This window comes from Leptonychotes weddellii, chromosome 1 (assembly GCF_054177405.1).
Source record: "Leptonychotes weddellii isolate Sample4059 chromosome 1, ASM5417740v2, whole genome shotgun sequence".
In the NCBI taxonomy this organism is placed as follows: Eukaryota; Metazoa; Chordata; class Mammalia; order Carnivora; family Phocidae; genus Leptonychotes; species Leptonychotes weddellii.
The window spans coordinates 58,997,962-59,057,084 of record NC_138369.1 but is presented as its reverse complement, the minus strand read 5'-3'; the positions used below and the strand labels follow the sequence as shown (position 1 = coordinate 59,057,084).

Here is a 59,123-nt window from a genome sequence, read left to right as displayed (position 1 = left end):
GGGCACATTCTGCATGGAGCACTGGGTGTTATGCACAAACAATGAATCATGGAACACTTTATCTAAAACTAATGATGTAATGTATGGGGATTAACATAAGAATAAAAAAAAAAAAGACATTGTGCTAAAACCTGAAAAAAAAAAAAAAAAGACCTTTCTAGAACACAAATCTCACATGCCAGGCCTCTGCTAAGAGCCTTCAATAATGATTTTTGCCAATTCCCTTGAAATCTATAAGTGGAGCTCTTGCTTTGAATAAGAGATTGATTGAACATCTAATCAAACAAGATATCCTTGAACTAGTAACACAGGCATTATCCCAGCACTCAGACCTCTGGGTGAGGTAGGATTCTATGGAGACTAAAAATACAATCTAACTTAGACACTTAAGCATCACTTTTGCAGAAAGTCAGTGAATCTCCTGTTGATCTTGCTGGGGAATTAAAACCCCTGTAAAATGTGACTTTGCTAGGCTTATCACCAGCTGGTTATTAATGATAACACAGCAAAACACAATTGAACTCAAGAAACTGCATTTGGAGTTCTTCTTTTGGAAATTTGACAAACTCGGGATTTTCCAGCACTTTAGGGACAGGTTGCCATCTAGGATTCAGAGGTAGTACCATCTTTTGAAAATGGTATTAATTGATCCCACTTAATCATGAGGTATACCAATAATTAGCCATGGAAAGACTAGAGGAAGCTCTTGCCATAAAACATGTGACTGGTAGTGTGGCTCCCATTATTCACTCCTTAGGAACACAATGTAAACATGTGCTTTCATCTCGTAGTTTTATATACGTGTGTGTGTGTGTGTAGTTTCTGATCCTCTGGATAACCCTGCCTAATACACAGGCCAAGGAGTTTCCTTGGGCTTTCTCTCAGACCTACAGCTGGGGAGGAGGGAAAGATAAACCCAAGAGACAGACCCACAGAGGGGAAGCTTGTGTCTCACTAGGGCCCACACCTGATCTGCCTACATTCACACACTGAGGCTGTGCCAGGACAGAGGGACCCTCCCAAGTAGGCATTAGACAGTGAAGTGTTTGCACCCCAGAGTTCTATGGCCTATTTGATACTAGATCCACCTTACTGAGATGCCCAGAGTCACCAAGATGTCCTGGGCTGGATATTTTCCATTTGACCCCTTAGATCCAATCCTCTCCTGTCTACACCAGCCCCAAGAAGCTGATCGTTTTAAGCCACATTTGAGAGGTTCTCTCTCCTCCAGGACACCAGTTGGGTTCAGCCTCTCACACAAAGGTCATTGCTCAGCAGGCAGCCCTCCCCATGGAACTTCTCTGTCTCTAGGTTCTGAAACCACTCCCTCTCCTTGCTCCTTTTATGGATTGTAACTGTACCCTGCTATTTCTAACTCCAGAGTACTTCCCATCATCCTTTGTGGTCTCCTGGGACTGTCCGCACCTTTGTAAATAATATCTTCTTGAAACTTTTTTCAAATTCCTCAATTTAAGCGAGTCATCTCTTCTCTGACAAGACCCTGGCTGATGTACCACCTTCATTAGGGTTGCCAGATTTAACAAAACAAAAATACAGGACACTCAGCTGAAACTGAATTTCAGATATGTAACAAATTTAAGTATAAGCAGGGACCAATATTCATTGTTTATCTGAAATTCAATTTTAACTGGGCATCCTGTATTTTAACAGGCAATTCTAGCCTTCACCATCAACTATGAAAATAGCTTGGGGATCCTGGTGAACTTCCGCTGATCCCTGAAAGAAACAAGGTTAATGACAGCCTCAGAATATTAATACTCATGTTGCAGATACGGTCCTAATTTGAAGGACTGGTCTCTGAATTGTGTGTGTGTGTGTGTGTGTGTGTGTGTGTGTGTGTGTGTGTAAAGAGAGAACAAGGGAAAATAATGGGAAAAAAGCCTGGAAAGGAAGGATGGGGCTGGTTCACCAAGAACTTAAATCCAATGAAGACAACCTGGAGCCTCACCATTCTATCACTTTCTCAAACCCTCGTATACTCAATAAGAGTTCAGATCCTCCTACATATTATCCAGATTTTCTTACATAGCTTTTATGGTTGAATGTGATGAAGCTGGCTCTCCAAGTTTGTTTTGTCTTTTTGAAAAATCTCCTGAGATTTATATCAAAGGATACAACTGGACTCTGGGAATCTTACTAGTCCTACTAACTTTAAGCCACATTTGGATATTATTTCATGTTCAATTTATAGAACAGATTCTTGACAATAAGATGAGATAAAAAGACTCAATCTAATTCCCCTTTTTCTTATAGTTTTCTTGCAAGGACAAAAAGAAAGAAAAAAAGAGCAAGACGGCAAGTACAAGGAGTTTTGAAAGCTCAAATTAAGTGAGCTGGAAAAAATTGAAAAGTTGTGGCTCTCGTAATCTATGGCGGAAAAAATAGAAACATTATGTAATCACCAAATAAATTATTATTTTTCACAGCCTCTAGCTATTATAATTTCACTGGATACCTTATAAGCAATTATTATTCTGGGAGATACTCCAAGGCTTGTTCCGGGATTTCACAAAGCAAAAGTTGCCACAAGTCTGAAAAGTGTTTGATGAAGTATTATTGTAACTGCTTTTTCAGTCTTTGACGAGGGGAGGCAACTGTGTGGGTGTGTGGGAAAAGGGAAAGTGGCTGTCACGTGGGCAACAAGCATAAACAGCTCTTTGTGTTTTTTGAGTTGGAATTAAAAAGAAAACAACTTAGTTTTCCTGCCTTCCATGGCTCTGAAACAGAGACTTTATGAATCGTTTTCAGCAGTGACTTCTGGTTTCATTGTGGCTGGTGGCAGACCCCATAGTCAGTCCCTCTTAAGCCAAAGCCTAGAAATGATAGAAAATGTAAGAAGAATAGGTTACATATCTATACAAACACTCTCGAAAATAAGAAGAGGAGCTCTCGATGGACAAAAAGCTATGAGAAACTCGTAACGACGGAAAGCGGAGAGGAGCCTATTGAACAGGAAGAGGCAGTGAGGAGCACGTGAGACAGTATGGCCGTGGAAAGGCAGCCCAGTGATGAGGATCTGTGTGCTGGAGTTCAGGAGCTGGAAGGGGCCCTGGGCAACCCATAGCACCACTAGTTGGGGTCCCGCAGTGGAGCAAGCACGTGGTGTACCCTGGGCACCCCTCCCCACCAGGCAGTTCAGTCCTGCCTGAAGTGTGAGTGTAGCCGCTCAGAGCAGACAGTCAGACCACCAGGCCATTGTCACCAGATGTGGCCACAACATGATGTCAGGTCTTGTGAGGTGTGTGATTATCTGGCCCCTACCGCAAAGCACCCAGAGATTCCCCCCGGGGGGGCGGCCTCAACCTGTGCGTGGACACGGGTTTGTCTGTGAAGTCCGACTCCTCATAATAATCTTGAATCTCTATCTATCAAAATTCCTTCTGTGTGCCTCCTGGCTTTATGCAGTCTAGGTCAGGGGCATTCAAAACAATGTTAACCAAACCCAGGCTGAAGGCAGAGCCTGCTGGTAATCCACTAGCAACCAACATTTCTCCAGGTTAATATGGAGGCATGAATCAGGGCTTTTTGAGCAAAGGTCAGATCAGCTGCTAGTGCACTTCACTTGTAAAAGTTTTTGCTTAACCCACTAACTAGCTGTGTGAACTTGAAGGAGTCACTCAGTCACTCCGAGCCTCAATGTCCTCTTCCACCCTTACAGGATTAATATGGGGACCAAATAGGAGAACACGCCTTGCACAATGATTAGAACACAGAAAGCATTCAATAATTGTTTCGTTTGTTTGTTTGTTTGTTTTTCAGCATTTGGGGTAGCCAAGGGTTTTCCTGACATTGAGTCTTACTGAGGTCCTCCTGCCCTTTATCTTACTTTTCTCATAGTCCTTGACTGTGTCCCCTTTTCTTTAGAATACAATTAATCTGAGAGCCTCATTACTGGCACATTCCTCTCTGGAAATGCCTCTTTCTTGGATTGTTATAATTCTGTTTTTAAAGTCCCCATTTTGTTTTATATCATATCACCATTCAGATATTCTAGCCACAGGATGCTGCCTATTTTTTGTGGCATTTTAGAAATCTGCCTTCTGATGTCTAGAATCCATTTTCTTACCATCCCCAATACTTCACTGATGAATCCCAGGGTAAAATGGTCACTTTATACAAAGCTTTTCTCTCTTCCATTTTGCCAGCTAGTTTGGTGGTGGTGGTCAGACCCATTCCAGAGTAATTTTTCTCCCCTTGCAGCCTTCCCTGGCTTGCTGGGAGTTGAAGGTGTCAGCAGGGCACATTAGGAATGTGCTGTGCTTTCAGCAAAATGGGGCTTGCTGCAGGAATCTGGAGAGCTGACACTCCAGCTCAGCCCCATCACTAAAACCCCTGACACGAGACAGATTGTCCTTCCCAGCTTCTAGCCTCACTGGAATAGTCTCCACTGAGCTTCTCCACTTGGATCTGTGAGTTTCTGGGTCACCCTATTCTGAAGAGTGATTCTGTTGCCATTCTTTTGAACATGGCACCCTTCTGCTTATATTTCAGATGCGTTATTTACCAGGCCTGAGTGTGCTTTGAGACTATTTTTCCCTTTTCATGTTAAAATTCTTGGTGACTTTGATTTTATTCTTCCCTCCCACTGTCAAGACTCATCAAGTTCCCTCTTTATCAAGGAAGCGAGTCATATGAAACCTTCCTTCTTTTCTTCATGAAGCGCCTTCCATCCCTAGCCAGGAACCCTCCACTTTGCCATCAAAGGCCACAGTCCAGGAAAAATCACCTTCTCCTTGCTGATGTGGAGCCAGCTGTTCACACCCCACACCCTCCACTTGTTCCTTAGGTTCAACAGTGAGAGCAGAAATGAAAATGCTGAGTCTTCAACCTTGCCGTTACTCAGACTCCAAGGCACAGCCCACATTAACACTGAGAGGATCCACATGAATCTGCAGAATGGGGGCAGCCTTTTTTGGCAGACCTCCCATTAAATCATACCTAGCAGACCCTGTGGGGCCACCATATTGCCTCAACCTCACCATTGCCCCACACACCGATGGTTTTTTACTGGGAGCACCTGCAACTCTTTCCCTGAGAACTTTGATCAGTCCATGTGGCAACAGGCTAGAAGAGCTTGGAACCTCCAAAGGCAGCCATTGGCCAACAACAGACTCCAGCTTCCCTGTTCATCAGACAGAACATCTCTGAGTCCTGCTCCACACTCTGTCCCAAAGATCCCGAGACAGACTCACCCCCAACTGCCCACAGCAGTAACTTGCTCAGAAAGAATAACTTTTATTTGCCTCCCTGTCTTACTTCTCCACTTTTCTACATTTCCAAGTCAACGACTTGCATTCAAATCAGTTTCAGGGTCTGCTTCTGGGAAACCCAGCCAAAGACAGGAGCCCACTTGTGACATGTCCTCACATCTGCCTTGGTGCACACCAAGCAAGTTTGAACAGGTGTATACCTTGTTAGTTTCCTATTGCTGGTGTAACAAATCACATAAACTTTCCGGCTTAGAACAGCACAAATTTATTATCTTATAGTTTCGTAGGTCTGAGGTCTCCCTGGGCTAAACACAAGGTGTTGGCAAGGCTATGTTCCTTTCGGAGGCTCTAGGGAAAAAATCTATTTACTTGCCTTTTCCAGCTTCCAGAAGTTGCCTGCATTCCTTGGCTCATGGCCTCTTCTTCCATCAGCAAAGCTAGCATCATAACATATTCAAATCTCTTTCTCTCTCTCTGTCCCTCTGTCTCTGTATCTCTCCCTCCCTCCTTCTCTCTGAAAATCTTGCCTCTTTTAATAAGGCCCCTTGTCATTACATTGGGCCATCCAGATATTCCAGGATAATCGATCATTTCATCTCAAGGTCCTTAACTCAATCACATCTGCAAAGTCTCTTTGCCATTTAAGGTATCATATTTGCAGACTTGGGGAATTAAAACATAGATATCTTTGGGGGCCATTCTTTCACTTATCACAGATATTCAAAGGCCCAAATCACAATTCTGAATCAGGAACTGTTGCCATCATGGTCCATGTGAAATGTAGGACACATGAATGAGTTTGACACAGAAAGGGAGTTTCAATTAGGCCTTCCTGCATGGACAAATGTCCTTCCACCCGAAAAAAAAAATTTTATTTAAATCTTGTCTTTCTAGACTTTCAAAGATGAAAGAAAGAAAGAAAGAAAGAAAGAAAGAAAGAAAGAAAGAAAGAAAGAAAAAGAAAGAAAGAAAAGGAAGAAAGAAAGAAAGGAAGGAAGGAAGGAAGGAAGAAAGGGAGAGGGAGGGAGGGAGAGAGAGAGAAGAAAGAAAGAAAGAGAGAAAGAAAGAAAGAGAGAGAGAAAGGAAGGAAGAAAGGAAAAAAGGCAGACCTTGGAGATGGTGGAATCCAAGCACAGGTGGGCACAGGTCTTCAGGGCTCACAGGTGGGCACAGGCGGATGCATCCATGCATTAAGCCTCTGGGGAAGAGAACCAAAGCTTTCTCTTTGTGCCTTTCACAGAAAGAGAGTTAGGCAGAAGGGATTGTTCCTCCCCAGCTCCCTGCCTGGCAGTGGCATGAACAAGAACCAGCACCAATTTACAGCTTGGAAAGAGAGGAAGAGGCGAGAGCTGGGGGAGGGGAGGCATGCAGTCTCAGCAGCGGGAGGGAGCAGTGCTGAAAACCTGCTCAGTCTTCAATAATTCAAATTCGCCTGCAATCTGTCTTCTCAGGAGCCAGCAGTGTTTGATCCTGTGCTGCTGTTTTGAGCCCCCTGTCACTCCAGGCCTCCTTGCCTCTCTCCCCGGTCAGCTACACAGTGGCCTCTGCCTATGTATGGGGCTTTGCAGCAAGTGTTGAGAGCAGAATGTTCCACTGCCTCTTCAGTAGCACAGGATCACAAAGAACCCTCCTCCCTGGCCCCTGGGGCACTCTTGCCTAGCTCATGCCAAGCAGAAACATGCATGTCCAAGTGCATTAGTGCCCCGACCCATGTCTTCACCTAAATCCCCATCCACAAGTGGCAGATGGGGACTATATTCCAACTTGCCCAGAATAAGGCTGGCCTGGCTTGGTAAAGGTAGCTTTCTGAGGCTCAATTTCCTCACCTAAAAATGGAATGATCCAGCCTGGATGCAGGGTTGTTGAAAGGTTTAAATAGAATGCTGTAGTCAAAAATTCCCTTGATAAGTTCTTTCCACCTCTTGAAACTATATGTTTATTTTGACTAGTTCTCCATTTATAAAGTGGTAAAGAAACAAAAATACATTAAGTACATAATTTAGGCTCAGGAAATTGACCTTTGGCTCAATTAGCTCTTCTAGGCTTTAGGGATGCTGGGATAATCTGTCTAATTACCACACTCTCTCTATTGCAGGTGATCCTCAGAGGATTTAAAAACAATTCTGTCTTCCTGGTTGGTGAATCTCTGCCTCTCCTCTCAGAGGAGAATTAACTTCATTAACTGAGTCAGGAACTTAGAACAATGGGGACTTGTGTGCAGCTGGTCATGTGGCAAGGCAGAGGAGAGATCCAATCAGGATCTTCAAGCACGTGAAGGAATGTAACCCAGAAGATGAAAAAGATTGCTCACCTTAGCACCTCATAGTCTTCTGCTCTGACTGTGTCAAGGACACAGATTTGCTACTCTCTCTGGCCCAATGAACAGAATTGGGACCTACGGGTAGAAATGGCAGGAAAGGCAGATTTCAGTTTGACCCAAGGAAAGATTTTCTAGCATCTAAAGATGTCTTATAATGGAGGGCTTCCTTTGGAAAGTAGTAGTTGGCCTTCCACATTGCTAGGACTGTTCACTCAACAGTGGTTTAGACATCCAAGCCTTGCCTGCCCCCTCCCCACAATCTTTTCTAGGAGGTGCTATTATACCCAACTCTACTATACTTTGATGGTTGTCTTAAACTGCTAAGTTTTGAGGTCATTTGATACACAGCAAAGCTAACTGATAGGGTTTCCAAACAATTTACCCACATCCAAGTTAACAACATAATCCCTGTCCATCTCAGGACTTGAGGAATTTTAAATTTGATTATACTCATTTCTGAGCTCAACATCTATCACCCAAGGTTTTGAACTCACGTGGAATTACACTTGTTCTTTTTTGGTATTGAAACCTTCACATCCTCCCATCATTTGTTTCTCACCCCAGGCATGACTTGGCTTCCTTCTCTATGCAGCCTAGACCCTGAGGTTTGATTGTCCTCCCTTCCTGGGGGTCATGGTCAACAGAGTCCTGGCCCCTGATTTTTCTGCACTTCTGTTGAATCCAAGCTCTCTCCACCAACCTCCATCCTGGTGTAGGGCCTCTTGGCTACCAGCCTGCCCCAAGGCAAGCACTCTATCCTGGTGAGTCCTCATCCCTGCTGGACTCTGATCTGAGACACTAGAGGGGTCTTTAGGCTTAGGAAAGACATAAAACATTAGAGCTTGAGGGACCTTCAGAGACTCATGCAGACCGTAGGGTCCACAGTGGGGAAGAGTTTTGGCACGTGAATGGTCCAGTCTCTTACCATAGAGCCCAAGAGGCTTACAAGCACTGACCAGCTCACATGTTCACTTCTAGTCCAAGTACCGTGCTCAGAGTTTTCAGGTACATGGAACAGCCTCTTCCAGGCAGGGACTCTGGGTAAAGCAGGCAATGGACACATCCTCATCTGACCCAAAGGCAGTATATCCATAGGCTAGCCAAATCAGATTTTCTTCTCAAAGATGTGAACTGAGATACATAGAGATTATGGTTAGCAAGGATGGGTACCTCTGCCCCCTAAAAAAAGATCATGGTGTAGAGAGAGACCAGTGGAAGTCAAGTGGGATTTCAGTAATATTTACAAGTCAGGTACATTCATGGGTTAAGAAGTATTCATTCAACGAGATTTATCATTATGAAGGCAAACATGAAGATTTATGCAAGTTTGTTTGCTTTTACTAGTCTGGACAGCAGAAAGCCCTGTCCTTGGGCCACCCCACCCCCACCAGAGACTAGCATTTTGGTAAGATGGTTTTTTTTGTTTGTTTTTTTTAAAGATTTTATTTATTCACTTGAGACACAGAGATACAGAGAGAGAGAGCATGAGCAGGGAGAGAGGCAGAGGGAGAAGAAGCAGGCTCCCTGCTGAGCCAGGAGCCCGATGTGGGGCTCAATCCCAGGACCCTGGAATCATGACCTGAGCCAAAGGCAGATGCTTAACCATCTGAGCCACCCAGGTGCCCCATTCGTAAGATGTTTTAAATTCTGCTACTTTGAAATGGCAATAAACCAGTTTCTAATTTCAAAAACTCTAGCCTGCCTGTGAATTGAGTGAGGAATGGTGGAATCTGTCTAAGGAGCTCGACAGTTTAATGCATTTTGCCATGGAGATTATAGCTATTGCGGCATGGGGAAAGGGGCTGGCTTGAAAAGGGACGAGTGCTCATTGAGCATTCTGTTCAGGCAACTGCCCATTATCCAGGGGGTGGATGATCCAGTTTGGGGATTTTTCATGCCTCTGGCTTCTCCTCCCTTCTACTGTCTGCCCTTTGGCCACATTACAGATCAAATTAGCATGTCTTTGAGAGGATAGAAGGGGAAGGGACAGGTAGAATTCAAATTGGTCAATTTTGCAGCTTGTCTGCTCTTCTAATACATGAGATCAAAACCAAAGGCTAATGTGGGGTTTTGGATTATCAGTGGGTTATACTGCATCTATACCAGACCTCCTCTCCATCACTAAAGAAATTGGAGTCTGATGAGAACTCACTGTATTTCATATGGACGTCAAGGCTCAGCATACAGCGGCTTGTCCAGAATCCCAAACACATTCATGTTAGAAATTGAGAGCTGGAAGGGGCCTCCAAGATGATCCAGCCTTGGAAAATCGAGGCTCAGGGATTTGAAGTGCAGTGCCCAAGGTCACACTACGTGATGACCACCAGTGGCTAGTGGACAACTTGCAAGGGGAGCAGAAACCAGTTAACTTCAAAATTACGTAACTGTGGCTGGTCGATACGTGAAATACTGATGAAATGGGTTTTCTTTCGACCCCCCCCCCCATAACTCTTTGTTGGGACTCTCCAGCCACTAGAAACTAAAATCAAGACCATCCATTGTTTCGGAGATACCCCCAGCATGGGGAGCAAAACCCCTAACCCCAGAGTTGCTAAAGAACACAGCTCTCGGTTTGAGACTGGATATACTGATGCAAAAAGGTGCCAGGAGACAAAACCAGGTTCTCCTTCTGCCTGAATAGAAGACAGCAGAGTTTAAAGATCCAGAATGAGAAGCCATGTATCCCACTGTATATATATATACACACTCATCACCATTATCATCATCACCATCGGAGTAAGGAGCAAGATATAGAAGAGGGTTTCTCCATGAGGTTTGGGGAATCCTGAGAGAGGAGAGAAAGGCCTTTTGTTTCTCTTCTGGAGGTTTCCAAAGGTGGTGGTCTCACTCAGCTAGCTAGCTGGAGCCAGCAGAATGGAAGGGAGCCGATGTGGGGGAGAGGAAGGAGACCGGCAGCACTTTCCCCAGCCCCGGTGTGGTGTGGAAAAGATTTCGATGGGACCATATCCCCCAGTGGCAAGAGCCAGCATGCTGCCTTGGAAGTTGCCCGTGAAGGAGGTATTCAAGGAGACATACACCAAAAGGGGATGCAGCTTGTATGGTGAGGGCCAAAGGGAAGCATGGCTGATTTGGTTCTAAGGGAGCTTTTTGGAGACCAGACCACCCTCTGGCCACACCCAGAGTATGAATCACCTGAGTAACAGGCCTCGATAGGGCTGCCCGTACCCGGTCCACCTGTATGGAGTTGCTGGCCACCACCCTCCAGGCAGGCACCCAAGGCAGGAGAGAACAAGGCAGCTGCTCCCTCCCAACACATAGCTGTCACCACAGACCCCCACCCACCGCCCACTCCCAGGGGCTTAGTCGGAACCGGAAGGGGCAAGAAATCCCACAGTATCATTTGGACTGTGTTGTGACCAAACTGCAAACTACAGATCCTGAGTGGACCCTGGAAATGACTGGAATCACGGCAATGAACTAGAAGTTTCCTGCTGCCCAGTGGTCCTGGGGCTTAATGAATAGAGGGAAAGACAAGGAGCTCCGTTGCTGTACTTGGTTCCCCGGGGAGCTGTTGTAACTGTGACCTTCTATACCCATAATGCTCTCGATGGAGGGGCAGCTGTCTTCTGGTCTCCTGAAGGCGAAGGAAGAGGCTATGGCCTCAAATTATACCCAAGAGGGCTCCAACGACAAACAGGTAAGGGGGAGCCCGCGCTGAGTGAGCACCTAAGATGTCCCCACCCGGTGGTTAGCACCTCCACCATCCTTTGCCCCCCGTCCTTAGAAAGTCTCCAAAAGGAGGAAACACAATTCCTCGTTTCAGAGAAACAGCTAGGATGTAGCAACCTGGAGTCTGACATGGCCCACCTCCAAGATACCAGCCTCCCTTCTTCTTAAGCCAAGGCGCCTCCTGGCAGAGTATCTCAGAGAAGCTGAGGAGGATCCTCAGTCCCAGGCCTCATCCCCCCGACTCACATCCCCTCCCCACAGGTGCCTCAAGAGTAGGGGAGTCAGCAGCTAAGCACACAGATGCAGCCCTGTCTGGGAACAGGGAGCCCAGGGGGGATGCAGCGGTGGCCTTTGGAAGGGTCAGTGACAACTGTGTAATCGGGGAAGCGCCTTGTCCAATTGGAAGTCCACCCTCCCTTTGAACTGTGCACAACCCCCCTCCCCAGTCTGGGTTGTGTTTTTTCCCTTGGCCAATCACACCATCGCACCGGGAGGGCAGCTTGCTGAGTGTGACAGTGTTGACACAGCAGTCGCGGGACACGTTCCGGGAAAGCAGGCCCCAGCATGTGAGATGAATTTTCTCTGAACCGTGTGGTTTCCAATGTGTCAGAAAAACAAACTCGGGAGAAGTCTGTTTGGCTTGTGTGCCTGCGTAGACCCCATTCCGGAGTTGAAGATGCACTTGGCCTTAGCCCCTGTTGCTTTAAAACAAAACAAAACAGAAAGTCCTTCCTGTGTCTGGCTCCCTGAAACCTGAAGCTGGCACAAGCAGCTCTTTCAAGTGGCAGCCCCACTGGCCATGTGACCGCGTCTTTGTGCCCGAGCGAGCGAACGAGGCCAGGGGAAGCTGCCTCTGTTCGGTGTCGCCCAGCCCTTGGCCCTCTCCCCCGGCCCGTCTGCCTCCAGGCGCTTGGCTACCCCTCTTCCACCCAAACAGCCCAGTTCCTGTTCCCAAAATAGCTACGCGGAGGAAACCGCTGAGACCTGGGGGCCCCGCAGGGGTGAATGCTGCGCGCGGACCCAGCTGCAGGGGGCGTGGCTGCCGCCGGCCGCGCAATTCACCAGCCGCCTGGCAGGGCTGCAGCTCCGCCGCCCGCGGGGCCGCCGGGAGGGTCCGCAGCGCGCCTCCTCGGGTTCCGCCCACCGAAACTTCTGTTTTTCCTATAAGAGCGAGGCAGGCAGCAGCCTGAGTATTACAGCTTTCATTGCTTTTCCGTCCCTCAGGAAAGGCGCTTACGCTTCCCGGCGTTTGACCTCCAGATGAACTGACCAGTAAGTCCTCCCCTCTTAGCAGGGACTGTGGCTCCCGAACAATGGACGCACCCCAGCTGGAACTTCCGGGTCCCCACGTCCCACCTTCCCATCATAGGCAGCTAAAGAAGCCCCCTCGGTTTGTTGCCAGAGAGCGTGGTCGCTGCTGCTTCCTGCTGGGGGGAGGTGGGGGAGGGGAGCCAGGAGGAGGGGCCGGTCCTGGGAGGGTTCAGCCTGAGTTCTGGGTGATGAAGCCCCTGCAAGTAGGGCACTCCTCTTGATTTCCATTCAGGTCCTGTAAAGTGGAATGAGCCAGTGCTCTAGGCAGTGGTTGCCAGCCCCAGCTGCACACTGGGGTCACCTGGGCAGCTCCTAATAACCCTTTACCCCTGCCCCCACCCCCCACCCCACGACCTAGGAAATCAGCGTCTCTGGGAGGTGGGACCAGGCATTGGTGGTGGTTTTTTTTTTTTTTTTTAACTCCGCGTGTGGTTCCAGTGTGCAGCCAAGTTTGAGAACCACTTGTTTAGCGTTCCTTCTCAAACTCTTAACATATAAGAACCACCTGGGATCTTGTTAAAAATAAATAAATACGTATGTCCGATTCAGCGGGTTCTGTAGCTCTAACAAGGGATGCTGCCGCCGCTGGTCCGTAAAACACACTTCTAGTAACCTAGCTTTAGGAGACCTAAAGAGTGTCTAATAACAGCCTGGACTTCTCCCTGGTTGATTTGACAGGAGCAATGAGGAGATGAGATGGGGAGTCAATAGACTTTCAGGCTGCTAGATTTGGAAGGGATTGCTGGGCTGGAAGGCGCGTCTGTCATCTGGAAAATCTCTTCGGGGGAAGAGACAGTTGACAGGCAGTAGGAGGGTGACTGAATTTGGGGTGGAGTAAAATATAACGGTAAGCCTCAGCCGTCCAAGACGGGATGAGAGAAATGGCAGGGTTAGGGGTCACCTGAGCCCAATGGTGGTGACTCTCGTCTCAATGCTGAGGCAGCTGAGTGACATAAGCCCTGGTGGGGACCATCAAAACCCATCTGGCTGAGCGGGGTGATGGAGTCCCAGCTTGCTTAAGCAACGGGAGGGATGAGGCAGAGGTGTCTGCTTGGCTCGGGGTCTCAGCGTCTCAGATAGCACTGGCGTGCTCTCCCGATAACAGGGAAAGCCTCTTCACTGCCTGTTCCCCTCTGTTTGCCTTAGGAAGTAAAAGTAGCATCAGAACCTTAGCAGAGGCTTCTCCAAGTTACAGGGCCACAACATGCAGAGCCTTTGAGCCTTCCCTAGCTCAATCCCTGAGTCAGGAGGGCTGAAGCAATAAGGTAGCAACACAGGTGGGATGCGGGACTCCCCAAACTTCACTTTCCATTGGTGAAAGGGGGGTAACAAAAGTATCCACCTCGATGGATTATTGTGAAAATTAAATGAGATACTATGTGTGAAAGCACATAGTACATGCTCAATAAATGCTAGCTCCTATTATAGTAATAATAGTTATTATTAAAATAGTACCATTCATCTCATAGGATGTGCAAACACCTATCATAATGCTTCACCTACACTAGATGTGCAATAAACACTTGCTAAATCTAAGCAGAAGCTAGGTGAGTTTTTCTGCTATGCCCCCCCTTCTTTTTTAGGGTAATCCATCAGCTTTGAGTCAGTTTCCATCCACCCCTGACTCAGGCTTCTTGGCCTCAGCCCTCAACCTGCTCCCTAATTCCCATCCAGATGCACAGAGAGCGTGGTCTGGGAAGCAGGCAGAGAAAGTTTGGAATGCACGTTTTCCCTGAGGAAGTGCGGCCAGCAGGTCTGCCTGCTTCCCAGAGGAGAGGTCTTACTGGTAGGAGTCAGAGGAAAATGTAGACATGGGAAGGGAACACGTACAGAGACCCCACCAGTGAATGACAAAGGAAGAAAGAGGAGGGAATCATCCCCACCTTAAGATGAAACCATCCCCATGCACCACATCCTTGCCCTCAGAGAATGGTTTTAGGAATCACTCCTTCATTGCTGGAAGTTTCTGCCTCTCCTAGGACTCAGAAGACCAAGTCTGGGGGGACTTCAGCATCCATCAGCCTCATGGTGTCCCCTTGACTTTAAATGCAGAGGGAGACCCTAGAGAGAGGATGGGGCTCAGAAGAGGCACGTGCAGCCAAGTGACATCACAGAGCACAGAGCCTGCAGTGTCCCCGCTCAGATAAGTACGTGCAGGAGGGATCTGCTTTCTGCCAAGCTCCATCTCTGTCTGGCTCAAGACATTCAGGGGTGGGAAGCAGGGGGCAGACTTCTGGAGACCACAGACCCTCGAGGGAGGGAAGCCATCTGAAGAGCAGTCAGCTTGGCCTGTGGTGACTTTCTCTGGGATTTGTCCCACCCAGCCCCACGGACTCAGGTCTGTCCTGACAGACAGGGCACCGTGAGTGGGAGGGAAAAGGGCTGCTGACTGAGGAGCTGGGAAGTGCTGGAGCCAGAGCAGCCCAGATCTGGCATTCTCGGGCTCCATGTGAGTTAGCAGCGTGAGACACCCTACTCTCCTCCGCGGTGCATTTTGTCACGTGGAGACTCTAGCATTTTCTTTGTCTAGGCTTGCAGTGGGATGGAAGCACAGACTGGCAGGGGTGGAGATGTGCAACAGGTATGGCCATGCCCAGGACAGGTGGCAGTGACCCGTGGGAGGGCAGGATGGAGGTGCCCACAATGCATCAGAGTGCCCTCTAGATGTAGGAGCTGTGACCGGAGAAACCCCAGTGCTCAGTGAGACGGAAGGACAGAGGTGCCCCACAGAGGCAGCATTTGGAGCCAAGGGCCAGCAAAAGAGGCTGGGAGCCTGGGGACACCATGTGGTGGCTGAGTGGACTTGGGCTTGAGCTCCCAGCAGACTCCCAGAAACACAGTACAGGAGGCTCTGCCAGGAGCTGAAGACTTGCATTGGCTGGTGGTGAGTGGACTGACTACTGTCCAAGTCATCTGGGTTTTAACCTAGCCTGCCCAAGGAATGCTGGGATATTTGTCAATATCACAGTATCCCTGGGATGAAGCCTGCTTTAACACACGCCTTGAGCACTCATTTCTTTCTCTCTCTCCTCTGTCTCTCTGGGGCTTTTTTTTCTATCTCTGTCTTTGTCTCTATCCCTCCATCTCCATGTCTGTTTCTGTCTCTGTCTTATTCTCCCTGCCCCTATTCTCACAAAATGCCTGACTCATTCTGGGCATTCAACAAATTTTTTTTAATTCCACATTATGTAAAATTTCACACACACACAAAAGCAGCAGAATAAAATAAGGACCTCTCATGTGCCCATCACCCAGTTTCAACAATCATGGACATTCTCACCAACTGCCCCCCTCCCTAGATTATTTTGAAGCGAGCTCAGACATCACCCATAAATATTTCAGATGCCTCTAAACGATAAGGACTCTGTAAAAACCATAACCACGATCCCGCTAGCACACTCAGAAAAGCTAGCATTAATTCCTTAAATCAGTATCTAAATACAATCCATAGGTCATGTTTGTTAATGTTTCGTAACTCTCTAAAATCCCTTTTAAGCTATAGTCAACAAATGTTTCTGGGCTGACCACATCTCTTTCTGTTTCTGTGTGTCTTTCTATTTTTCCGTTTCTTGTATTTACATTTATTTTTCTGTCCACCAGTTTGGTTTCCATCCGTCTGTGTATGTCTGTTTCAGTGTAACGTTATTTCTGTGAATTTTTTTTCTCTCTGTGTGCCTTTATCTGTACCTTTCTCTCTCTCTGCCTCCTTCCCAAGCCCTGTCTCTGTCACACACACACACACACCAAGCACACTCACACATAGGCTCACACTCCCAGGAGGGTCAGCAAGGGAGCCCTGCACACATCCTTGACTGAAAGTGGATGAATTTGGTATGAAGTTGGGTCTGAAGGAAGAAACAGATCTCTGGCCAAAACGTTAGTGTGGCTTCACCAAAGCACCTTCTGCTGTTCCGTGCTGTGCCCATTCCACGGGCTCCCTTCCAGTGGACTGAGCCTCCTTCTGGTGGACTGAGCCCCCTCCTTCAGCAACCTACATGTAGGAGGCAGCTAGGACCACAGCAGATTATCGACGTGGAGGCTGAAGGCTGCTGCGCAGACGTGCCTGGCGTGTGTTACTTTATCTGTTGTTCCAAATAAAACTTCTGAAGGCTCACCCATCGGTGAATTCCTAAAGCACTGTCTATAAAGAAAGCTGTAGAATGCTTGTTGGCCAAGCACTACTTTACATCAGTCACAGGGACGGTGCTCCATTTTGAAAGAAATCTTTTACTGAGTCTTAAATTATTTGTTAGAGCTGGAGGCAACAAACCCAGGCTTTTTCCATTCTTTTTAGCAATGGAAATCTTTTTTTAATAAAATCTTACATAAAACCCAGAGATATAAAGTGAATAAAAACAGAACTTGGTATGTGTGGGCTAAGGGGTGGAGGGAGAATGCTGTAGAAAATAACTTAAGGGGCGCCTGGGTGGCTCAGTCGGTTAAGCGGCTGCCTTCGGCTCAGGTCACGATCCCAGGGTCCTGGGATCGAGCCCCATGTCGGGCTCCTTGCTCAGTGGAGAGCCTGCTTCTCCCTCTCCCTCTGCCTGCTGCTCCCCCTGCTTGTGCTATCTCTCCCTCTGTGTCAAATAGATAAAATCTAAAAAAAAAAGAAAAAAGAAAAAAAGAAAATAACTTAAAAAAAAACTCAACTGAAGAAACCTATTTTCCAAAGGAATAAACTGAGTCCCAGAGTGGGGGCCATGACCCACACCAGGCCAACGGCAGCCTCCAGCATCCCATAAGTCCCTCTTGCCTTACTCCTTACAGACACGTTCAGAATTTCAGGGAGGCTCTGCGTCTCGGGTTTTTTTTACGTTTTTATTTTTTCCAGGTAGTTATTTTGGCAAATGTACTGAGCTGAGCAGTGATCTGGGAGATTTCGCGTCCCAGACATCACTTGAGCTGTGGCTTCTTTGTTTCCTGGCACAAAACCTGTTGGATGAGTCTTTAGCAAATGACTAATGGCAGAATGGCTTTGAGAGTCTGGTCACCAAGGTCGGGATTGTAGAATGTGAGGCTGCCTCTTATGGGAGTGGCCCCATGCTTGCGGGCAGGTGAGTCCCAGAGTTTGGCTAACAGAGCCCGAGAGCCAAGCAGTGACCCTCCTTGACTAAGAACACTTGCTGTGAACCAGTGTGAAATGGAATTGCTGAGTGACGGGAAGGAGCCTGCGGGGTGAGAGGTGCCTTAGCTGCCTGGGCCCCAGCTGCCACGTAGGAACTCAGAGAAGCCACAGACGGCATAACTGTGACTCTAGAAGAAACTGGAAGTTCTTGCTAGCTGGATGTGGGCATCTCCAGTAGCAGCTGGCTACAAAAGCTGCTAGTCTCCTATAAATACAGAGGACAAACTGATGGTTGTCAGAGGGAAGGGACATGGGGGGATGGGCAAAATGGGTGAAGGGGGCGTGGGAGATACAGGCTTCCAGTTATGGAATGAGTAAGTCCCGGGAATTAAAGGCACAGCATAGGGAATCCAGTCAATGCCACCGTAATAGCGCTGTACAGTGACAGATGGGAGCTACATGTGTGGCGAGCACAGCATCACGTATAGACTTGTCAAATCACTTTGTTGTACACCTGAACCTAATGTAACCTTATGTGTCAACTATACTTAAAATTTTTTAAAAAGCTGCTGTTCTCTCGGTTCACAATGAAGGTCGATTATAAGTAAGCTTAGTGGAGAATTATGTTATTCTGTGCAGCTTAGAGACTTGGAAACGTGCCTGATTGCTACTCATTTGGGGGGACCGGTGAGGTATACTAGAAAACACCTGAGCCTCAGCACCAGAACGACAGAGTGTAAACTCCAGGTCCACCGCTTTCTAGCTGAGTAATTCTGGAGCGTCACCTTGCCCACTAAGCTTTGGTTTCCTCATCTCCGAATCAGGATAATGCCACCTTGCTAGCTCACAATGTGCTTTCATGTCATGTATCTCTCAGCAACTTTGCGAAGCCGGTATTGGGATGCTCACTTTACCGAAGAGGAAACCACGCCCCAAGAAGAGGCCCCTGCAGCCCCACATACCCGGTGACAGTCCCATTTGAACAGGTCCCCACTGGGTTCCTGGGCCGCGCGTCTTCCATCACCCCCGCTGCCTCCTGTCTAATTTCCAGTTGGACAAACGAGAACACAGCAGCTGAGAAATACTGCATTTTAAGACAGCCACAATTCAAATTTATGGAGAAAGAAAGTAGACTAGTAGTTGCCCGGGGCTGGGGTAGGCACAGAGATGAAGTGTAAATTAGCACAAGAGATCTTATTGGGGGAGGGTGTAGTTGCTGTACTAACTCCTGAGTTATGGCGATGGTTGCACAACTCTGTAAATTTCCTAAAAAGCACTGAATTGGACACTTGGTGAATATTTATGTAAAACGGACCTCAGTAAAGCTGTTGACAAAAAGCTGAGATTATAAAACACTTACATTCTTAGAATTGTCTGTTTTACCAATCATATCTGGAAGCAAAGTATTAGTTTATTTCCTTTAAAAGGTATTTCTTATAATTATTAATTTGGAAAAAATAGAAGGATCCACCTTTGCTCTATAGTAGCCACTAGCAACACGGTTAATACCTGCTTTGTTTTGTTCTTCTCGCTCTGAGGCCATAGGCTGGCAACCCTGCGATCAGTCAGCACTGGAAGTAACTAACACAGGTAAGCACTGCAAGCTCTCCCGGCTGACAGCGTTAGAGACCTGAAAACCCCTCTATGCCTAGCCTTATAGGGAGGCTAGTTAGCAGCGAGCAAGGCTGTAGCGACAATCAGCAATCCTGTAGGAGAGCACCTACACGCCAGAATCAAGGCAATTAGCCTTTTTATTCCCCCTCAGGCCTACTAAGCCCCCTGGACCTCAGTTACATAGCAGAAACCCACCCCATGTCCCCAGTCTGGCTGGACAAATCCTGGCCTTTTAGAAAGCTGCATTCTTGTCCACCCTGCCTACAGTAACAGGAGGGAGTGTTCTCTCACCAATTCTTGCCAACAAAGGAAAAAGAGGGGAAAATTCCAGCAAGGTTGTATTTTAAGGAAGGGTGGTGCCTGCGTGACTGCGAATGTGGAGTTTATAGTTAGTGTTTTGTGGGGTGGCCAGGGCTACTCCTCCATTTGATTCGAACCGGAAAGTTGAAAGAGCAGCTCTTGACTGCTGTTGTTTAAAGGAAGTGCTCTTTGTGGTCTGGGGACACCAGTACGTTTCTCAGAGTAGTGTGGCCACACATTGGTAGTTAGTTGGTGCCTGGGTGGGAACCAGCTGGTTTACATGTCGGTATGTGGGATGGGACTTATTAAGGGCTTTGCATCCCCCCACGCTGTCTGCAGAACCAGCAGTGATTATAAGAAAGAGAAAAGACACCTCAGAGGGGTCGGGGGCCCCTTGTACCAGCGTCTTTGCTGGGCTCTGGGGGAAAGCAGGGAGCAAGGATTTGAGTGCAAGCAGCTCATCGTCTGGTGCCCATCTCAGAAAGCATCAGTAGGGGAGTGGGGAGTGAGGCAGAGAAGTGAGAGGAGACAAAGCAAGGCACATTACTAAGCAGCCTCCCAAGGCTTTAAGGGAGGAAGCTCTAGGAGACTATAGAATAGAGTCTCAGCCTTGAATGCACATCAGAATCACCCGGGGGGCTTGTTGAATTAAGTTGCTGGGTTCCCAACCTCAGAGCTTCTGATTCAGTAGGTCCAAAGTGGGTAGGGCCTGAGAATTTGCATTCCTATCAAGTCCCCAAGTGGTGCCGATGCTGCTGGTCCTGCCATGATACTTTGAGAATAAGAGTGAAGAAGATGATTCAGAGTGGTCAGACCCAGGGATGAGGAGTTGGGATATTTATCTATCAATTCCTATCTCAGGCTGCTCCTGGGATGGTTAACTGCCTGATACCCCTCTGTGTACCAGCAGGCCCTGCAGCCAGAGAAGTTTTGCAGGCTGAGAGTAAGAAGTGCTTGCTATAAAACAAAGCTATAGAGCTGTATGGGAACAGAGTGCTGGGGCACCCAGAAGACCAGCCACACCGCCTACAGGAACTGTGTATCTCTGCGGTAAAAATCACAGTCCCCTGAATCGGATGGAAAGAGTATTACAACATAGGGGCACAAAAACGGGTTAGTGCCCCAGCTACTTCTGTATTTATAGCAGTGTGACCTTGAATAGATCTCTCACCTTCTCTGGGCCCCAACTGGAAGATTTCCAAGGCCCCACCTGTCTCAAAAATTCCTGGATTCTCTAACAACTAGATCCAAGTGACCATGCTCAACCACAGCCTCTGAAAACATTTGGCCCTGAGAGAGCTCCAAGAAAGCGCATACATTTATATCTATCGCCCTGCCCATCCTTCCCCAAGGATGCAACCTTTATCCAAGCAGGTGCTGCCCCCAGAGTTCGAGACAGTACACTCCAAAGCCCTCAGGCTTTCTAGGGTGGGCATCCTTTGTGGTTCCCAAAAGCCCCTCGTCCCAGGCACCAGGCTCACTGCCTACCCTTCACATCCTTGGCAGGTGTATCAAGCATTAATAAGGTACTTCATCTCAGTGAAAGACTATAAGACTATGCATTTTCTTTTAATGAGTTATGTGGTTAAAAGTAATAAGCTGCTTAATCTTTTCATTTGGGGTAGAGTGACATATTATGGCAGACTCAATTGCTCCCCTACTTCCCTCCCTTTTCCCTGGACTGCCTGGCAATGGCACTGCCTTGTGGTTGCCCTTTCTGGGCACCTGAGTGTAAAAGGCAAGCCTGGGATTCCACAGGGAACTAAAAAAAAAAAGGGCAGTCTTGGCTTCCCAGTGTCAAGGAAACTCAAGGCACCTGCAGCCTGTGTAGAGGAAGCACTTAGATCCAGATAGACTAGCAAAGTGGACATCTATGGCTTTTGTCTTCCAAGCAGCCAGATTCCCTTTTGTCAGAAACAGCTCCCCAGTTCTCCATGGAAATCCACACTTCCTCATTCTTAATCCCAATGATTTAGGATGTTAACATCTACCTGGTCCCAGGTGAGCCTAATCAGTATATTTCTTAGTGCTGGTAGTGAGGATCAGTCCAGATCCAGTGGATCAGCCAGTGAGGATGCCAGTCCATTAAGGGATCTCCTGCTCCAAGTGCCAGAAGATTCCAGGACCAAGATTCTGGGTCTGTTCACAATTCCCTGACTTAGATAGAAAGAGTCCTAAAACATAGTAGCACAAAAAATTGTTAGTACCCAGCTGCTCTTGCACTCATAGCTGAGTGACCTCATCATATCTCACCCTCTCTAGGCCCCTAGCTCAAAGAGTTCCAAGACTCTACCTGTCTTGAAAATTCCCTGATTCTCTGTCCAGAAAAGCCCTGTGACTTGACAACTAGATCCATGTTACCATGCTCACTGCCTGTGAAACATTTACTTGGCACAGCCCCTGTCTCTGGGAGGGCCACATCATCACCATGCTTGACTCCTGAAAACCCAGAGTGGCTTAGGAAAGTCCCATAGCAACCTCTTCCATCATCAAGATTCCCCTTGCATTCCTGGGTATGAAATCTCATGCTGTCATAAATACCTGTTACTGTTTGACCTGGCTTCAAGTCATAGGATCGAGGATGCAAGCAGTAGCAAGACCTGAGAAAATATTTCAGTGAATCACTGAAAAGCTCAGACCTTCACTGACCATCTTTGCAAGAGAAGGGCAGGGCACTGAGGGACTTTGCCATGCTCATCCCCCTGCAAAGACTATCTCTCCTGCTCCCCCAAGCAGCAATGTCCTCCCCTCCTTCAAGGTTCACCCTTAGGTAGGCCCCTTGCTGAAGCCCCTCTAGGCCCTCCCAGGCACAATCAGGTGCTTTCTCTGTTAGAGCTCTTCTTCCTTTTCCTCAAGAGTCCAGAGAGTGAGTAGGAGGCCTAGGTTGGAGGCCCAAACCTTCATGGTCACCTGTGACCCAGCCGCCATCTTTGTGTTTCCTTGGTCTCAAGGAAGAATTGGCTTACTCTAGGGGAGACTACATGTGTGTGCACTTGGACAAGTACATATATGGGTGTGATTCCTCTTGCTAAGAGATCTGAGCAGGGTGCCCAAAGACCTTCTCACATAGTTCCAGGGTTAGGGAAGATGAATAAGCAGAGATCCTGCTTCTCATAAAAGTGTCTACTGTTTATAGCCTCATGCTGGCTGCCACTGGGTTAGGGAGTTACTTTGTCCTGCCTGCCCCATGGGAGTGGCTAAAAGCTCCTTGCCTGACACCTGACCTGCTGCTAAACTCTTGGACCTCCTGAGTTTTGTGATGACCGATCTTAGAGCCAGGTCACGCTGGTTCATTTCTTCTCCTTTCAAACAAGTATGGGGGAAGGCACACCAGGTCACACTTCCTTCTTCAAATATGAACCAAGCTAATCATAGGGAGTACGGGTTTGGATATTTTTTATCTAAGTTCTAATTGGTTTCAAATCCTAATTAAGGAGTAACTAATATATGGACACTTAAGGGCCCTCAGAATCACTTTTTCCACCTTGTAACTTGACCTTCAGTCTCTTTTCTCTAAGCCTTGAAAAGATCTGATACGTTCATGTGAAACTAATTTTGCCTATTCAGTAATGATATGTTCCTCCCCTTTGTCTTTGGCTGCCCGGTATCCCAACCTCGTTTTCCTATATTTAGGGTATTCCCCATCAGTCTTGCCTCCCATCATAGAGGTCAAAGAAACCATGCAGGTAGGGCATAGGCAGATGGTCTAGGCTTGGAACTAAGTCAATCACACCCACCCACCCTCCCAAGACTTCCAGTTGGAAGTTAGTGACCCAAAGAAGCAAGGACAGAGGAGAATTCCTCTACTGCTGATGGGAGCACTGTCAGAATAGCACCTGGAGTCCAGTGGTCAACTAAGCAGGAGCATCCCCACCAGTCTGCATGTGTGGTACAACTGGCGTGGTTCTGTCTGTACAGCCTTCCTCTGTCCATTTCCAACCCCCAAAACCTCATTCTCCAGACATCCCAGGGATACCACAAGCTGCCCAGTATCCTTTCAGTGAATTCTTCTCTCTGACTGCATCATCCAGCCAATTCACATGCAACAAAGAACCCCAGTCATGAGCCTGCTACTGCTCTATTCTCCTATCTCCCTCAACTGAAAGCTGCTTCTGTCTATTGCTGGCGCAGTCCTTGATGGCCCGGCCCATCCCTCCTAAGGCATCCAAGCATCTCCTCTGAGGACCCACCACACCCTGATGGATCTCACACCACACTGAACCAGAAGCACTTTCTTGCCTGGGCTTCGTTTTGTTTTATTTTGTTTTGTGCCACAAATATCACCCAAGCAAGTCACTGATAGAAGACGGATCCTTCTTGCCCTATGTTGATCCTTCAACCTGCCCTTCAAGACTTTCTCTGTGGGGCTGGCCCAGAGGCAGCGAGGCATTTGCCTCAAGGTCTGTGAAGTCATCTGTACTGTACAGCAACCCAAAGGAAAGCAGTGGTGGCTTGGTGCTCAGACCTAGGAACTTTGCCTGGAGGCCTTGCATCCTTACTGACAACTCAATAGTCTTTGAGCCAAAGAGGTCCCAAGAGACTTTCCCATCATATTTGGGGGGCAAATTAAGGCCTACCGGAAAAGTGGTTTACTCTGAGTCACATGTCAAATTAGCAGCTGCTAATACTAGATACCTAGTAACCTTCAACCCAATTGGTCAAGTATTTGTAACAGCCTACCAGGCTTTCTTCCACTTTAAGCCTTTATTTTCCCCCATTTACGCAACTCTGCCAATTAAGTTCTGCCAATTAAGTTCTCTTCTTTGGGGTCAAACATATATGTCTTCATAAAAATATTTTTTTAATTTAAAAAATATGTAGCAGGGATGATTACACATGATTTTTTTATCTTTCCAAACTTTGCTTATTTTTCTAGGGCCTGACCAAAAGCTTCAATTTTCAATGAAAGGATCAAGAATAGGTCTTTGTATCAGTCAAGATTCTCCAGAGAAACAGAACCAATGGGATAGGTAGATAGGTAGATAGATGGCTAGATGGATGGATGGAGGGATGGAGGGATGGATGGATGGATGGATGGATGGATGGATGGATGGATGATAGATGATAGATTAGATAGAGAGAGAGAGAGAGAGAGAGATATGATAGATAGATGAGGGGAATTACAATAGGAATTGGTTCATGCAGTTATGGACACCAAAAAGTCCCATAGCTTGCCATCTGTAAGCTGGACAACCAGGAAAGCCAGTGGCAAAATTCAGTCTGAGTCTGAAGGCTTGACAGCCAGGGAAGCTGATGGTGTAAGTCCTAAAGTCTGAAGGCCCAAGAACCAGATGCTGAGATATCCAAGGGCAGGAGAAGATGGATGTCCCAGTTCAAGAGAGGAATTCACCCCTCCATTGCCTTTTTGTTCCTTTCAGGCCCCCAGTGGATTGGATGATGTTGCCTACATTGGTGAGTGCCAGTCTCTCCACTCAGTCTACTGAATCAGATGTTACTCTCTTCCAGAAACACCTCCGCAGACACATCCAGAAATAATGTATCACCAGCCACCTGTGCATCCCTTAGGCCAGTCAAATTGACACATAAAATTAACCATCACAAGTCTACCACTTGTCAATTTGGCACCTATACATGTCTCCTTAAACCATACTTCATATCTGAATAAGGACAAGGTTGTAATTCCACCTAACATGATACAGCTATTCTGCATACCACTGAAAAAACCCTTTCCCCGAAAGACGAGGTAAACTCCTTGAGTGCACTCTACCCCTCTCCTTGATATCCTGTATCTTAAATGCTATGATGTAAAATTAACAATACTTAAATACTGATATAAAGACAATACATCTTATGTGATAAGAAAAATAAGGGAAGAAAGAAAACAAAAATATTTGCTTAATATACGTACATACACACACAAACATTCATAAAACAAGGAAGAAATAGTGATAACAATTACAGCCTTGTTTCTATAACTGGTCATGGGATCATGGCTGGGACTTACAACTACCTTCATCTACTATCCATTCTGTATTCCTTTTGCCTTCAGCCATTCTGTATTTCTTTTGCCTTCAGCAAGCACCTCACCTGGTCATACTTCTTTACCTGGTGAAGTGACCCAAACCCATTTTTGAGGAGTCTCTCCCATTACTAGTCCTGTCTGGATTGGGTCATTATAGTTTTCCGTTTACCTTAATCACAAGGCATGGTGATACTAAGAGATGCCCTGAGGGATCTCCTGTATTCCCAGACATACTCCTCCTTCCTCCATGGTAGAAAAGCGGTCCAATTTCCCCTTGTGAGTCAGGATCAAGCACCCCATCCAACACAGCAACTCCCTTCTTTGCCGGGTGGTTCAGAAGCATGCACCCCAAAAAGGCCTGGTGACTGTCTCAAATTCCAGTTCAGTGGAATCCTTGTGTCTCCTGGTGGCACCAATACTTCCTCAGGAACTAAGACTTCTAGGCCAGCAGAGTGTAAAGTCACGGGAACAGAAAGCAATATTTTGTTGATATGTCACTAGCAGTAATAGTGAGTAGTGCCACTTCCATTTCTACCCCTTGATTACTGGACCCATGAATCCTGGCTATGGGAGAAACAGCACCAGATATTGGATGCTAATTCAGACCATATGTACATTTGGAAAACTTTGTTCCAGCAAGGTATGGTCACCCAGCTGGTGCTGTAAATGAGTCTTCAAAAGGCCATTCCATCATTCAATCAAGCCAGCCACTTCATGATGATGGAAAACATTGCAATACCAATGAATTCCGTGAGCGTGGGCCAATTGCTGCACTTCCTTTGCTGTGAAGTGAGTTCTTTTGTCTGAAGCAATGTTGTGTGGAATACCGTGATGGTGGATAAGGCATTCTATAAGTTCATGGGTCGTAGTTTTGGCAAAAGCATTGGATGCAAGGAAGGCCAGTTTTTATCTGGAATAAGTGTCTATAATAAGGACAAAATGCTACCCCTTCATGATGGAAATGGTCCAATGTAATCAAATTTCTTCTTATTTTTTCTTCCAGCCCAATTGCTTTGGAGCTGGGAAGAGTGTCCATCAGCCAAGGTCGGTAACCTTTATAAGTTGCTTCCAGTTTTGTTTTTTATTTTCTTTTTGGACCACTATAAGCAATACTTCAATATCTACAATGCATTGTCAAGTAAGAAAAGCTAAAAGCAGAGACATTTATTGACACCATTTTTTTAACAAAAAACACACACAAAATTGCATATATGTTTATGTATCTGCACCTGTTTGTATGATATGGAGAAGTATGTGGAAGGAAACACCAGGCTGGCCAATATTTGTTACCAGATAGAATTAGGTTTCATTGAGAGTAACAGAGACTAGAAAAAAAAGTGACTTAAGATAGAAGCTCGTTTCTCCCATACATAAAAGGAGCCTGGAGGTAGGCAGTCCAATATGATAGCTCTACAAAGTCATAGAAACAGAGATTTTTTCTGGGTCACTTCTCCATTGTCCCATGGTATGGCCCTTTTCCTCACGGTCCAAGATAAATGCTGGAGCTCCCGCCATTATATTCAAGAGAGCAAGAAGGAAAAAGGAAAGAGGGAAAGAAAAGCTTACTTTTAAAGGAGGTCTCTGAGAAGTTTCTCTCACATGACAATTCCACTTACATCTCATTGGCCAGAATCTAGATATGTGACCACACATTGTTGCAAAGGAAGCTGGGAAATGTAATCTTTTAGCGAGGGAGCACTGTAATACCTAAAATCTAAGGTTTGTTAAACTGAGATGACCAGGCAGAATGGCTACTGATTAGCCTTCAGCAGTCTCTCCAACAGCTAATTTGAGGATGAGGAAGTGAGGTTATCAGGAAAGGAAGGAATGGAGGGGCATGCAGGTAGAAAGGTTACATATATATATGTGTATATATAACTTTGTATTATTTCATTAGTTATAGTGAGTTAATTTTTAAAAAGTAACATTGGAAGAATTTAAAAACTTTTTTAATAAGCATGATAAGGGAAATTTCCCCATAAGTCCTTATATAAAAATTCATGGAACAGACTAATGAACCAACAGTTTCATCAGATTTTTTTTTAAAGGCAAGAGGGCCAAATTGAGAGACCATGGTGGACAATGTGGGGTCCTTGTGGGGGTGTTCCATTGAGGCACAAATGCAGAGCAGATGGAGAGATGGTCTGAAGGGAACTGGAGTCTGGAGTGGAAGCAGAATGCAGGGAGGGAAAGGTGGCTGCTGGGAATCTGAACTCAAGACTGTTGGGACCTGTTGAGCCTGACCTGGGCAGAAGCAGTCCTTTAAGACCCCACCTGAAAAAGATGAGGCAGGCCTTCTTGGGCTCGAGAAAATTATGGTACCAGGTGCAGAGTCCATCCCCAAACTCAGCCATGTCCGAGAGAAAACAAGATAGACTGGCGTGTTACATCCAATCCCCAGGGGGTAGAACCCAGATTAGAACTCAGGTAGCCCCGTTCCCAGGACGAGCTCTGCTCTCTGTTTTGCCCAACAGCCCTTTTCCCTCACAACCCCACAATCTTCCCACGAGGAGAAGCAAAAACTCATTCTTGGGTTCTCGTTCTTGGAATTTGGACCCCCATCAGGGTGTGGGGTGTCCAAAGTGGGGATACCAGTTAACTGCTTTTCTCTTGGTGGTTCCTCTTTAGGCACTTGGTTCCCCAAAGCATAAAGAGTACACAGTAACCTGGGTTTCCAGAAACAACCCTGTATTAATTTCCCAGTGTTGCCAAAAAAAATGTCACCAACTGGGTACTCAAAACAACAGAAATCAATTCTTCCCCAGTCTTGGAGGCCAGAGGTCTGCGATCGAGGTGCGAGCCAGGCCACGCTCCCTGAGACTGGGTAGATCCCTTCATTGCCCCTTCCAGCTTCTGGTGGTGGCAGTTGCTCCCTGGCTTCCTCTGCTTTGCAGCTGTATCATCCCAGCCTTTGCCTTTGTCATCCCGTGGCGTCCTTCCTGTGTGTCTGTTTTCTCCTCTCCTGAAAGGATATTGTTCATAGTGGACTAAGGGCCTGTCCCCCTCTAGCATGTCCTCACTTTAATTTACATATAAGTGCATTTGCAAAGACCCTAGTCCCAAAGAAGGTCACCTTCACGGGTGCTGGGCTTAGGAATCCAACATTTTTTGAGGGGGGGACAAACCCCTTCAGGGTCTTTCTTAGAAGCTTTCAGGGCCCTCAGCACCTCAGCCAGGCTGTGGCCACCAAAAGGGTCACATTTGAAAAGAGGCCACTATGGACATGATTATAAACAGAAATACTTTGAAGATAGATTTTTTTTTAATTTTATTATGTTATGTTAGTCACCATACAATACATCATTGGTTTTTGCTGTGGTGATCCATGATCCATTGTTTTCATATAACACCCAGTGCTCCATGCTGTACGTGCCCTCCTTAATACCTATCATGGGGCTAGCCAATCCCCCCTCCCCTCTAAAACCCTGTTTGTTTCTCAGAGTCCATAGTCTCTCATGGTTCATCTCTCCCTCCAATTACCACCCCCCATTTTTCCCTTCCTTCTCCTAATGTCCTCCATGCTATTCCTTATGTTCCACAAATAAGTGAAACCATATGATAACTGACTTTCTCTGCTTGACTTATTTCACTTAGCATAATCTCCTCCAGTCCCATCCATGTTGATGTAAAAGTTGGGTATTCATCCTTTCTGATTGCTGAGTAATATTTGAAGATAGATTTTAATGATAAAAGAAAAAAAGGAAGCTAGAGTCCTCCAAGGTGTCCTCCACTCCCAAGCATGGTGGCCCAGGACAGTCAGCCAGGGGTGGGCCTGGCCTCTTCCTCATGGTTGTGAAAGCAACAGCAATGGCCTTTCTCCTCCCAGTGAACAGAGTCCCTCTAGCTGTCTTGGTACAGATATTGGGCCCCCCACTGCCAGCCCTGGAAACCCTGGGGGTGAGGAGATGAGGTTAGATCAGGGGGTGAGGGGATTCTACCACGCACCACAGCATATAGGTTTATGGGCCAGAGTGAGAGCCTCCCATGCCTGGCATCTCAGGCAGTTGCCAGATAAAACTCTCAGTGTGGGTTTACTCCTAGCCCAGCCCTGACACTGGGCCTCGATTTCCTTGTCTTCCAAATAAAGGAGTTTGATGTCTAATGTCCCTCCAAACTCAACAGTTCTGAGCTCAGAGTGAAAGCAGAAGTCTCTTGGAGGATGTCTTAGCTGGGTTCCCCTAGAAGCAGAGCCTGAGACAGGGATTCAGTACATGGGAGGGAGGGAAGCAGGACAAGGAAGGGGAGGGGCAAATATATCTGGTCTCAAGTAAGTTTAACCTTGGCCTGAAATTAATGGGGGCTCTGGAGCAGAAATCCTATGATTTCTAGCAGCCTAGAGGCAGCTAAGGGCATTATACCCCTTTATCAGTAAGCCAGTCTCTATGGGCTGCTTTGAATGGGAATATTCATAACTCCTAGGCAAGGTGAACTCCAAGGGTTATTCTCCAAGGAAGAGGGGCTGCTGTGAGCTGTATCAGCCCCTCAAAGCAGCTGGGGGAGGAGGAGGGGTGAACCACAGCCACTAATGCCCAGGGAAATACAAACATGAATTCTCTCAGACCTCTACACAGAAAAAGACTTGCTGAGAACAGAAACAAGATCCAGCTTTCTGAAAGCCCTCCCCATTCATTCAACTAATATTATTGAATGAATACCTGCTACCTGCCAGGCACTATTCTGGGTATTGGCTTAGTATCCAAAAAATCACACTAAATATTCTGATTATGGTCCCCCTCTCAAGAAGGGCTGGATCTCTTCTCCAGGAGACCCTGCCCAAGGGAGGGCTACCAGCCAGCAGCCAGCAGGCATCCTCTGGGCTGGGGAGGATGAGAGGAGGAGCTGCACAGCACGGGTTTGGTTTTGAAACGCCTGTGGCATATTCAAACAGAGATACAGAGCCACGCTGGGACAATATGGAGGCAAGTCTGGCCCCACTCTCCAGGAGTTTCTGGCCAGGATGCCTGCTGTGCAGCTGACTGTAGCCTCCATGTGTTTGAGCAACTTCCACTTGGCAGGTGGAGAGCGAACATTTGTTGGTCAGGCTGTCCTTTCCCTTCAAAATCCACTCACCTTCCCCCTTACTTTATAACTTGCATCTGTGCTCATCTCTGCAACCCTACGTCTGTGGGATCCTCTCCCAAGGGCCACGGCATTCACACTGGGCCAGCCCAGGATCAGCTTTCACACCCTGCAGAGCCATGAGGGGGTGCTATGCAGTGGAGGAGGTGAGCCTAAGAAGCTGGGCCAGATCTGGGCACCTGCCAGGAGGTCCATGACAGGCAGTGCAGGAGGGGCACCAAGGAGGAGTACCGGGTCCCCAGCCCTGTGAAGCCAGGGGGACGTTAAAGCAGGCTGTTTAATGTTCTTCTTCACGCTCAAAGTCCTCTCTCTGTTCATGGAATGAAAAAGGGGATGTTTTGAGAAGTGAGAGAAAGGGGCCTAAGGCCAGCATCATGCTAATGAGGGAGGTCAGGTTTGGAGCTGCTGGAAAGGAGGTCCATGCAGAGCACCCACAAATGCTCAAAAAAATAGATAGTATCTGGGGAGATTCATGCATGGCAACAACTCCAATTGCAAACTGAATCTGTTGATGACTCTAAGCCAAAGTACCCACCACAACCAGCTCTCATGGAGCTCATAGTCTCTCTCTGTGTCTCTGTGTCTCTGTCTCTTCCTCTATCTATCTATCTATCATCTATCTATCTATCGACATATATATATTATATATGTGTATGTATATGCATATGTTTTTGTATATGTGTGTATTTAAATGTATGTGAGTGTGTGTGTATATATATATATATATATATATCTATATAAGTATATAGATATATATAGATATTTCTCTAAAATATGGACCGGACCACTGTCTATCTTTCAGAGAAAGACCCAACAGCAAGTCATTTAGGTGGTCACTAGTCTGTAACACATGGTCATAATTTTAGGATTATTGTGTCATTCCAGGGAAAAATAAAAGACAGAAAAAGGATATAGTATTGACCAAAACACTAACATTTATTGAACACTTAAAGTACAGCATGAAGCCTTTTCCTTGCATGATCTCGGTCCCCCCATAGCAGCCCCAGGTGGAAGGACCATGAGTACTCCCTCTTTTACAGATTCAGAACCTGGAGCACAGAGAAGAACTCTCAGCTGTTCCATCTCTCATGGCTCGTGCATGGGGGGGTTCCAGAACCCAGCTCCCGACCACTTTGCTGTAAACAGACCTAGATACCAACGTAGCTTGGCATCATACAAAAAACCATCAAAAGTGGTGTCAAAGATCAGCTTCTGTAAGTCCAGTAGTAAATACAAGAGAAGGGCTGGGGAGGTGAGGGCAGGGTGGAGACCAGGGGCAGAGAAAATAGCCCCCGGGAATGATGAAGCCAACGAGAAGGATGGCACCAGACCAGACGACTTAGCCCTGGCCATCCTGGGAAGTGAGGCAAAGGACAAGTCAGGGTGGCACTGATCTCACCTAGGAGCAACTCAGTCCCTCTGGTCAGATGAGACTTTACAGCCCTAAATTCTCCTGACATGGATTTGTCCCAGAGTTTTTCTTATTTGAAGGACAAGATTCAGAATGGTTGTCATTGTCACTGTTGAGGAGCAGGATGCAGGACACCTGGGTGGTTCAGTCGGTTAAGCTCAGGTCATGAGCCCAGGGTCCTGGGATTGAGTCCTACTACATCAGGCTCCTTGCTCAGCAAAGAGTGCGCTTCTCCCTCTGCCTGCCACTCCCCCTGCTTGTGCTCTCTCTCTCTCTCTCTCTGACAAATAAAATCTGAAGAAGAAGGAGGAGGAGGAGGAGAAAAAGAAGGAAAAGGAAGAAGAAGAAGAAGAAGAAGAAGAAGAGGAAGAAGAAGAAGGAGGAGGAGAAAGGAGGAGGAGGAGGAAGAAGAAGAAGAAGAAGAAAAGAAGAAGAAGAAAGAAGAACAAGAAGAAGAAGAAGAAGAAAAAGAAGAAAGAAGAAAGAAGAAAGAACAAGAAGGAGGAAGAAGAAAGAAGAAGAAGGAGGAGGAAGAGGAGGAGGAGGAGGAGGAAGAGAAGGGTGCTCATTATGGTTGGCATTTGTTAGACAAGCCTACTCTGCTTTGGGTGTCTTTGTGAAGGGTCGGCGAGTGGGGAGGGGCCACTGACTAAGGCTGCAACTGTGAGCACTAAAAAAGAAGCTCCACATCATCGTGTGTGTCTTCCATCTGAATAAGGCTGAACTTGACCTTCTCCCACATCCCCTTGACCTCTCTCCACTCTCCCTTTTCCCCGCCTGCACCAACACCCTTGCAATGCCGATGTGGCCTGACATTTCAGTTACACAAGGTTGTGGATATACACTTTTTGTGTTATCTACTTAGGCAACAGTAAATGGACTCAGTTATTTGTTTACCCTTACTGCCCCCACGTCTCCTTGCTTCCTCCAGGAGACCCTTTCTCAAGTGCCTGTATGTAGTATGCATCTGAGACTGTGTATCTCCGAGAATGTCTTTCTTCCTATTCACATTTCAGGGATGACTTAGATGTGTATCACATTCTAGGTATGAAGGTTATTTTCTCCCACTCTGCAGACATTGCTCTCTATTCTTCCTGCATCCCACGTGGCAGTTGAGAGATTTGATGTCTGTTTGAAATGGATCCATCTGTAGAGATCTGTTTTCCGTCTCTAGAACCTTTTCTCTGTCTTTGATGTATTTAAATTTCATTCTAATGTGTCTCAGTGTGTGTGTGTGTGTGCATGAATCTACCCTGTTTGGCACACCATGCACCCCTCCAATCAGAGGGCTCGGTTCTTTCATTAAGTCTGGAAAATTCTCAGTCACTCATTCTTCAAAGACTTATTTTCTCCTCTCTGTTGACTCATTTCCCTCTTGGTGGCGGTCTTAGAAACAAACGTCGACCCTTGTAATGTTGGCCTCCATATTGATTTATCTCGTCCTTTCCATCTCACTCCCTTTCTGACACCTTCTGTCAGAGGGTTGACCCAAATGTCCCTCTCCATACCTCATTCTGTAGCTCAATCTGCAGTGTTTCTCAACCCACCCATTGGGTGCTCTCATTTAACAAGTCTATTTTTCATGCCTATTATCTCTAATTCGTTTTCTTCATAGATGTTTATTCCTACTTCCCAATCCCCCAGAGGATATTTATTATGCTTATTTTAAATTCTTGTTCCATTAGCTTTGCTCCTCCTGCCCAATTTGCTCCCTTTGTTGTATTTGTTAATAGCACATGCTCTTCTCAGAGGTCTTATCATTGTTCCCTGAGAGTGCTCACCTTGGGGTGGTCGGCTGCCCCCACTAGTATATCCACTTGGTTGGAGATGAAAGGCTCCCACGGTGCTCCTCCAGGGGCACCTCTCAGAGCCCGGGGAGCACTCCAGGCTCACTCCATCAGGGGAGGGAGACTGCCAAACCACCTGCACATGGTACCTTCTGCACTTCCTCTGCCATCTGGACCTCCCTCTGGTGGGACTTCCTCCTGCCCTGTGAAAAATGACCCAGAGGGCCATCATCCTCTCCAGACAATGGGGGAGAGAAAAGGCACAGCTGGAAAGCCACCTGCGACCCCTGCCCTGCCACTGTCACCCCACCCCGTGACCCTACCACCTTCACAGTCCCAGAACTTTTTCCAGTTTCTGTGTTGGTTCCTGTGATCCAGCCACCTCCCTTTTATGCTTGTGGGGTTTCTGGGTTTGGAAATGAAGACAGAGCAGCCCACACGGGTTTCAGAAACTTCCTACCATTTCCGAGTCTTCCCTCCCTGCCCACCTTGCCCTTCTCAGGGAGCACCACCTCCCACTACCAGCCCCTGCATAAGCCAGGACCCTTCAGAACAAGAGACATTTACAGAAGCAAGCCAGAATTTCTTCAGGACTTCTGACATCTTTGAATGAAGCCAGGCCACCAGAAAGCCAATCTTGCCCCACCTCTCCACCACCCGTTGGCCTCCAAAGAATTCCTCTGGGAAGTAACTGTCTACCCAACGGTGCACAACTCCTATGGAATCTCCTCCAACCGTGAGAGGACAACAGGTCCCTAAAGGCTCTATTTCTCCAACAGGTTTGGAAAATATTGCTGGGCTGCCTAGGAGCATGCTTTATCTCCCCTCTTATCAAAGTTCTATGGAAATTTAAGTAGCTAAAAGGCTGCATGGAAATGGGTAAGAAACAATTGCCCTTTGGGCACCAGAAAAATTACTCTTTGGGGAGTTTAATCAGGCCAGGCATCTGCTCCACACTAACTATGCAGAGTTTGCAGGAAATTTTTCAAATGAAGTTTCATCCTCCTCGAGGCTTAAGTTAGTGAAAGCATCAGGAAGCGGCCACGGATGCTAAGGCAGGAATGTAGGGTCTGTGTATTCTAGGCCCAGATTTGCCCCCATCAGTGCCCTTGGTCTGATCCATTCATCTCTCTGTGCCTCTCTTTCTCCCATCTGTGCAACAGGGATTATAACCCCCTGTGTGGAGGGTTTGAGATTTGGGGGAGATGGTGAAGGATTCTATGTTTCTCAAAAGAGATCCATAAATATAAATCATCCTCATTACTTTAAATGAGTAATAAGGGAGGAATAAATAAAATCCCATGGAAACAGAACTGCACGTCAAATTCTGAGCAAACTTGGTACCCAAGGACATCTCCCTGCCATAGGAATTACTGCATACACTGGAGAATCCTTCTGAACTACAATTATTTATCCTTTATTGCTCTGTTATGTTAGTCTATAATTTGGCACTCTGGTTATCCTTAAAGAAAAGCAGATAGGCTGTACCTTGTATAAGGACTTGGACCCACAGAGTATCACTGAAACACAGTGTGGATCTGTGTGCTTTGGTGGTTAAGTGCTCAGAATCTGACGTCAAATAGATCTAGGCTCAAACCCCAGTTCTATCTCCTTCTAGCTGAGCTTCAGTTTTTATATCTGTAAAATGGAAATAATATTCACTACATAAGGCTGTTAGTGAGGATTAAGGGAAATAATGCAAGAAAAGTACTTCAGACAGTGTCAGGCCTATGACATAACACTCTGCAAATGATGGCCGTAGTATTATTGTTGGAGCATGAAGGCCCCCCCACCACCACTTCTTTGTTTTTGTCTCTGTCTCTCTCTCTGTCTCTCACACACACACACACACACACACACACACACACACACACCCCAAATGAGAAAACTGAGGCCTGGAGAAATGTAAGGAACCTGGATCTCACAGGTTGTGTATGGCAATGCTGGAGATTCCAAGGTAGATCTTCTCCTCCCCCTGCCATGCTCTATCCTCCCAGGTCTGAGTAGAGAGATTCAGAAACAGGGCAACAATTCCAGATAATTTGGGCAGTTTCCTGCAATCACGCCTGTAATTTACAGAGAGGGGTGGGGGCAACTTCATGTGTCCCAGGAAAGCTGTACTCAACTCAATTCTTCCACTGCCCATAAACCTTGCTTTGGAAACTGACCCCATTTTGCCCTTAGCAGGACTGGTGCTTAAGAGGAAGGCCTTCCAGTCACTTAAACAAGGGCCATTTTGATTGGTCAGTGCCTGTGTCTCACTGGTAGTTAAATATTTTTATATTAACCTCTGTGAAAAGAGCCCACAGAGGAATGACTTGCCCTCAACAAGGTCACAAAGTCAAATTCAACAGGCGAAGGTGTCTCAGCATCTTTATGATTGCTCAGATCTTCTGTTCTTGACTCAAACCCATCACCCTAGCACCACTGTTCACCCTAGTTCCCATCCTGGAAAACCCATCTATCAAGCTGACAGCCCTTTTGAAAAGCTACCATCCAGGGGTGCCCAGGTGCTACCCATTTCCAGCTGTGCTCAGCACAAGGCCAGGAAGTCTCATCCCTGGCTCCGGAGGGAGCCCTGACCAAGGTGGGGATGTGTGAGAAACTCCAGACCGCCACCTGGTGACATCAGGAATTAGTCTTGCTCTCCTGAGGTCTACAACTATAACCTTCCCCTGACCAAAACCTTGACTGCCCAGTCTAGAGCTAGCTTTCTGCTTTTGTTTTTTGGTTTTTTTTAAGATTGTATTTATTTATTTGACAGAAGCATAGAGAGAGAGCACAGATAGGCAGAGTGACAGGCAGAGGGAGAAGCAGGCTCTCCGCTGAGCAGAGAGCCCGATGCAGGGCTCGATCCCAGGGCACCAGGATCACGACCCTAGCCGAAGGCAGTCGCCTAACCAACTGAGCCACCCAGGCACCCCTCTGCTTTTGTTTCCTGTGATACTCCAATCACCAGGCTAGACCTGAGTTAAATTTGGGGCAGCCTCTATCCCAGCTCCCTGTTTCCCATTCACATGCACAGCCCTGGCTCTTGGCAACTGTCTTTCCTTGAGACCTGACCTCAATTTCAGACTCTGACTGGGTCTATTGCAGACTGAATGTCTTGCTTTGACTTCCACCAAAAGCCAACCCTGAGCTGCAGACCTGGGCAAGGGTAGCTCGTTTGGCAGATAATCCAAGGAAACATAGTGAGGGAGTGAGGAAAGGAGGCAAGAAGGGAAGAAACACATAAAAAAGTTTGGGCAAACGAAGAGGTTACAATTACAGGCACTTGGAACTCAATCCTGGCAGGACCTCTCCGAGAGACAGGATAGAACCTAGACTTCACAACCAGCCCAGCAAGGGGTGAAGAGGCTGAGATATTTATTCATTCACTGACTCCCAACTGCCCTGGGTTGAGGCTTGATCTTGGGAGAATGATTTCTCCGGTACTTCTGCCCTGTGTGTTGGCTGGTAACTTCTGTGGCCAGGGAAGTCCAGAAGCAGGGAGAGGTACAGGGGCTCAAGGGATGAAGGCATGAGGGTGTTCAGAAACTGTCAGCTGAAGCTACAGGTGACTTTCAGGGCAGCATAAATGATGTGGCTTCAGAACCTGCAGTGTCAGCTGCCAGCAACACACTTCCTGAAATAGCAAAGTCTTCCATAGGCTTTTAAAGGGCACCGTCTACCTAGAATCTTTATAATATGAAGTTTTCCCCTCCGCTCTCCCTTCCACCACCCAGCCTTGATTTTCTCTCTGAGAGCGAAACTGAAACAATGAGAAAGAAGAAAGTGCAGAAGTTCGACACAATGATGGTCTGTAAATGTCCCTCCCATATGTCACTCACTCCATTTGTATATGTCAGGCTTCTGTCCTAGGTTGGGGTCCCCAGAAAAGACCCTGAGGTGAAAAATTGTGTGTGCTGGCGACTTCTAAGGAAACTCATAAGGAAGTTGGAGAAGCCAGACCTGGCAGTGGGGAAAGCCAAGGAAAAGTTGTGATTAACAGAGCAGCCTCAGCCTGATCCCACGGGGAGCTCTGGAGTGTAAGTTACATCTCAGAGTCGCCATGACCTGTGGCAAGGGAGCTAGGCTCTCATCTTCCTGTACTGATGAATCATTGCTAAGGGCCACTCCAGAAGGATATAAATTTTCAGCTTTTCCACCAGTATGGACAAAGCAGGCTCTGCTAGTCCAGGGGCAGTACCAGCCATTGGAAATGAAGGTGCACCTAAGCCATGGGAAGTAGATTTAAGGGGATCTGGATGGGGCCCCGACATTATCTGCTATAGCTTCCAGAGAAACTTGCATTTGAGTAAGTGCTGCTGCTCGGAAAATGTTTGATGCCACTGGACTACAGTATCTTTTGAATGTTTTTTGTTTGGGTTTTGTTTACCTCCTGGCTCTGAAAGTCTGTAATTCTTCAAGACAGAGCTGCAGACCACATGGTTTTGGGGACTGGATACTAAATTATCCCATTAGGGTTGGAAATAGTTCCTAAATCACACCCTAGGAGTGCCTGAAGCAAAAGCCCAAACATAGCTGGTGGCAGCAATTTTCAGCTCTGAAAAATCTAGTCACAAAAATATAAGAATTATTGAACCTTACCCATCAGAGATGACACACAGGGAAGGAGGCATTGCAGCTCTCCCCCACCCCCCATCCTTATCCCTGTTTCCTTCTGCTCTGCAGGTTTGGGCTAATAATAGAAATTGAGTAGGTGCTAGTTCCCATGTTGCAAATTTTTCTTTATTGATGATATATAATTGCGTTTTATTTCCATTCAGTAATTCTTCAGAATAAACCTTAAGATATGCAAAATGAGAAATGAAGATGAAATTGTAATACAATAAAAGTGTCTTGGAAAAGTTATCTCTAACCCTTTCCCCTCTGGATACAATTTTGAGGTTTTATAAATTTTCTTTTCTTTCTTTTCTTTCTTTCTTTCTTTCTTTCTTTCTTTCTTTCTTTCTTTTTTAATTTTCTTGTTTTTAAAAAAAATAAAGTAGAAAAAGAAGGTATGAGGGAGTCTTCCAATCTATCAAAATATTTACCTTAACACCTAAAATAATGAGTTCACCATCTCATACAGGTTAATCCCTAAGGTGCTATCATATCCCATGACACTGTCCTATCTCCTTAAAAACGTGACTTTGGAGCCTACGTTGGAAATAGCTTGTGTTTTTCATTCTCTGGAAACATTTCATCACGGGCAAATAGAATGATGTTTAGAGGAGTTTGTTCATTTTGACTGTGCATGAAAAGGTAAACCTGTTCTTTCTTCATTGCCAACAGGCGGAAATACACAAAACATCCAATGGAACATCAAAACAAATTAAATTCTTGCACCTGCTTGTAAATACTCTGTGCAAGCAATAGCTAAAACTGTGAAGAGTGAGATCTTGGTGATACTAATTCCACTCACCCATTCAGCAAGTAATTACTGAGTGTTTTCTGTTCACCAGCATTGTCCTGGGTGCTGGGGACACCGCAGTGAACAAATCTCCAAGAGACCTTCAAACATTGAAATATTAGCCCCATCATTTTCTGAATTTGGCATCCGTATTGGAAAGATGTTTCCATTTTTAAATCTCTGTCTGCTGCTCTGATAAATAATGTTCTCCCAGGTTCCCAAAAGGAGAATTAATTTGGCGAAACAAATTAGTTGTTGTTTCACTCATTGTTATGGTAATAGAGAAATTAGGTTTTTAATTAAGGCTGAGGAAGGATGGAAAAGAGTAGGCAAATAAACGCCCACACAGTTTGAGGCCCAAGGAACAAGACAAGCCTCCTTTTTGCTGTAGTGTCGAAAATTCTCTACCTTCCAGCAGCTTCCGAGGGTTAAGGCATTTTATCTAGGGGGGGGACCCCTGGTTACATGCATTTCTTGCCGTGGAAATAGGTTAGCACCCACCAAGTTGGCATGAATGATGATTTAATGTCAGCCGCTTTTAGGGGGATACACTGCAGGTATCACTGTTTTGAAAATGAGTAAGCTGAAGCTTTAAGAAGGTAAGCAATGTGCTCCAGGTCACACAATTGTGAGATGCTGTCATGATTCCAATTCAAGCAGTTTGATTCCAGGATGCTCTGAGCCTTTAACCTGTATTAACTTTTAACATATAAAGAAGGGGTCTGGAAGTATCCCGTACATTTATCACCCATCTTGATTTTTTTTAAATCACAATAAATAAATAAATAAATAAATAAATAAATAAATAAATAAATAATAATAAATAAATAATCACTAAGATATTTTAAATTACACAAGGAATACATGTTAATTGGGAGGAGGAAAGGAAGAAGGAGGACGTGAACAGCAAGAAATAAAGGGGGAAAGTAAAGGAAAATATGAAAGAAGCACTAAGAAAAATCTGCATTTTCTACTGTCCATACACCATCCATTCTCAATGGGCACAATACAGCCCCTAAGGGGACAAAAAGTGGTCCTCGAGGAGAGAAAAGCTTATTCTTCTATAAAGCACAAATAGTCATACAGTACATACATAGAGAGATACACAGTATATCTGTAGTATTAAAATTCTGTTGGGGAACAAGATTTGGGGAGAAAATTCTAAAAAGACTCTGGAGGGAGTTTACTTTGAAAAAGTTGAGAAATACTGCCATAGATACGGATTTTAATACATCGGTAGCTATTCATGCAGATTTTTCTATGTATTATATGTTTTGGTTTTTTTACAAAAATAGGATTGTATATACATGCTATACCTTTCCATGCCCATGAAAATTCTAATAATATGTTATACCACTCACAAAGCACTTTTGCATATAGTATTTCATTTGATCCTTACAGTAACTGTGTGATGGTGGATGCTTTTATTATCATACCCATTTTACAGCTGAAGAAACTGAGGTATAGAGAGGTGACTTAACCTACCCCCAAACTCTCTTAGCCAATATAAATAGCAGAGCTAAGATCTGAATCTTATTTCTTCACATCTTTGGGTCTATCTTGCTATTTTTTCTAGGCTTTTGAGCAGAAATCTTAGTTCATTTATTTTAAATCATTTTTAGTTTTCTAATAAAAGTTATAAAATTTCCTCAGCAGTCACTTGAGCTTCATCTCAAGTTTTGTATAGTTTCTCCATCAGACAGACACGAGAAGGTCTTCCCTATCCTTGCAAACATGTCACCAATTTCCAATGTGATACTGTTGAAGGAAAGGACTTCCCGAAGCTTGAAGAACTTTCCTTACCGTGCAACCTTGTAGCTTCTTAGAGGATGTTGACTATCTGTCCCTAAACAGGCCTTAAAGAGATGTCCATCCCTTGTGCTGGCATCAGGTGAATTCCTTTACCTTCACCTTGCTCTCGACCCCGTGCCCAGGCCCCGCCACACTCAGGGTCCTGCTCACAGAAGGAATATGGAGGAACTGAGCTGCCTGTTGGTTTAAGTCAGCAGCAGCAGCAAGTAGGCCTTGAGAAGCAATGATAATAAGAAACATCTATTTTTTACCACAATTTTTTTTTTTTACCAGAAATCTTATTAGAGATTTTACGGTTTAGATTTTTCGAGCAGCTGGAGATGGAGGTTTTGTGTCCAGCTCAAACCCTGCCAGCCATAAGGTGGAGAGAACATGCGTGCAAGCCAGCACTTGGGTACCAGCAGCTGAGGCTCTGCACACAGCCATCCATGCCTCCTGGAGCCCTGCACCCTGTGGGGTCCAGAGAGGGGGTTCCACATACAATCTGACTTTTGCCTGGTGAGCCACTCCAAATAGGCGGGCAGCCTTTCTCCACCGTGGCTCTACCTGGAGCTGGTTTGGTGTCTTTGAGGGCCCTTTTCCACGGCCCTCACTGCAGGCCACTCTTTGAGCCATCTCCACCCCATCCAGCCTCCGTTCCTCCAGTGAGAACAGTGCAGGAAAATATTCTGGTGTCTTCTAAAACTTGTTCAGCTAGGAACTTGGCTATAAGGGTTGCTATGGCAACCAGAGCAAATGATTAGGGGGAAAACCGTGCTTCCAGCTGGAATGTGGGTTGTGTGTTTGTGTGTGCACATGAGTGTGTGGCGCACAGGGGAAAGAAATACTACTAAGAAAGGCTTAACCACTCCACACAAGACCCTGGGATTGTCCCAGAAGCCATGTCCTTCCCTCCCAATCAAGTGGACCTGGACTCAACCACAGTGGCACCTTCAAGGCAGCATGAAGCCAATCCTTTCCAAATCATCCAGATTAGTTCTGTGCTTGTGGAAATCTTCCCCCAAAATGTGTTTCTACCAAATTTTATTGGGGTCTCTTTTCTTCATAATCTCTCAAACCAATGGACCTGCAGGCATCCATAGATAGATGGACGCCATGCCTGTCGACTTGAAAACATTGTTAATGGCTGGTGACAAGTATGCTATGAGTTGGATACATCTTTGAATGTTTCCTTACTTAACCTTTTTGAAATTAAGTCTACAATTTCTACAAGGCGTATCATCCAACATGATCTACAGATTTCGAATCTCATGTAGTGCTCTCAGAGTGTAAGAATTTCTACATCGTCATTACCTAACGTAATGTATGTAATTAAAGAGTGTTATACACTATGAGTAGTATTTACCTAACAAAATATTTAAACTCTCATGTGTAAAACATCGGAATCATGTGTAACTGAAAAAAAATGTGGAAGAAATGCTGTAATTAGAGAGTTTAAAAATGGGAGACAAAATGAAACTTTATAGAGATCCCTCCCCTCTCAGATGTTAATAAGAACAAGAGATTTACTGGGCATTTATTATGTACCAGGCTCTATTCTAAGTATTTTGTAAGTTCTTATTCGTTGAATCCTAACAATAACACCATAAAGTAGATATTGTTATCTCTGCCTTACAGGAAAGGAAGTGCAGGCACAGAAGGAAGGTGCCCAAATCACATGGCAGTGATGATGAAATTGGGGTGCCGCCTGGGTGATCAGGTTCCACCGCCCAGTCTGATAACCCCAGCAGCCCAGGGTCCTCCCCAGACCGGGGATCTGCCCTGGATGCGGGAAAGGATGGAGAGCCCTGCTCAGGTCCCAGCCCAGACCCTTTCCAGCTCTCTGAATCTCTCCTCTTCATCCCTCCTACATATCTTATTTCCTTCTGGGTAGGAAAACAAGCTCTTCCATCATCATGCACTCCTTCAGAAACTACTGTTTGGGGAATAAACTTTGGGCTTCTGGTTTCAAGCAGTCTATAATTTAAAAAGTCTTATCTCTCAAAGTTACTGCCTCTGCCATAAGCTTCAAAGGTCTGTTTCAAAACCCAAAGCTGAACACTGGCTCATTTCTATCTCCACATTTCAGTCCACTCCTGAGGAGATAAGGCTCAGCCTCACAATCTAATTTTAACAGAGGAAGGACTGTAGATTAAAATAAATTAGCAAGAATGAAGATACATCAATTAAAATTTCAAACTATTATTCCTCTACATGTTGTATCTGGGAATAAAACATTATTAATTGCATTTGTGAGAAATATATGAATCAGTAAATAAAATGTGTTAACATTTTAACTATTCAGATCTGCTCCAATGGAGTATGTTATTCAAAGAAAAGTTGTGTCAGAGTATTGTGTCTCAATATGTATTCTTCTTTATAGAACAAAATCACCCCCAAATTTTAGCCATACAGCTGGAGGCTACATTTCCCAGCCTCCTTGAGCTAGGTGTGGCCATTTGACCAAATTCTGGTTCTGGGCACTTAGCTTACTGGCATTGTGAGCTTGAACAGGTCATAGAGTCTGAATCTAGAACATAAACACCAGAAAGTACCATAGAGCTAAACCACCTGAAGGCCGAGGAAGGACAGAAGACCAGAGTCGCGAAGTGAGGTACCCGGGGCTCCCCATCAGCATCAGAAGGACTGGGGCTTGAACCCCCTTGTCTGCTGGCTACAGACCATTTTTTACACTACCCTTCTGTTCCCTAAGCTTCAGCTTCTTCTGCAGTGTGAGAGTGATAAGAGCACATATGTAGTAGGTATAGTGGATGACCTCCCAAATTCCATTGCACCCCTCCCCTCCTTGAGTAGTGCCAACGTGGTTTGAAAACTTGACACTTAACTCCAGAGGTAGACTCTGATTAGTCTCAGCCAATAATAATAACCCATTTCCCTTGCCAGGATTGATTCAGCAGCCCAGACCTAAGCTAATTGGCACTGGGCATTCTCTTGGTACACAGTTATTGGACAAGCCATGGGCACAGAAGCCAGGATGGACCAATCAGAAATAAGGGAAAGATTTTTGTTTGTTGTTAAGGAAGAAGTTTTCTCTCCCCCTCTCCTTCCTTCTCCGCCTCCCCTCCTCCTCTCTCTCCTCCTCCTTTTCTCTGAATGGCAAGGAGAAAGCTTACAGAGATGGCTGGGACCACTGGCCATCCTACAACATGAATTACCCCTGTCCTGGGTTGTGAGCTGAAATGAGGCAGCACAAGTAAAGCACTTTGCACTGTACCAGGCCCATAATAAGTCCTCAAATAACAGTAGCCCGTCATGTAAGGTCAGTCTGTCCATAGCTGCCCTGGCTCATAAGGACATTACCACATGGTTCCATTCTTTCTACCTTGATCAAGATGTAAGGTTTACTTGGGGCGCCTGGGTGGCTCAGTCGTTAAGCGCGTCTGCCTTCGGCTCAGGTCATGATCTCAGGGTCCTGGGATCAAGCCTAACATCGGGCTCTGCTCAGCGGAAAGCCTGCTTCTCCCTCTCCCACTCCCCCTGCTTGTGTTCCCTCTCTTGCCGTCTCTCTCTCTCTCTGTCAAATAAATAAAATCTTTTAAAAAAAGAAAAAAAAGATGTAAGGTTTACCTTTATGTTCATTCCATGAAAATGGCTCCAACTCCACATCATCATTTAGAGGAGTTTCAGGGGGTTCTGGTGGATTGTGTCCCAGCTGCAGATCAGTGGGGTCCCCCACTTCAGGAGAAGTGAGTATAGCTCCTTCCCATCCCATTCCTCATCCTAAAGACAAGAGGACCTTCTCCCCTCACTCAGAGCATTCACAGCTCATACCTTCCTCCCCAGTCTGCCTTTTCTACCCCTGTCCACCAGCCCCAGCCTTACCTGGTTTGGGGGAGCAGAAAACCTTGCTCTGCAGCGTGTATCCTAACTTTTCTGTTGGTCACTGTGCCCTATGGCTTCCCTAAGTCTTTGTCTCTGCCTCTTTAGAGGGGGAAAGTGCTTTTCAGGGTTCCTATAAGAGAAAAGGTTTTCAAGATACCTATGAGAAGAGCAGGGAAAAAAATAGTAGAATACTTACAGGTAGATTCTCCATGCTTTTGGGGACAAATAGATTCACCCATTTGAAACATCTAGTAACAGCATCTGGCCCATTACAAGGACCTAAGTCATAATAGCTGTTACAATTTGTGAGAGATCCATTGCAAAATGGCCCCAACTCCCTACCTCTTCTCATGTCCTTACCCTTTGCATTGTGACCCTGCAGCTCCACCTTTGGAATGTGGGGAAGCAGCTTGTAACCTCCGTTGGCCAATAAGACACACTGGAAATGATGGCGCACCGGTTCTGTGTGAGGCCTTCAGATGGCCTGGCATGCTTTCTCTCCCTCTTAGAACTCTGCCCAGCTGCCATGAAAATAAACCCAAACCAGGCTCCTAGAGGATAAGATTTCACGTGGAGGGCAACAAGCCATCCCAGTGACTACAGATGCATGAGTGAGCCCAGATGGTCCCAACAGAGCTTGGGCCAAGATGAGTAGAACTGGCCAGCCAACCCAGAGATTCATGACCTGAGATAAATATTTATTGTTAGTATGCCACTGAGGTGTTTCTGGTTGTTGTTATTTTTTTTTAATGTAATATCATTGTAGCAAGAGCTAACTGATGTGTTGTTTATTTTTTTTTTAACTTTTTTAATAGATTTTATTTATTTGCCAGAGAGAGAGAGAGAGAGTGAGTGCATAAGCAGGGGGAGCTGTAGGCAGAAAGAGAAGCAGGCTCCCCGCCGAGTGGGGAGCATGATGTGGGACTAGATCCCAGGACCCTGGGATCATGACCCGAGCTGAAGGCAGTTGCTGAACCAGCTGAGCCATCCAGGCATTCCTATTATTTTTATTTTTATTTTTGATGGACAGTGGGGAAGATAAAATTCTGTGGTCAAGGCTGGCTGAAGGCTGCTCAGGCACAGAGTTCCCCGGTCCAGTTGAATGGACTGGGGAGGTGGAGAGGGTGGGATCAGGAAGGAGAAACAGTACCTCCTGTCTTTGTAACAGTACCTCCTCCTTTGTCTTTGTCCTGGCCTTTCCTTAGCTCAGTGGTCCTCACATTTTTGCTTACATGCACATCTCAAAAAGAATTTTGAAAAACAATGTGTCCAGGGCACCTGGGTGGCTCAGTCAGTTAAGCATCTGCCTTCGGCTCAGATCATGATCCCAGGGTCCTGGGATAGAGTCCTGCATCGGGCTCCCTGCTCCGCAGGGAGTCTGCCTCTCCCTCTGCCCCTCCTCCCACTTGTTCTCTCAATCTCTCTCTCATAAATAAATAAAGTCTTAAAAAAAAAAAAAAAGAAAAGAAAAACAATGTGTCCCATAGCATATTCTAAGTTCACATGTAAGAGTTTTGATATAATTTTCTTTGTACTGCAAATATTGACATTTAAACATAAAACTATCAGTCTTCTAAAATATTAAAGGGAATCTGGAGCTCATAATAATTTCATGCCCATACCACCCAATCTAAAATATATGAATGAGCTCTTCTTCACTGTTGAGAAATTTTACATCTTTCAGTTTTCTCCTTGAATTCACGTTTCTTTCCTACTTACTTCACACACCTTTAACATAATTTAGCATACCTTAAAACTTTGAAAGTCTTTTATTGATTACCCTGTCACACATTAAAAATACACTGAATACATATATATTTTAACACATTAAAAAATATTTTATTCCTATAACCTTAAGGCTCTCCATGGTTTTAAAAAAAATGGTTCTGGATTGAATTATCACACAACTGATCAAAACTACAAAAAGGGGCGCCTGGGTGGCTCAGTTGGTTGGGCGACTGCCTTCGGCTCAGGTCATGATCCTGGAGTCCCGGGATCGAGTCCCGCATCTGGCTCCCTGCTCAGCGGGGAATCTGCTTCTCCCTCTGACGCTCCCCCTCTCATGCTCTCTCTCTCCCATTCTCTCTCTCAGATAAATAAATTAAAAAAAATCTTAAAAAAAAAACTACAAAAAAAAGTATTACCAATTTTGATCATTATTAAACATAAAAAGTTAAATATAATTGGAAATGCATCTCCTAATGAGATGAAATAGGATCTAACTTGTCATATGCATTTAATGAAAGAGAAAGGTATATTCGGCTGAAAATTAATCAGCCCAGAAACTAGAATAATATTATTCTTTTTAATAGAAGGTAAAACGATTAAATATTTTATACAGTAAAATAAAATAAGCTTTAGCTATCATTGGATTATTTCATGATGTGATTTCATAAAAAGGCCTTTAAATTGCCCTACTGAATAGGATACACTGCATCCAAAATCCAAAACAAATCACTTAAAAATTTTATCTGTGGGTTTTATTTGATGCATCTTGAGAACTGTGAATGTCTTGGCAAGGCTTTCGGTCTACACTTAAATGAATCAGTGTCACTAAGCTACATGCTTGGTCTGTGCTATTGTGCTCTTCCTTTCAGCTGAAGACTTGACCTGGGATTAGTACTTAGTGTAGTTGGAAAGTATTGCTTATAGTTAAATACATTTTTTAATGCCGAGTTCTTCTTTTCTTTAGCGTTCAGTGTTTCTGACTGATGGTCTCTTTGCTTCACTGTCATTGTCCTCACCTTCAAGAAAGGCAATGATCTTGACTCCCACCACTCAGGCTACTGTATGTCTATTTTCAAAGCATCCTAACGTGGTCAAAACACTGTTTCTTAGACTGTCTTTCCCCTTAACACAAAACGTGTAAGATGGGGAAATATGAGAGTCCAGAGGGTAATGGAATCTTGATTTAGCAATAAAGGAGTCCTCCCCTATTCTCCCTGAGGTTTTCACACCCTGCGGCAATGTACCATAGTCAAATGGGGTGAGTGAGAGTGATGCATTTTTGCCTTTTTTTCCCCTTAATAATAAAGTACAACTTTTTCATTTTGTAAAACAAATAAATAAAATTGAGAACACATTTTGTCATTTCAGATGTATTCTCATGCAAAGCAAACCAGAAAAGTGTGTGTATGGAAATTAAGGATCAAGAAAATCATTCCCTTAAAACAACACTTGCTCAGTACCCCTTGGAACTTTTTCACAGACCCCTAGGGGCTACTGCCTTCATTCACTAGGTGCTAGAATTTTCAACTTAAAAAATCAGAGTGGGGCGCCTGGGTGGCTCAGGCGGTTAAGCGGCTGCCTTTGGCTCAGGTCATGATCTTGGGGTCCTGGGATCGAGCCCCAGATCGGTCTCCCTGCTCAGCAGAGAGCCTGCTTCTCCCTCTCCCTTTGCCCCTCCCCCTGCTGATGCTCTCTCTCTCTCTCTCACTCTTGCTCTCTCTCAAATAAATAAATAAAATCTTTTAAAAAAATTCATGTTTAATGTCCTAACTAGGTAATACATTTATATAGTTCAAATATCAAAGAGTCTAGAAAAGTATAATGTATAAAGTGAAAAGTCTTGTTCCTTCCCTCCCCTCAATTCTCCTCCGTAATCATGGACTTTGGGTGCATATACAAATACCATTTTATTATCACAGCCTCCTTTTGTTACACAAATGGTGGCATAAAATACACATTTTCCTCTCCTGGATTTATTCTCTCCAAATTGTAACTTGGTGGAGATCTTTCCATACCAGTATGTATGTGGAGTTCTTTCTCAGCTTTTTTTTTTAATGGTACAACCGCAGGGTATTCTGTTGAATATATGTCTTATGCTTTGTTTAATTAGTGCCCTTTTGATGGGCATTTAGCTTATTTCCTATCTTAGCTATTTCAAACAACATGGCAATGACTAACCTTGCGCATGTACTGACCTGCCTGTCTGAGAATGTATGCGTAACAAATTCCTAGAAGTGGGATTGCTTGTTGTGGTATATGGGGCCTTATTTCCCTCTACGGGAGTTGTATCAGTTTTTACTCTCACTTGCGATGTCTGAAACTGCCCGTTCCTCCATAGCCATGTCAATAGAGAGCGCTATCAAACTTTTGGATTATTGCCAATCCAAAAAGTTAAAAATGGCATTTGAGGTAGTTTTTATCTTTGGGTTGGAAGATACCCAATGCTTGGCAAGCTGTCAGGAGCCATACCTTGGCCATGTGGAGAAGGCCAGTTTGGGAGGTCAACCACAGCCCGTGAGAAGCAGAGCTGAGAGACCAAAAGCACATGATGGAGGGTCCCTGGCTCCAGACACACTGGACTCCATTAGCTAATGACTCCCCTCTTGATTTCAGCTGGTTCCCGCTCGGGTTCTGCTGACCCGCATCCAGATGGAGGGTACACAAACAGCCCCTTCAGGCTCCCACGATCTGGTTGCCAGGTGGATCTCCAGCTGCCTGGTCAGGCCCCAGAACCCTTGCAAAAAACGGCTGTGGGTACAAAACAGCTACTCTGGGAACTGATGGTTTCTAATAAAGTTAAACATACATCTACCCTGGGGGCCAGCAATTCCGCTCCTAGACATGTACCATAGGGAAATGACTGCACGTGTCCCTGAAAAGACATAGTCACGTTGGTCACGAAAGATAAACACTGGAAATTACCCAAATTCACAGGAGAATGAAAAACAGACAAACTGAGGTATTTCTTCTGTTGAAATGCTGCTCAGCACTGAAAATGAACAAACTCGCCCTACATAACAACATGGATGGATCTCTGTGTTAAGCAGAGGTCAGACAAGAGTACATCTTACATGGTTCTATTTTTTGTAAAGTTCAAGAAAAGGCAAAACTAAACTATGGTGATGAGGTCAGAATAGTTGTTGCCCCTGCAGGAGGCGTTTCTAAGAAGGAGACCTGAGGGGATTCTCTGGGGCAAGGAAAATGTTCCATAACCTGATGTACAGGGTAGTCACATTGGGTGTTTGCAACGGTCAAAATGCATCAAAATATACATTTTTTACTGTATGTCAAACAAAAGGAGAAGAACACTATCAACAACAACAACAACAACAAAAAATCCACTGTAGGGGACAGAAACCATTGCAGGGGGTCATTTCCAGCAGCTGCAGGTCACCCTGAATCTGTCCTGGTTGGCACTACAGCCCCTGTGGGTAGGAGGAGAGGTCTCTGCTCTTAGCACCCAGCACTTGGCTTTGGAGCTACAGCTCTCCGTGAGCCTCCCTCCAAGGCAGCCTCTTTTTACATTGTTCTGCTGCTCAGATATTTTCCCTCACCTTCCAGACAGCAGAGGGCCCAGAGACCCATCGTTAGGGGTGAGACAGCCCCACATCCCCATCCTGGCTGACCCTCTGAGCACCTGTGAAGGGGATAAGGACAGCTCTCATGGAGGAGGATTGTGGGGATTCCAGATGTCAGGAGACGGGGTCTGACGCCATCTACTCTGCACACTTGGCAGCTACTTTATTACTTGCAAACAGGAGCTGCACGGATGGTGGCCTGGCTTGCAGGGGTGAGGGAGGGGCTGCGGCAAGGACACTGAAGTTTTGTGCTCACCAGGCTGAGTCCTTGAATATTATACTCCAGGATTAAGTAAAGCTCTGCAGCAGAATTCATTATGATTGGCTCCTACCCGCTCCCAGCAATTAGAGGATAATTTGGAAAAGGAGATTTGCATCGGAAGCCTCCTTCACACCGGCCTGCAAAAGCCTTTAATCCATCCCCTAACATCCTAAGAGAGCGATGCTGAGGGCATCCAGGAGAGCTTGGGGACAAACTGGAAGGAGTGGAGACTGCCCAGGATGACAGTGAGGGTCCACAGGGTCAAAGGGAGTTGGGAGGAGGTGTCCAGAGTTCCTGAAGGGAGATGAGGAACAGCAGAGACCAGGTGGACTGCTCCGCAGTTTTGGTGACCCACGCTTGCACCAAGAGCCTTAAGACTGCATTGCACAGGATCGACGCTAGGAGCCCCTTGGGGCTAGTGAGCACTTAAACGGGGCTAATGCTACAGAACCTGACTTTTAATATTATTTAATTTTTTTGGATTTTTAAATTTTATTTAAATTCAATTAATTAACATATAGTGTATTACTAGTTTCAGAGGTAGAGTTCAGTGATTCATCAGTTGCATATAACACCCAGTGCTCCTTACTTCAGGAGCCCTCCTTAATGCCCAACACCTAGTTACCCATCCTCTTCCACCCCACCACCCCACCCGGGAACCCTCAGTTTGTTTCCTAAAGTTAAGAGTCTCATATGGTTTGTCTATCTCTCCCATTTCGTCTTATTTTTCCCTCCCTTCCCCTATGATCCTCTGTTTTGTTTCTTAAATTCCACATATTATTTAATTTTAATTAAAGTGAAAACTGAAAATCTGAAGCAATTTGATCTTATTACATATTCTGTATTATTAAAATTGTTAAAATTGTTTTCACCTGGTTGTTTTAAATTTAAATTTTAAATTGATAGAATAGGCTTGTATCATGTTTCCATTGAGTGGTGCCGTCCATATACACCTGCTGGATTCAGTCCTTCCTTTTCCACAGGCAGTGTTGGGTTGAACAACCAGGTGGTCCATTCTTTATGTGCATCATACTGACCGTGTTCACGTGAGCTCAGCTGCTCTAGTTTGCTCATCTAATTCAGTCATCCGATCAGAAGGTTAAGGAAATAAACAGATACACAAGCACATAATAGAAGTGGGACTCTGAGGTGTGAATGTCTGTGAGCTTCCCCTAAATGCACTAGAAAACCAGTCCTGACCTTTATTACAGAGGAGGGAAGTGAGGGGTTGGGGTCTGATTTGCATTTTAAGGAATCACTCAGGCTGCCCCTGGGATAATGAGCTGAAGGAAGGAGAGCTAACGTGGAGGGCCCGGTGCGTAGACCTCTTCCCCAATCCAAGCAACAGTTATTATTGCCTGCTGTAAGTATACTGGGAGTTGAATTTTGCTTTAAGCAAAACAGAGCGATGGGAAAGCAACTCTGAATGTCACCTTCCCCCAACCTCAAGAGTAACTTCTTCTAGTATATGTTCTGAAAGGGCAGCATGTCCTGGGTTGTCCACCCAGCCGTGGGCCCTTCCGTGCTCACTGGTCACCCCTGAGACCCTGGCAGCCAGCTTCTCTCTGGGATACTGCTGTCCCCAGGCCCCCGCAGAGAGAGAGGTCAGAGAACCACTTCTGTCTCGACCGCTCAACTTTGAATTTCTGTAATTCCACCGGTCCTAGCTTATCAAAGTCCCAGCCTCCTCTTTACCTAGCCTCTGATTTTCCGGTGGGAGCTACCTCTGTCAGGAGGTCCACCGCAGAGCTATTCATTGATGGCTATGTCGATATCCAGCCAGACAATAATCCTGGGACAACAACGTGCATGGCTCTGCCCTCTCACAGGGAGGCAAGGCTCATAACAGATGTATAACTGTTTTTATCATGTAAAACACTGGAGGGAATTTGTTTCAGCCACCCCAACACCTCTCAATGATTCTCACATGTAATGTGCACAGGAAACACCTGGGATGCTTCATGAAATGCATATTCCTAGGAAATAGATGACGAAATCAAATGGAGTAATTAAGGCGTATTTAATGAAGGAATTATTTACAAAATGTAGGCAAGGTTAAACACACCAAGGGTGGTACAAGAGTGGGACCTGTTGACATCCCTAGATCTCCAGCTCAAGAGAAGGGAACCAGGAGAGAGGAGTTGTTTGAGAAATATGCCCGAAAGGAGCTGTGGCCTTGAGTAGAGGACAGAGTGGGAGGGAACCAGGGGAATAAGCACCTGGACCTCACTCTCCTCCTGTCCTCTGGATCTCTCACTGGTGTCCTGCATTGGCCAGAGAGCAAGGGTGCCATTGATGCACCCATGCCAGCCATGTAGGTGCCAGGATCTCAGGCTCTGACCAGGTTGGAGAAGTTGGAGGGCAGATACGATGAGACAAACAGAAATATCCAACCTATATGGTGTATACACCCCGTACAGAACAGGAGGGATAACTATTGGATTATCTGGTAAATTCTAGGTGCCATAGTTTAATGGCAATATTGGCACACAGGCAATGAGCAAGAGAAGGGTGATGAGGGTGTCAGGAAGTTAAGTCATTTTATTTTTTTTAAGATTTTATTCATTTATTTTTTCAAGAGAGAGAGCAAGCGCATGCACAAGCGGGGGAGGGGCAGAGGGAGAAGCAGACTCCCTGCTGAGCAGAGAGCAGCGTGTGGAGCTCTATCCCAGGACCCTGAGATCATGACCTGAGCGGAAAGCAGGAACCTAACCGACTGAGCCACCCAGGCACCCCGAGTTAGTCACTTTAAAGAAGATTTTATAATAATAGAAATATTCAGTCTGAAGACAAGATTTGGGAGGGATAGCCAGTAGCTATCTGGTTTAACTGGTTTGAACCACTCCAAAAATGTATGTCAATCTCTTTACTTTTTCTCATTACTTAAGTATGCATAAACCTTGTTAACAGTTGGTTCAGTGTATCCCTCTTGAGGTTTTCCACCCACACAAACTGGATTATCCAAGAATCCCAAGAGGTTAGTCAGTCACAAAGGAATCAGCTTTCACCAATGCTGGATGAGGGACCTGGAATCTGGGAGTGTCCCGTGACAACCACTGTTTCTCCCTGCCATCGACTGTGGCTGTTGAAGCTTAGGCGCAGACCATCCCTTAGACACTCGTGCACAGGAATAGTCTCTTCCCCTTTCCATAGGTGGAAATGGGCAAGTTGGCCTCAAGAGTGCCATGGTCTCATTCCATCGCCTGCCACATTATAGGCTGTCATAGAGAAAAAGGCTTTTTCTTTACCCTCTGATATTCAGTACTTAGGGATCTGCAAATTAAACTGACAAAAGACAGATTAGCAAGAAACAATACATTTTTATTCACTTACATACATGGGAGTTCACACAAAAACGTGACTCACAGATGGAATGTGGCCTTGCATATCATCTCAATAGGAGATGGGGGCAGAAGGGCATTTTGGACTTCCTAGAAGTGGTGAGGGGACAGAAAGGGCACCTATGGAAAAAGAACTTTTTGGAAAGATAAATGGACCCTTAGAATAGATGGGAATATGATAGTTTTGTGACAATAACTGCTTGGTGGCGCTACCAGCCGCTTGTCTCTGAGATTAAAGCTTCGGGGGAAGGAGAGTATTGATGACAAATGAGTTTTGCGGGGAGGCTCAGCTTTAAGGCAGGTAAGAGATTTCAGGATATCAAAAGCTTTGAACTCAAAATAATTTCTACACCAAAGTGGCATGTTTTGGGGTGGCTGTTCCCCTTCAAGACTTAGAACCACCATCTCTGTTCCTTCTCCTTCCCCACCCATCCATCCGACTACCAAAGGGTAAGGCTGATTTGTTTGTAAACATTTAAAAACAACACATTTTGAGAAAAAGCTTCTCCCTTGACAATTGAGGCTGCTCTGCCTATACCTGGCCTTTTGAGAAAGCTGCCCTCAGAGGCACAAGGTAGCTTTCTAACCTAGCCACACAGTGACCTAGAGATCTAGAGGTCAGCTCCTTCCACTAAGAAGACAAAAGCCAAGTGTCAGCCCTAGCAGGTGCTCTAACAGTGAGCCAGCCCTCTACAGAGCTACTTAACATTTTGGACAGAATGACATCATCGGGGCCCTCATATCTGGGTGATACAGGGACAGAAGAAGGCTCAAGGAGTGAAAGTCAGAGAGTGACAGATTTCTAATTCAATACTAGGAAGAAATTTATAAGGGTGAAAGAAAACTGGGCCCAGAGTGCTTGAGAATGTTGCATATTACAAGGGTTTGTGAATCAAGAAAGAGAGATGGATTATTGAATAAATGGTGTTGGGGGAAATGGCCAATTTTCTTTAAGTAATCTCTACACCCAATGTGGGTTTCGAACTCACACTCCTGAGATCAAGAGTCACATGCTCCACCCACTAAGCCAGCCAGGTGCCCCAAAAATGACCAATTTTGAGAGGGGAATAAAAATTAGTTCTAGTCCAGACTTTACAATGAACAAAAATTCAGATGAGTTAAATACGTACTAAAGATTTTTTAAAGAATGTAAAAGTACAGATTAAAATATAAGTGATACTTAATTTTTTTCAGAATGGAGAAGGGGCTTCTGTGGAAACAATAAAAGATTTCAGACAGAAAGATATAACTACATAAAATTTAAAATATCCATCAAAAACAACAATAGCAAAAAGGCAAATTGTAAATTAGGAAAGAAATATAAAAATAAATATGAAAAATATAAAAGTTATTTTAAGTCACAAAAAGTTCTTATAAGTTAATTTTAAAAACATTATCACACAAATTAGGGGAAAAAAGTGAGCCAAGGAAATGTAAAGTTAAATCACAAAAGAATGAGGGGCGCTTGGGTGGCTCAGTCGGTTGAGCATCGGACTCTTGGTTTTGGCTCAGGTCATGAGATCAACCCCTGGATAATGCTCAGCAAGGAGTCTGCTTGTCCCTCTCCCTCTGCTCCTCACCCCCCTGCAAATAAATAAATAAAAATCTTTAAATAAATAAATAAATCACAAAAGAATAAATATAAATGACTATTATGAGCATATGATAAGACATTCAACACTTCCATATCAAAGAAATAGAAAACAAAACTATGGCAGATGTCATTTTTCAATTATAAAGTTGACAGGTTTTTAAAATGATACAGTAGGTGAAGTTTCATTGAAAGAGGCTCTCTTATATTTAAAAAAAAAAAATAGGGGGGTGTGGTTTTGCAATGGTAAACTAGGTCCCCAGAAGAGATTAAAGAGAAGCTGACTACCAACCCTTGGAGAAGGAGTGATGAAGATTCCAGGCGGCAGGGAGAGGTTGGGGCTAATAAGCACCACACTCACCTCTGCTTCTGTGGGCTTTCAGTGCTGTGTTTCAGAGCTGGATTTCCACAGAGCTGTCCAAACAGGAGAGACTTTCCAGAAGAGCAGGTTCTCCGGGACCTTACTGGCTACGTTTCTCTATTAATGCATCAGGTACTTGTAGGTAGAAACTGGAGCAGACATTGTCCTCACAGCACTAACATAGGTGGGTAGGTATGCTGATGATGGAATTGAGGACAAGCCCAGTTGTCCAAGGGACTAGGATGCAGTATGTACCCAACACCCCCACCCCCACCACCCCCCCACTCCCCCCAACCCCGCCAAAATGTTGTAAGTCTGCCTGTGTTCTGTCTGGCCAACCCTTTTATGAGCAAGGAGATAGCAAATGCTGCCCAGTGCAAGGGCAGTCACCTCAGTTTTTGCTATTGCTATTGCTCTGCAAACCAGAACCAGGTAACCAGCAGGTTCATTGGAGAAAGTATTGATCCTTAATTATTGATCTTTTATGAAAAATAAAACAAGTTTCCCCCTCTCACTCCCTCCCCACTCTCTTCCTTTCTGTGTCTCTCCAATATACACTAATATCTATCACACACTCAAGTAGGAATGGCAGGGGGAAATGTTCAAAATGGGTGCAATCCTCTCATTGATTCGGCTCTAGGCCATCATTGAGCCGCGGTGACTGTGGAGATGCACTATGATGTTCATCCCCAATATGGCAACTTTTCCTCCTCCACGTCAAGGTCAACGTCACTTTTCGACGGCATCTAAAAATATTACCATTTTAAATAGCTTAGAAATGAGTGGCCACCACTGCTATTGCGGAAGTATCGGTCCCTGTAGGATCCCACCCTCCCCCACCCCCCGCAAGAGGCAAGGCTCACTTTTCACTGAGCTCCATGACAATCCGAACCCTCTGAGTGCTGGGAAGATGAATGCTCTGGCTGTCCCTTGGTGGGGAGGGGAGACGTGGGGAGTGACGGGGCCTCTAGGGGCACCCTTGAGGGGCTTTCTTTCTCTCTCACACTCAGCCCAGAGGCTCACCTGTGCTCTAAACCGGGTCAACCAGCAGACCCGGGAGCCCATGCAACAGAGCTAGTCTGCAGAGCTGACCAACTCCTCACTGAAAGAAGACCGGGTGAAGACAGTGAAGAAGCTCTAAACACTGAAACTATTATATGTCACATATCTCAATCAAAAATATTAAAACACTAAAATGTATGTTAAAAGATTTAATGAAGTTCTGATTTTTTCATGCAACTTCTTTGATTAAAAAAACAACAAATATTTTCTAGTATTAAATAATCTTATTAAGCCATTCCTATTATTAAATCAACCATATGTTCTTGGACCAGATGCCACTGATTATGGTATGTTTTTCTATCAAAGTGATCTTGGGTTTATTTAGGATTTTGTGCATCAGTGTAAGTGAGATTGAATGGTGATTTTCTTTTTTGTGCAGTTTTATGGAGACTGGTATTAATATTATGCTTGCTTCATGAAAAGAATCTGAAAGATTTTCTCTTTTTTCTTTGCCTTGAAACAGTTTAAATGACACTAGAATGATTTATTCTTGAAAGATTTGGGAGAATTGTTCTTGGAATCATCTGGACCTGGGCTGCTCTTTGACAGTTTTCTCCATTTCTTTTACAGTGTTTGGTTTATTAAGATTTTCTATCTTCCCGATTCAATTTTGGTAAAGGATACTAGAACGTTATCCATTGTATCTAAGTGTTCAGATACATTTACAAAGAGTCAAACAAAGCAGTCTCTTGTGATTCTTTAATTTCCTCTACAACTTTTATTTTTCCTTTAAAAATTTTTTTAAAGATTTATTTATTTATTTGAGAAAGAGAGAGTGGGGGAGGAGCAAAGGGAGAGGAAGAGAGACAATCCTCAAGCAGATTCCCCACCCTGGCCTGGAAGCCTGATGCAGGGGTTGATCCCAGGACCCTGAGATCATGACCTGAGCTGAAACCAAGAGTCTAAGGCTTAACCAACTGAGCCACCCAGGCGTCCCTCCTTTAATTTTTTTTAATTTGTGTATTTTTGCATTCTCTTTATTATTATTATTATTATTAAGATAACGCATTATCTCTCTCATCAGTTTTGTCAAAGAATCAGAACCTGGATATATTTAATTCATTTTGTAAACTTCTGCTTTGTAATTCATCATTTCTCCTCCTGTATTATTCATTCCTTCCTTCTACTTTTCTTCCTTTATTTTGTTGTTATTTTTTTCAAACCAAGTTAGTTGCTTAATTCCTTTGTTTTCTTTTTTGTTGATATTCATATTTAAGAAGAAAATTTTTCTCTGAACATCACTTAAATGATGATATGTGATATTTTTATTTCTTTAGATTTTCTAAACTTTCAGATTGGAAATAAAAAGAGGAAGAAATCCTGATTTTATGATGCCATTTTCAAAATTCCTTTTTTAAAAATTGCATTTTACATTTCCTTTACATTATTTCCACCATTGGACCTGCTTTCTCTGAAAGTAAAAAGTCATTCTCTGAAGCTACCTGGGGCACATACCAAGAAAGAAGAGGTCTAAAACTATCATACTGTTTCCTTTTCAATCATCTGATCATGGTAATTGGAATTGAGAGGTAAAACCCAGGTGGGCAGCAGCATGAAAATCTCTCTCCCTCTCTCTCTTTACTCCCTCCCCCTGCTCCTTCTCCCTTTCCCTCTGTTCCTCCTCCCCTTTTCTCTCTCTCTCTCTCCCCCCACCCCACACCTCTCTCTCTCCCTCTCTGTCCCAGAACCTAACTTGGCAATGAACTGGTTATGTTAGGACCTGTTTCTACTTAAACTTTGTCAGCTATACTGGGGTATCTGGTATATTCACTCTTTCCTTTTGTTATCTCTCTATTACTTAGTAGAATCATAAAACTTCAGCCAGTGTCAATTATTCTAGAAAATCAATTCATACAGCCACTGATTCAATGAATATTTATTGGTATTTACCACAGCCCTCTGCTAAGCGCCAGGGACCCAGTGATGAGCAGCAACAGGGCTTCTCTCTCACAAAGCTAACCATCCAGAGGGGCTACAGCAGGGGCTCTGGGATTTTTTATTTGGGCTGCATGATTATCTAGAGGGTGGGCTAGTGGTGATTATAAGGAGATGAAGCCCCCTACTGCCACCAGGGAAGCAACCCTTGGCACCAACTGCCCCATGCAATGCTGTGATTTTGATAGAGGGGGTACAAGATGCTATGGGAGCAGACAGGAGGGGCATTTAACCTAACCTGTGACAGGAAGACTTCAGGAGGAAGTGACATGTAAGGATGATTAAGAGTGAGCTGCCCAACAAAAATGAATTATTGGGACTTCATCAAGATAAAAAGCTTTTGCAAAGCAAAGGAAACAGTCAACAAAACCAAAAGACAACCGACCGAATGGGAGAAGATATTTGCAAATGACATATCAGATAAAGGGCTAGTATCCAAAATCTA

The 59,123-nt window shown here is 45.2% G+C and overlaps 1 long non-coding RNA gene across 3 annotated transcripts; it reads left to right on the top strand.

Annotated features, from left to right (window-relative positions):
* The first annotated feature begins 11,725 nt into the window (after positions 1-11,725).
* On the top strand, positions 11,726-39,133 carry LOC115942791 (uncharacterized). 3 transcript variants are annotated; one of them, XR_004077368.2, is made up of 5 exons: positions 11,726-12,513; positions 24,910-24,943; positions 26,518-26,558; positions 31,634-31,807; positions 37,640-39,133. It is a non-coding gene; the product is annotated as an uncharacterized LOC115942791 (long non-coding RNA). The 3 variants fall into 3 exon arrangements; XR_014146553.1 differs by adding an exon at positions 19,156-19,207 and having other exon boundaries at positions 31,634-39,133; XR_014146552.1 differs by having other exon boundaries at positions 31,634-39,133.
* The last annotated feature ends 19,990 nt before the right edge of the window (positions 39,134-59,123 follow it).